Source organism: Primulina eburnea, chromosome 6 (genome assembly GCF_022965805.1).
Source record: "Primulina eburnea isolate SZY01 chromosome 6, ASM2296580v1, whole genome shotgun sequence".
In the NCBI taxonomy this organism is placed as follows: domain Eukaryota; kingdom Viridiplantae; phylum Streptophyta; class Magnoliopsida; order Lamiales; family Gesneriaceae; genus Primulina; species Primulina eburnea.
In genome coordinates, this window is record NC_133106.1 from 3,658,210 (window position 1) to 3,730,298 (window position 72,089).

General features: G+C 39.5%; 1 protein-coding gene across 2 annotated transcripts; it reads left to right on the forward strand.

Moving 5' to 3' along the window:
- The first annotated feature begins 25,091 nt into the window (after positions 1-25,091).
- On the forward strand, positions 25,092-30,594 carry LOC140833781 (rhamnogalacturonan I rhamnosyltransferase 1-like). 2 transcript variants are annotated; one of them, XR_012118568.1, is made up of 8 exons: positions 25,092-25,811; positions 26,035-26,102; positions 26,179-26,267; positions 26,347-26,509; positions 27,623-27,912; positions 29,317-29,521; positions 29,700-29,953; positions 30,069-30,197. XR_012118568.1 is itself a non-coding variant. In XM_073198186.1 (8 exons), exons 1-8 carry the CDS (start codon positions 25,556-25,558, stop codon positions 30,222-30,224), a joined length of 1,500 nt encoding a protein of 499 aa, XP_073054287.1. In that variant the 5' UTR covers positions 25,094-25,555; the 3' UTR covers positions 30,225-30,594. The 2 variants fall into 2 exon arrangements, 1 of the variants encoding a protein (XP_073054287.1); XM_073198186.1 differs by having other exon boundaries at positions 25,094-25,811; positions 29,700-29,857; positions 29,954-30,594.
- The last annotated feature ends 41,495 nt before the right edge of the window (positions 30,595-72,089 follow it).

Consider the following 72,089-nt stretch of genomic DNA (forward strand, 5'->3'; position numbering starts at 1 on the left):
TGTGTTTTTACTAACTTTTAACTCCTTGCGAATTTTGTTTAATTTTTTACTTTTTTAGAAAAGATATTATACATCAACTCAAATATTTTAAACGGTATAGTGTCTCAATTGTCATGATTCGATCGATGTATCCAATAAAGACAATTATTGCACTCCAACAATATCAATAATTACACTAATTGCAATATATGAGAATCGATCTCATGAATTTGCCAATTGTAAGATCATGTATTTGTCGTTTTACCATAAGTTATAACCGCGGTAACGATGCAACATTAACTAAAATCTTTTAAAATCGTAAAACAACTAAAACATCACATTTGGATTGTTATAGATTACATAAACAATTATTGCACCTAACAAATATGATATAATTGTTATTTTACATTCTAGAAATCATTTTTCTAAATCAAATAATGTCATCGAAAACAAAGTAGTTTTAATTATTAATGATAATTTAAACACAAATATTAATTGTTAAGGTAACCATTCTATGTCATCACCTATGCTTCATTAAGTTGCAATCTTATTAATAATGCACAATGAATTGGTAAACATAACTTAGTTAATTTAATAAGTGAGTAATATTAAATAAATTTTTTGCTATTTTGAAATGTGAAAAATAGTTTTATATATATATAAATTCATCATATATAATGATACATTAATTAATATGTAGAAAGAGAAAAAATTGTTTTTTATGTATGTAATTTCATCATATACAATTAGAATTTAATTAATAGGTTGAAAAAAACAAACAAGATAACGAATCAATGTATTATATATGATGATTTCGTAAAAAAATAATTCTAATATAATCATACTTTGTATTATATATGTTTATAGCGCAATTGAAAATTGATAACAAAATATATAATAATAGAAACTTTAATTTTAAAACATTATTATCTAAAATATTATCATAATACATAATGAATCATAAGTGAAATCACTAAATTATTGAGTAACTATTTATTTAATTATTACTTAAATCAATTTATAAAATAAAAGATAAGATAAGATATAATATTAAATATTCATTAACAATCATGAAGAAATACATTAATTTTAGTAACAAATTTTAGTTAGCAACAAAGAAAAATTATGGGTAAATTGATAAATTCAATATCCATTAATATCCAAAAGCATTTAAGATAAAAATAAATTATAAAAGAACCCATCAAAAAAATTATTGATTTAATTCGCTACATTAAATTAATAAGGGTATATTGGAAAATTCACAATTAGAAGTCATATATTTATATGTATGTTAGATATATAAATTTGAGCCTCTTATTGGGCCGAGCCCAAAGCAACCGCTTGATTGGTCTTATAAGAGGTCCGGCTCTGCTCACTGGGATTCACAACATGATACTTTTCAACAGTCATGGAATTGCTCTTGATATCATCAGCTATACATTTGGTATGACCTGACTCCAGTTCGAACCGTATCAATTCGACAGAAATGCAAAAACCCAGAATCAAAACTAGGAAAAGACTCCTTTTTTGGATTTGAATTTGAATATACACATTTCGGAATTATTAATATATCAAAATCACCAAGGTTTCAAAAAGATAATGCTCTTACATATCCTGGTATTTGTGAATCAAGGTGAAAGTGTGGATTGTACTTATATTTTTTCGGGCAAATGAATTGGATTGATTCTGGAAACTTGCAGGATGTGAAGACACTGGTAGAGTGGTTTAGGTTTCTTGAATCTAAGCTTTGTATTTTATTATTTAGATCTTAATTATCCTATCCTTTTAAGCAATAATCAAACTATAAAATCTGCAACTTCTTCATTTAAGAACCTTGTTTATTTAATTTAATTTAGACAAATATTCAATTTAGACCTTAAGTTGTCATTATTTGTTTTTCAGTTATCTATTTTGTTAAAATTGTGTTTTAATATTGTAAATTTGAGTTTTGTTGGTTTGTATTTCTACTTCACGAGCGTTAACGTGACATTAGAAAATAATGGTATGACGACGACGGATATACATGACATAGGAGAGAATTGATTATATGTTTATTATCACGTCAACACGTGACTAAAAACTTAAAAGAAAGTTTAAATGACTAAAATACAACTTTAATTAGTAAGATGACAAAAAAAAAAAGATAATTTATAGCACTGAATTGGCTCTTTTTCCTAAAATTTATATTGGTCTTTCATAATAGAGCATATTATTGCTTTATCATGTGACTTTTTAAACTTATGCATAATCAAGCTAAAAAAATATGATAAAAATGTTTTTTTTTTACATGTCTTGACTTGAGAATAAGGAATAAAGACCCATATTATTGATTATACACCGAAAAATGTTTAAAAATTTTGATTTACTATTTTTCGTTTTTTCTTTATTTTCTGGGATCGAGCTTTTAAAAATTTGCATGGTTTGCATGATTATACATGTATCGAGCTTGATTAAAAATTGATTTGAATCGAGTTAATCTCATGGTCATGGTTAAATTTTTATTTAAAATTAATGACAAGTAGGAATTTTTTTTAATTATTTATAAAATATGAAGTTTTCTATTAAATTTACACTTATAAAAATATTGTGTGAACCAACTTATTTTTGGTACTCCAATAAACTATTGGGTGTAAAATATTTTGTCGAGAATATTAATAGTAATATTAAATAAAAAGGGTTTTTAATATATATTTTAAATTTCTACATTAACTTTAGTTTATGCTAAATAATTGATGGCAAATATAGATACAGTTGATTGCCTAACAGATTTTCTGGATTTGCTAAAATAATAAATTGCTACTAATAATCGATAGTAAATAAGCAAAGAATTTGAAGATTAACTACCGTCACTCCATGCGATTTTGACATAAGGGACCAATCGAGTCGAGCAAACAAAATTTAAAATATTTCATTTCGAATCGACTTGAGTATTAGTTTTCAAACACGAACTCGACCCGATAAAATATCTAGTTATTCAGTTTAAGTTCGAGAAAGTTGATTTCGATTTTATTTTAATTTAAATATTGATACCTCCATTAGGATCCGGATTGAAATTCACCCGATACCCAAGGTCACGACCCGTGTACAGGGTCAATTTCCTAACTATCCGGGTAAGTCTTCTCTTCCCGGGCAGTGTACCAGTAGCCCGGGCCCTCATAGAGTCATCCGGGTATTTCTCACATTTCCGGGGGAAGTTCCCGGTTACACCACCACTTGGGCAACCTCGAGAATGACACCACCTCGAGAAGTGAACCGCACTCGAGTGTGATTAATACAGGCAATCTAATCTGTCAGAACAACTTGGGTTTGGAGTGTCCGAGAAGTCATCAGAAGCTAGTGTGGTAAACCGACTTAGTAGATGACGCAGAAACCGAGGTAACTACACATTCCTCTCCTATAAATAGCATGTATTAATGTCATTTAATGGTGGTGAAAAACCTTTGAATTTGGAGCATTATACATATTTTTCTCAAATATTGCTTGTGTTCATCATCTTCCAATCTGCTGACTTAAGCATCGAGTGGCCACGCCGGACACCCCTCCGGCGCCCATTCACGAGTTCTTTTCATTGTCTGCAGGCCACGATCGAAGACATCTACTTAGCTCAAATTCTCAACCATTATAAATTACTGATTTGATCCGTTGGAGCTCCTTACCAGGCTCACCCATTTCAGCGAGATCTCATCATTGGCGCCGTCTGTGGGAAATATATTGAGCTTGAGACGTTGATATGGCTCGTACTAGAAAAACAGACCAGGATAACTCCCGGGCCCAGGGGGACGGGGGACAATCCTCGAGACAAGTGGGTGTTAATAACATCAGACAGAATCTCGTAACCATGACCCAGGAATAGCTTAAGAAAGTAATGGCCGACGCAATAATTCAAGCTATGGCCAGAAAAGAAGTTTCTCGGCCTATTACACCGCCCGAGCAAGAGCAAGAGCAGGAGCAGGAGCAGGGACTGAGGGGGGAGGAGGAAATGAGTGGAGAGAACGTGGATTATAGTGTCGGGTCAAAAGTTCCGACTACAGCAGAGGAGTTGAGAGAGTTGAAGCAGAAGATGAGGGTCCTGGAGGGACAGTTGGAGAGTCGTAACACTACTCGGGCCGCTGCAAGAGGGTGTCCGTTTGCTGATGTTATTGTCCGGGAACCTCTTCCTGGGAATTTCAAGTCTGCCAAAATAAAGGATTATGATGGCAATGCGGACCCGGAGGAGCATCTAGCCAGATTCGAGAACATGGTCATGTTGCACTGCTACACTGATCGAATCAAGTGCAAAGTGTTCTTGACAACTCTGGTGAACTCCGCTCAGAGATGGTTTGAGGGTTTGTCCCCTCAAAGCGTGCATTCTTTCAAAGATTTCCAGAAGGTATTCCTACACCACTTCAGTAGCAGTAAGAAGTACAAAAAGACCGTCTTTAGTCTTTTTGAGGTGAAGCAGAGCCCGGAAGAGAGTTTGAGGGCTTATATCAGAAGGTTCAACAGGGTAGCTCTAGACGTCCTGTAGTATCCCGATGCCTAATTTGAGTTAATTATTTGATTAATTATATTTCGGTGGGATCGGAAGGACCGAACCGGGTTCGGATCGTCCGAATAGGGTTCGGATCGTCCGAAGAGGGTTCGGATCGTCCGAAGACAGGTGGCTGGACACGTGGAAGACATGCAGAGTTCGGATCGTCCGATCAGGGTTCGGATCGTCCGAAGACAGGTGTCTGGACACGTGGAAGACATGCAGGGTTCGGATCGTCCGATAAGGGTTCGGAAGGTCCGAAGGGTACAGGGTTCGGATCGTCCGAAGTGGATCGGATCGTCCGAAGAGGATCGGATCGTCCGATCGTTGTCTATAAATAGAGGCGCGAGGCTTCACTTTTTACTCGCCAATTCCGAGTGTTCCAGAGCGTTTTAGTCGTTTCTGATGGGTTTCTAGCCTTTTCCCGAGGTTTAGGCACTAGCGGGGAGCTACTGGTTTTGTAGCGGAGCTGTGCTCTAGTTGGGAGCTAGCGGCATCAGTGGGCTGACTACGGACGCAGGCTTGATTCTAGGGCTGATTTCTAGGATCTACTGGTTTGAGGTACGAAAGTACTATCCGAGATAGCAGGATTGAGTATGCTTTACTATGTGTTGCATGTTTATATGTTGCATTATTATCTGTCATATGATGCATGGTTTATTATGCGGCATTTGCATAATCATGTTGAGCCTGATTATCTTTGAGATAGCCTGTTGAGAGGGTGCTCAGCCCTCGTTTGTTGTGGATGGTTGGACCCCGTTGGCCGACGGTGGTCAGGTCACCGGTATATCCACAGGTTTATTTTGGTATGGGAGCCACCTCCTGGTGCGACGGCGCAGAGTGCTACATACCTTGACGTTATTTACCTGAGCAGTATTTCGATATACCCAGATCCTGGTATCCAGTACATTTTGCATACATGCATGTCATAGTCTTGTATACTCATGCTTTCGGTGCTGAGCGTTTTATGCTCACGTCCTCGGTTTATCTCTGTTTTGGACACCCTATTCGATGGGGCAGGTCTCAGGTTGGACGGTCCAGGAGGGAGTGGACAGGGAGCTGGCAGAGGTTGACTTGTAGTTATTGGTATTTGTTCTTGGAATTTAGTTCGATCTGGTTGTTTAAGTATTTTGTACTTACAGATTCGATTGGGTTGTATTACTGTTTTTCCGCTGTTTTACCTGATTCAGTTTTAATGTTAATTTTGCATGCTTAAGTTCTGATTAGTAGGTGATTCTGGAACGGGTCACTACATTTATGGTATCAGAGCATGCATTAAGATTTTGGGATTTAGAACTGTTCTTTTGGGTTTAATCTCTGGTAACTTTTGTAGCTAAAAGATGTCTGGTTTTGACGACGATGCTAGTAGTCATGGCAGCGTTGGACGCTGGGGAGACCACGACGATCGGGAGCGTCGTCGAGAGCATCGAGAACGTCGTCAACACCGTCGTGATGAGCCTCGGAGTTTTAGTATGCATCGGTTCTTGCAGATGGGGCCGAAACCTCTTTCGGGCGGTGAGACTCCGGATGTTGCGGAGAACTGGCTTGAGAGGATGGAGAGCTGCTTCAAGACTTTTCATTGCTCGGCGGAGCAGCAGATTGATACCCTTGATTTCTTGCTGGAGGGTGGTGCGCGCAAGTGGTGGAGGTCTACCTCTGCACCGATAGTTCAGCGACAGGGTCGAGTTCTTTGGACCGATTTCCGAGCCGCTTTCATGTTGCTTTACTTTCCGCCAGCTCTTCTGCAGACCAAGGCGATTGAGTTGATCAATCTGAAGCAGGGAAGTTTGTCTGTTGATGAGTATCAGCAGAAGTTCTTTGAGTTGCTTCCGTATGTTCCGCATGTCAGTGACAATGCTAGTGCCAAGTATAACCATTTTCTTCAAGGCCTCAATCAGGAGATTTATGATCGGGTTGTTGTCTGCGATGATCCGACATCGTATGAGGGCCTTGTGAATCGTTGTCGCCAGGCTGAGGGCAGTTTGCTGAGAGGTCGAGCCATGCAGTCTGCTCGTCCTACTAGTTCTTTGGGTCCCCGCGCCCAAGCATTCAAGAAAGCTGGATCTACTTTTTCTTCCTCTGGATCTGGAGGAGTTCACCATTTTGGGAAGAAGAAGGGCCCGTGTCAGCATTGCGGGAAGGATCATCCGACGGAACGTTGTCGCAAGGTTGCGGGTGCTTGTTACAAGTGCGGTGAGTTGGGCCACATGAAGAGAGATTGTCCACAGACGGGCGGAGGATCAGGATCTGGTTCTCAGGCTTCAGTTCATCAGAGGCCACAGCAGGGACAGTCTACTCAGGGTTCTAACCTCCGACCGCGTACTCAAGGGCAGGTCTTTGCTCTTAACCAGGATCAGGCGGCTGAGGAGAACGAGAGAGTTATCGCAGGTGTGTTTTTATTATGTGGATTACCTGCTTACGTTCTCATTGATATTGGTGCATCGCATTCATTCATATCTGCGAGATTTGCTAAGCGTCATAAGTTACCTTTCACTTCTTTGGACGTTGTGGTATCTGTTTCCACGCCGATGGGTCATTCGGTGCTAGCTAAACGTCTAGTTTTGGGTTGTCCTCTAGAGTTTGAGGGTAATGTTTTAACTGCTAATTTGATGATTCTTGCGATGGAGGATTTTGATTGCACTCTGGGAATAGATGTGCTGACTGTGTTTAGAGCTACTGTGGACTGTTATCAGAAGTTTGTGCAGTTTCGTCCAGTTGAGGGCGACAGTTGGTTTTTCTATGGAGAGGGAGCGCGACCCCCGATGCCCGTGGTTTCTGCTCTAAAAGCCTGTCGTGCTATAGAGTCGGGCGGGGAAGGCTACCTTATCTATGCTATTGATTCGTCCGCAGTTAGTGTCGGTATCAGTGACATTCCAGTGGTTTGCGATTTTCCGGATGTTTTTCCCGAGGAGATTCCTGGTTTTCCTCCCGTTCGGGAAGTGGATTTCGGCATTGATTTAGTGCCAGGCACGGCACCAATCTCTAGAGCTCCTTATCGTTTAGCTCCATCGGAGATGCAAGAATTGAAACAGCAGTTGCAGGATCTTCTTGACAAGGGGTATATTCGACCCAGTGTGTCCCCGTGGGGAGCACCAGTTCTTTTTGTCAAAAAGAAGGATGGTTCTATGCGGCTCTGCTTAGATTATCGGCAGTTGAATCGTGCTACGATAAAGAATAAGTATCCGTTGCCACGGATTGATGATTTATTTGATCAACTACAAGGTACCTCTGTGTATTCCAAGATTGATTTAAGGTCTGGTTATCATCAGCTTCGAGTTCATCAGGGAGATATATCGAAGACTGCATTCAGGACCCGGTATGGGCATTATGAGTTTATGGTTATGCCTTTTGGGGTGACGAATGCACCAGCAGTTTTTATGGACCTGATGAATCGGGTATTTCGGGATTTCTTGGATAAGTTTGTTGTGGTGTTTATAGATGATATCTTAATCTATTTGCATGATCAGCAAGAACACGTACAACACTTAAGGATTATTTTACAGACACTTCGCGAGAATCAGCTTTATGCGAAGTTGAGTAAATGTGAGTTTTGGATTGACAGGGTTGTATTCCTTGGTCATGTCATTTCTAGCAAGGGAGTTTCAGTTGACCCAAGCAAGGTGGAAGCGGTATTGAACTGGTCGCGTCCGACGACAGTAGCCGAGATCCGCAGTTTTCTGGGATTGGCTGGGTATTATCGCCGTTTCATTGTCAACTTCTCTCAGATTGCTAAGCCACTCACTCAGCTCACTCGGAAAGATGTTTCATTTGAGTGGACATCAGAGTGCGAAGAGAGTTTCTAGGAACTTCGCAGACGTTTGACATCTGCGCCTGTTTTGGCTTTACCGTCTGGATCTGGTGGTTTCAGTGTTTACACCGATGCCTCTTTACAGGGACTAGGGTGTGTTCTGATGCAGAATGAGCATGTGATTGCTTATGCGTCGAGACAGTTAAATCCTCATGAAGAAAACTATCCTGTTCATGATCTGGAATTAGCAGCGATCGTTTTTGCATTGAAAATCTGGCGCCATTATCTGTATGGTGAGCGATTTGAGATCTTCACTGATCATAAGAGTTTGAAGTATCTGTTCACTCAGGCTGAGTTGAACATGCGTCAGCGTCGTTGGATGGATCTACTCAAATATTACGATTGTGAGATCAAGTATCATCCAGGATCTGCGAATCTCACGGCCGATGCTCTTAGTCGCAAGGTGAGGTTATCTGCTCTTCAGACTTGTGCTGTATCTGGAATTATTCAGGATTTCTGTTCGATGGGATTCAATTGTAAGCATCGGAAGGGAACAGAGAGTATCCGTATAGCTACTATTTTGTCCGAGCCAGTTTTGTATTCTCGGATTAGAGATGCTCAGATGTCTGATTCTAAGGTTCAGAAATTAGCTCGGTTGGCTGATGGAGATAATACTTCTGGATTCCACTATCAGTCCGAGGGTCTTTTGTGCTTATCTGGTCGTGTTGTTGTACCGGAAGACGACACTTTGAGGGAGGAGATTTTGTCCCAGGCTCATCGTAGCAAGTTGAGTGTTCATCCAGGGAGCAACAAGATGTATAAGGATTTGAGGACTCGATTTTGGTGGAAAGGTATGAAACGTAATGTTTATCAGTATGTCTCCAAGTGCCTAGTCTGTCAGCAGGTGAAGGCTGAGTATCGACGACCTGGAGGTTTGTTGCAGAATCTTCCTATTCCGGAGTGGAAGTGGGAGCATATCACGATGGACTTCGTGACTCACTTGCCTATGTCTGTGGGGAATAGAGATGCTATCTGGGTGGTAGTGGATCGGCTTACTAAGTCTGCCCATTTTCTTCCATATAACAGAGATTTCACTTTCGATCGGATGGCACGGTTGTACATTCAGGGGATTGTACGGTTTCATGGTGTGCCCGTGAGTATCGTTAGTGACAGAGATCCTCGATTTACGTCTAGATTTTGGGGCAGCTTTCAGCAAGCTTTGGGCACTACCTTGAGTTTGAGTACTGCATATCACCCAGAGACTGACGGTCAGTCAGAGAGGACTATTCGTACTCTTGAGGATATGTTGAGATCTTGTGTGATGGATTTCGGGCCAGCTTGGCAGGATCATCTGCCACTGATAGAGTTTGCATACAACAACAGTTTTCATAGGAGTATTGGTATGTCTCCGTTTGAAGCATTGTATGGTCGACGTTGTCGTACTCCTCTGTTCTGGGAGGAAGTCGGAGAACGACAGGTCGAGGGTCCAGAATTGATTCAGCAGGCCATGGACAAAGTTCTTGTGATCAAACAGCGGATTAAGACTGCTCAGGATCGACAAGCGAGTTATGGGAACACCAAGCGCAGACCTCTTCATTTTGATGCAGGCGAGAAAGTGTTTCTCAAGGTATCACCTTTTCGGAGGATTCTTAGATTTGGACTCAAGGGTAAGCTATCTCCGAGATTCATTGGTCCTTTTGAGATCTTAGAATGTGTGGGAGACTTGGCCTACAGATTAGCTTTGCCACCGTATCTGTCTAGTGTTCACAATGTGTTTCATGTGTCCTTGTTGAGACGATACGTAGCGGATGAGTCTCATGTTTTGCATCCAACAGAAGTTCAGCTGAATCCGGATTTGTCTTTTGTAGAAAGACCGGTTTCGATCTTAGACCGGAAGGATAAGGTACTGCGGAATAAGACTATTCCTCTTGTCTTAGTGCAGTGGCAGCGCCGAGGTACTGAAGAAGCTACTTGGGAACTAGAGAGTCGCATGCGGTCAGTGCATCCAGAGATGTTCTAGTTGTAGTATTTTCAGTTATGATCGTAATTTCAGTTGTGCTTTCAGTTGTAATTCATTCTTAAGTTGAATGTATTGTTGTTCAGAATTGTCATTCTTCAGACTCGATTTCGCGGATGAAATCCTTTTTAGAGGGGGAGAATGTAGTATCCCGATGCCTAATTTGAGTTAATTATTGGATTAATTATATTTCGGTGGGATCGGAAGGACCGAACCGGGTTCGGATCGTCCGAAGAGGGTTCGGATCGTCCGAAGACAGGTGGCTGGACACGTGGAAGACATGCAGAGTTCGGATCGTCCGATCAGGGTTCGGATCGTCCGAAGACAGGTGTCTAGACACGTGGAAGACATGCAGGGTTCGGATCGTCTGATAAGGGTTCGGAAGGTCCGAAGGGTACAGGGTTCGGATCGTCCGAAGTGGATCGGATCGTCCGAAGAGGATCGGATCGTCCGATCGTTGTCTATAAATAGAGGCGCGAGGCTTCACTTTTTACTCGCCAATTCCGAGTGTTCCAGAGCGTTTTAGTCGTTTCTGATGGGTTTCTAGCCTTTTCCCGAGGTTTAGGCACTAGCGGGGAGCTACTGGTTTTGTAGCGGAGCTGTGCTCTAGTTGGGAGCTAGCGGCATCAGTGGGCTGACTACGGACGCAGGCTTGATTCTAGGGCTGATTTCTAGGATCTACTGGTTTGAGGTACGAAAGTACTATCCGAGATAGCAGGATTGAGTATGCTTTACTATGTGTTGCATGTTTATATGTTGCATTATTATCTGTCATATGATGCATGGTTTATTATGCGGCATTTGCATAATCATGTTGAGCCTGATTATCTTTGAGATAGCCTGTTGAGAGGGTGCTCAGCCCTCGTTTGTTGTGGATGGTTGGACCCCGTTGGCCGACGGTGGTCAGGTCACCGGTATATCCACAGGTTTATTTTGGTATGGGAGCCACCTCCTGGTGCGACGGCGCAGAGTGCTACATACCTTGACGTCATTTACCTGAGCAGTATTTCGATATACCCAGATCCTGGTATCCAGTACATTTTGCATACATGCATGTCATAGTCTTGTATACTCATGCTTTCGGTGCTGAGCGTTTTATGCTCACGTCCTCGGTTTATCTCTGTTTTGGACACCCTATTCGATGGGGGCAGGTCTCAGGTTGGACGGTCCAGGAGGGAGTGGACAGGGAGCTGGCAGAGGTTGACTTGTAGTTATTGGTATTTGTTCTTGGAATTTAGTTCGATCTGGTTGTTTAAGTATTTTATACTTACAGATTCGATTGGGTTGTATTACTGTTTTTCCGCTGTTTTACCTGATTCAGTTTTAATGTTAATTTTGCATGCTTAAGTTCTGATTAGTAGGTGATTCTGGAACGGGTCACTACACGTCCCGTCTTGTGCCACTGAGACCAAGACTACTGCCTTCACCCAGGGTTTGAGAGAGGGTGAATTCTTCAAGTCACTGACAAAAAAAGTGCCCGGGGATTTTGAGGACCTGTTATCCCGGGCAGAGAAGTACATAAATATGAAGGAAGCTCAGAAACAAAAGAAGGAAGACGTGAGGAAAGAAAGAGGAGACCGGGTATCTAAGCCCGAGGAGAGGGGACAAAAGAGGGGCAGTTCAGGGAATTTCTCTCATCATGTGCCTCTGAAAATTGCCCGAGAGAGGGAGGTACAGGAGTGTAGTAGAGACTTGGCCCCGGACCATCAATTGTCCCGGCCAGAGAAAACAGGATTTTGCTCTCTTCACAAGTTAGGCTACCATAACACTGAGGATTGCAAAGTTTTGAAGGGAAACTTTGTCGCACCTTCCCTCCTGAGACCCATTAGCAGTACCTAGATGCCAAGATTGCCACCGTGGACATCCCGGCAGCCAGGATCTAGCTTTCGGGGAGGAGGTATCAGAAACAATCCCAGGATCGAACCCGGAAGGAGAAGGGGGCCCGAGCCTGAGCAGAGAAAGAAGTCGCCCCCGGTTATAGGGACGATTAAAATGATATCCGGAGGCTCTACTGATGGAGACTCTAACCGGGCAAGGAAGTCAAGGAGTAGGAGAGAGTGTTTAGAGGTGGAAGGGGTCGGGAGGAGTGAGGCGGTCATCAGTTTCGGCCCGGAGGATTTGAGAGGGGTGAATCTACCCCATAACGACGCTCTGGTGATCCAGGCCCGAGTGGCGAATTACGATATTCTGCGAATCTTCGTGGACTCGGGCAGTTCTGTAAATGTAATTTTCAAAGATGCTTTTATGTAGATGGATTTGCAGGGCTATCACCTGGAAACAGTGGAAACTGCTCTTTTTGGCTTCGCCGGCCACGTGGTATATCCGGAGGGGGAGATTACCTTACCTCTGACCCTGGGCTCTCATGATCTCAAGAAAACAGTGATGACTTCTTTCACTGTGGTGGACTCCCCATCATCTTATAATATCATCCTTGGAAGGCCAGTCATGAACGAGTTGAGAGCTGTGGCATCTACATTCCACCAGAAAATAAAATTTCCTGTGGGAGCCAGGGTAGGAGAAGTCCGAGGAGACCAACCATCTTCTCGGAAGTGTTATGTAGAAGCGGTCCGGGTGGATCAGGGCAGATCTAAGAGGGAGGGGAAGAGGGCTAAGGTGGATGGGACAGGAGGAAGGATAGTGGAGGAAGGGGAGATACATTTTGTAGCAGAGGAAGAGCAGGAGGCAGTGGAAATTGGGCCAGTCCAACAAATCCGGGTGGCTCGGGATCTTGACATATCCACCTGGGTGAGTTTAATTAAATGTTTAAAAACTAATATCCATATGTTTGCCTGGTCCCAGCAGGAGCTTACAGGGATTTCTCCCTTTATATTGGAGCACCATTTGAACATCCTCCCGGGGTCTCACCCGGTAAAGCAAAAAAAGAGACACTTTGGTCCTGAAAAAGACAAAGTCATTAACGAGCAAGTAAAGGAGCTCCTGATGGCGGGGCATATCAGGGAAATTCAATTCCCTACGTGGCTCTCCAATGTGGTCTTAGTGCCCAAATCTACTGGGAAGTGGCGTATGTGCGTAGACTTCCGCGATCTAAAGAAAGGCATGCCCCAAAATCATTACCCACTGCCTAGGATTGATCAGCTGGTGGATTCCACCTCGGGCTATGAAGTGCTGAGTTTCATGGATGCGTACCAGGGGTATCATCAAATTCCCTTGACAAAAAATGATCAAGACAAAGCCAGCTTCGTCACCTCGGGAGGTACATTTTGTTATATTGTAATGCCTTTCGGGTTGAATAATGCAGGGGCTACTTATCAGCGTCTTATGGACAAAGTATTCGAAAAGCAGCTGGGGCGGAACGTGGAGGTCTATGTGGATAATATTCTGGGCAAGACCCGGGAGGTCACCAGTTTCATTAATGATCTGGAGGAAACTTTTGCCACTCTCATGCAATATGGGATCAAGCTTAACCCTGCCAAGTGTATTTTTGGAGTAAAGAGTGGCAAATTCTTAGGATTCATGGTGACAGAGCGGGGAATCGAGGTGAATCCGGAGAAGGTCAAATCTGTCTTATGCATGCCCTCTCCCCGATCTGTGAAAGAAGTACAAAAGCTGACTGGGAGGATTGCTTCCCTTTCTCGATTTATTTCCCGGTCAGCACACAGAAATTATCTTTTCTTTCAAGTCTTGAGAAAGGCCCAACAATTCGGGTGGAACGATAAGTGTGAGCAAGCCTTCTAGGACTTGAAAGCCCATCTTGCAGAGCTCCCTATATTAGTAAAGCTGGAGCCCGGGGAGAAATTATTCCTATATTTATCCACTACAGAGCACGCTGTCAGCTCGTTTGATCAAAGAAGAAGGCTCTGATCAGAAGCCTGTCTATTATGTCAGCCATGCTCTAAGAGGACCCGAACTCCGGTATACTGAAGTGGAAAAGATTGCTTTGGCCTTGATCATGACCGCCCGGAAGCTAAGGCCTTACTTCTTATCACAACAAATAGTGGTTCTTAACAATAGCCCTCTTGGCATAATCATGACTCATTCGGAAGTATCCGGACGAATGATCAAGTGGACAATAGAGTTGGGAGAGTATGATATCGAATACAAACCCCGGGTGGCTATTAAAGCGCAAGCTCTATCAGACTTCTTATCTGAAATGATCCAGCCCAGCAAAGAGAAGGTATGGAGAGTATTTGTAGATGGGGCATCTATCCTTGCAGGGTGCGGAGTGGGGGTTGTGATAATATCCCCCTGGGAGAGAAAATTAAACTAGCACTGAGGATTGATTCCCGGGTAACCAACAACGAGGCCGAGTACGATGCCGTGCTAGCCGGAATCCAAGCTGCCCGGGAAGTCGGTGCTTCCCGGATTATTCTGTATTCTGATTCACAACTCATCACTCAACAGATAAAGGGTGTATATGAAGCTAAGGATGATAGCTAAAATATCTACAGCTCATCAAAGCCCGAGCAGAGGTCTTTGCAGATTGGAGTATTGAACAAATACCTCGAGAAGAGAACAGCGAGGCAGACACTCTGGCAAAAATGGCCGCCTCATTAGCGGAAGTAGGCACCCGGGAAGTATTGCATGTCTCCCGTCTGATCCTCTCAACGGAGGAAGAAATGGCACCAGATCCAGAAAGCTCCTGGATGACACCATTGATGAGATTCATTAATAAAGGTGAACTACCCGGGGACAGAACTCAAGCTCAAAAAATTAAGAGACAGGCTCTCAGGTTTGTTCTCTTGAATACGATTTTGTATAGAAGATCGTTCCAGGGACCTCTTTTAAAATGCCTACCCGAAAGAGAGGTAGATTATGTACTCCGAGAGATTCATGAAGGATGTTGTGCGGAGCACCTCGGAGGAATGTCTTTGGCCCGAAAAACAATGCTTGCCGAATTTTGGTGTCCAACCCTTAGTCGAGATGCAGCTCGGGTGGTTCAAACATGTGAGGGCTGTCAACACCATGCAAACTTCAAACACAGCCCAGCTACTCTCATGAAGCCTATCTGGGCATCTTGTCCCTTTGATCAATGGGGCATGGATATCGTGGGACCTTTCCTAACTGCCCGAGCTCAGAAGAAATTCTTATTCGTAGCAGTCAATTACTTTTCCAAATGGGTAGAAGCTGAGCTTTTGGCAAAAGTTACCGAGCTGGAAGTATTAAAATTCCTATGGAAAAATATTGTGTGCCGGTTTGGAGTACCTCGAAGACTAATCTCAGATAATGGCAGACAATTTCAGGGCAAAGGAATTGTTTCATGGTGTCAGGAAATGAAGATCACTCAATCTTTCACCTCTGTTGCTTATCCTCAAGCAAATGGCCAAACAGAAGTTGTCAATAGAATTATTGTACAAGCATTGAAGACGAGACTTCAAGGCAAAGGAAAGGATTGGGTTGAAGAATTACCTAGTGTTCTTTGGGCTTACAGAACTACTCCCCGGGCACCTACTCAAGAAACACCTTTCAGCTTGGTATATGGCGCTGAAGCAGTCTTTCCAGTTGAGATTGGGAAGATTTCTTCTCAGATAGAATCTTATCCGGACGATAATGATCAAAGCCGGGCCGTAGAATTGGACTTAGTTGAGGAAAAGAGAGACCGAGCGCTCATCCGAATGGAAGCATACAGAGGTCGAGTTATGAAATCTTACAATAAGAAGGTCCGAGTCCGAGATTTCCAAATCGGGGATTTAGTCATGAAAAAAGCCAACCCTGCTGGAGAGGTTGGGAAGTTAGAAGCAAAATGGGAAGGGCCCTACAAAATCATCTGGAGGGTCAGCTCAGGATCTTTTTATCTCGAAGATGCTCAAGGACGTTCTCTCAAGAGACATTGGAATGTATTTAATTTAAAGCAGTATTATACATGACGGATGTAATCAATTCCCTAAGGATATAAATGAAAGATTTGCTTTTCTCAAAATTGTGGTATTATGGTATCCTACGTTCCGGAAGAAACAGTCAAAAGCCCAGGGCACTACACCCTAGCTCGGGGCTCCGTACCTCGACCATTCCCAAGTCCCGGGACATGCTCCCCGGCCCAAGGCTCCGCACCTTGGTTCTTAAAAGCCCAGGGCACTACACCCTGGCTCGGGGCTCCGTACCTCGACCATTCCCAAGTCCCGGGACATGCTCCCCGGCCCAAGGCTCCGCACCTTGGTTCTTAAAAGCCCAGGGCACTACACCCTGGCTCGGGGCTCCGTACCTCGACCATTCCCAAGTCCCGGGACATGCTCTCCGGCCCAAGGCTCCGCACCTTGGTTCTTAAAAGCCCAGGGCACTACACCTGGCTCGGGGCTCCGTACCTCGACCATTCCCAAGTCCAGGGACATACTCCCCGGTCCAAGGCTCCGCACCTTGGTTCTTAAAAGCCCAAGGCACTACACCCTGCCTCGGAGGGCCATCCCTCGATTAGGAAAAGTCTGGAGATTTCCTTTGTAAACCAAGCTTCCCACTCCTAGAATATGAACCCGTGCTTAGAATCCGGGTCTAGCAAGGTTTGCATCTTAACTTCTTATCGAATATAAAGTACCTGATTCGCCATAAGGATCGAGATCCCGGGCAAGAATTTAGTACACCCAAGCGGTTCCTAGCACTTAAGAGTGTTAGGCGTTTATCTGAGAGCAAATGTATCACTCGGTCTTTGAAGAAAAGAATAGATCGAGATATTGCGAAAAGTAAAATGATTTTTATAACAGAAGCCCGGGGGCGAAAATTACAAAAAAAATATGGAAATACAAAGAAACAAATCTTATGCTAGATCTTCTGCTGTAGATTTTTCCCTGGCATCTTCGGGAGCCTTCTCGGTCTCCTTATCAGCAGCATCGTCCGTGGGAAGGGAGTCGATGGCTCTGTCTATGTCCGGAAAGCCCTCTTTGTCTACCGGGATCAAGCCCTCCTCTTCAAATTGTTCTCGGCACTTCTCGAAGCCAACTTTGAAGTAGTTGTACGATATATCTTCAACAGCCGCTTGAAAATCCGAAGATTGGAGGAAAACAGTCTTCCATTCCCCTTGGGTAAGTTGAAAGAGCTTGAGCTTGTCTTCGGCAGCCACGACCCGGTGTTGCTGAAGAGTGGCTTCTTCCTCGAGATAGCGAGCTCGGGACTCCAGGAAAGCAATTTGCCTTTGAGAAGCCTCTTCTCGAGCCAAACTTTCATCCCGAGCACGCTGAGTCGAGACCAACTGTTGATTGGCCATTTCCAAGGAAGCGAGGAGACCGGTGACCTTCTCCTCGTGCAGCTTTTCAGCCCGGGCGATCTCCCCCCGAAGTTGGTCGTGGATCTCTTGAGTCGCCCGAGCCTGCCTGTTCATCCTGGTAGCCACTGCAGCCACCTCCTCGAAAGCCGAGACTATCATTTGAGCAGCCTGAACGAAAACAAAGTTCAAGAATAATAGGCTGGTAAAAATGCTAGACAAAAGGAAGGAGAACTTACAGAGAAAAGCCGATTTGATCCCTCAAGAAACCTGCCGCTAGCAGGGACACTCTTCAAAAATATCGCTTCAGCAGGACTGAGCATCTGCTTGAAGCGCTTCGCACCACTAACAGTGGCTCCCTCGAAAAAAATGTTATTCAAAGGGAGCTCAGGGGTTGGGACCTCAGTAGACTGTTGGGGAGGCAGGGGCCGGGCACATTGGGAAGCACCTTGATCACCCTCAGATGGGCTTTCAAGAATGAACAGCTCGGGCTCCACCGCAGCTTTTCTTTTCCTCTGACTTAGAGGGACAAGATCCTTAGTTTCTTCTGAAGTCTCAGCCATCGCCCGGAAAGTGTCATCCCGGGGAGAATCCTCCCTGGTAACTTCGACTCTCTGGGACGCCTCCTCTGCAGCCCGTTTTTTTTCTGCTTCAGCTGTTGCACGGCGAGCTGCAAGATCTTCCCCCCGGGCGTCTTTCTCAGCTGCCCTTCTTTTGGCAAAAGCTGCCTGCATCTCGGAATTATCTGCACAGAGAAGAAATAAGGCTAAGCAAATTGAGAAGGAAAAAAGGAAAGAAAACGGTAGGGCAGAAAAGCGAATTACCGGGTTGAGAGCCCGAGCCCGCCACCTTATCAATTACACGGTCTTTGGGATCCTCAGCTCGGGGACTCAACCCGTAATTAGTCAAATTCTAATCAGAGATGTGGGTGGAGGACGAATATTTGCGCCCCTCCACCAGATCTTGGCTGACAAGGAAGGGCTCTTCAAATTTGTAGGTGACGGGAAGGGAAGGTTGTGCGGGAAGAGAAGAGAGAAAGCCCGTCAGACAGGGAAGATCACCCGGAAGTTGAATAAAGAAGTATATTCCTTTCCACACTTTCTGCGAATAGGGTATGTCATCAAGGAAGCGGGTATTTTGTCGGGCGGTCAAGGAAAATGCATTATCCCCAAACCGACAAGAAAAATAGTAGTGAAGGATGAGAGTGTTGATGAGAAAATCGTTCATTCAGAAAAGAACATAGGTGGCAGCCATTATTCTAAAGGAGTTAGGGTGAAATTGATTAACTGGTACACCAAAAAATTTGGCAACCGCAATGTAAAAAGGGTGAACAGAAAATCAGAGACCATTCTTAATTTGGTCCCGAAAGAAGGTGGTGTACCCGGGAGGGGGCTTTTTGGCTCTATCAGAAGGCCCGGGTATCAGAATATAAAGAGTAGAAGGAATATGGGCTAAGGTCCGAAGTTCCTCACCAGCCTCCGAGTGCAGGGTGCTGCTCAAAGAGGAGATTCAAGGAACTCCTGGGGCCTCGGTAGGAGGAGGGCCCAAAGCCCGGGCTTTACTCTTACCTTTCTTTTGGGCAAGAGCTCTGGAGTGACTAGAACTGGAGGGTTTAGAAGAAGAAGGGAGTTTAGTTTGGTGGGCTACTGGTTTTTTAGCCGGTTGGGTAATAGAGCGGCGGGGGGGGGGGAGGGGTGGGGGGGGGACTGAGAGGCATCGGAGCGCAACACGACAGATTCATCGCTAGGTGAGCCGCGCGCGTTGGCTCCCGACGTAGAAGAAGTGGAATCAGACATTTTGGAGAAGGAAAACTTACGAGTAAGTAGGAAAGACGGTGGGGAGATCGCCGGAGGAAAACGACTTTGCACGATGAAGAACGATAGAAATATCGCAAGAGCTCCGCTGGAAAAACTCGAATTCGAAATAATTTCGACAAGAAAGATAAACCATTATTTATAAAGGGAGGGACTCAATCTCTACCGTCGATTTGCATCCGATCGGATGCACGAGATGATCCTCGGGAATCGGTAAGTATGTGAAGGGACACACGCAATCATTATAGTGTCAGGCTTATCGACTCCTCGGGATGCGAAACGTTAATGACCGTTGGAGTAAAGGAACACGTGTCATTATGGCGCTGCATTAATAGGCCGGGAGGTTTTTGAGACCCCGGTAAGGTTGTCTTATAGCCCGAAAAACTTATTGTCCCGGGGTTGTGATCTCTAAGTCCGGGTAATACGAGGCCCCGACATCTTATTTATATTGGATAACCCGGGATTATGTTCTGAGTCCGGGAGGTACCAGACCCTGGAATCATATCTTAACCAGGTACATTACAAGGACGCTCAATTTTAAGCACTGGGTTATTACGATTTATTAAATATTTGGTGTTTGAGCGCGCGTAAATTCACCCAGATTTACTTACAGAAGAATAATAAGGCAATGTGCATCAAGTAAAAAGTTTTATTACAGAAAATAGCGGCGAACTGTTAGAACATCCATTATGTGAGACACAGAATCCTGCCACTCTGTTATCCAATTGGTCAACTCGTGAATTCGGAGGTTGACTAAGGATTCATCAGTCATTATCTTATTCAACGCATGCCATTATTTCCACAACATCATGTGTCGCAAAACTTCATCATCAGCCAGATCTGTAACTCGATCTACTACAAATTCTCGGGTGTACTTCCTCGCCCTCGCTCTTTGTGCTCGGGTAGGGGCGAGATGGTTGCGGTAGGTGTTATCCAAGTCTTGAACCTTGAACCACACGTTCATGACCTTTACCCAGATAAGCTCTTCAATGGTCTTCTTTAATTCCTCCAGATGAGGATGCATGGCATTAGTCACTAGGACATGAGTACTGCTGCAAGCACTGGAACCACTTGAACTCGACATTTTGGATTGAGGATCACCTTGCATCTCTAACATTTTATTTATAGGCAAGCGTCCTGTAGTATGGAAGGAATCGAAGGGTCTCAAACCAGTTGAAACGTTTCCTCGATTACTCAAAAGCGAAAGTTAATCGAAACCATCAAATCTAGACACGTGGACGACAAGGACGGCCCTCGTGAATTGTGCTGAGCAAACGAAAGGGCATGAACGGTTATCAAAGCGTCAATCTGATGCGTCTCGGGATATGGAACGTCTTGTTTCAGCGAGAGTTTAATGACGATTCGCGTACCATTACAACACCACGTCGGTAGACCGGTAGATTCGAGGCCCCGGCTTATTCTTTTATAGACCGGGAGATTCCAGGCCCCGGCTTATTCTTTTGTGGACTGGGAAATTCGGGACCTCGGCATATCAGTTGGCAGGCCGAAATATCAAAAACCCAAGCATCTTATCTTAAGTCTGGGGAGTATTAGTCACTTTAATATTCGTTATTTACCTTCATTTAATTTGGTTTTGTTATTTATCGGGCGTATGCAAGAACAAAACGAAAAGGGTGTTGTATTTATTAAAAGAAGTGAGCAGAAAGTACACGAAGATATTCATCTTCAACAACAACCCTTCGTTGGTACAACCAGCCGGTTAGATTTCCGGTGGTGGTCTTGCTGAAGCTATCCGAACCGGCTATATCTTCCAGGATCTTCAGCTCCTTTTGTAGCATCAATGCATAGACACCATGGTGAGTAAAGATGTCCACATGATCCGCAACAAGGAGGCGCCGACGATATTTCCGCATGAGAGCCACATGCTTAGGAGTGGGAACCCCCTCTACATACTGAGAAGATTCCAGCTCGTATAGTTTTTCCCAGAAATGAAGTACTTTGTGGAAGACCTCGTCCTCCAGAGCCGCTTTTCGTTTCTCTATGGCAGATGTAATAAACTCCTCCACCATGTCGGGAACCTTCGAATTGCTTGAGCCTGCCATCACACTTCGCCGATAAAAGTTTATTGGATATGACGGAAGAATAAGTAAGGTCACTATTTATAGGGGAAGGCGCTGATCCCCACCCTCGATCTGGATCTAATCGGACGATCACAAAGAGCCTATGAAATCGTGCATACAGGTGAAAAGACGTGTACGGATATTGAGGGAACATGCTCATTATTACCTTGAGAAAGAGCGATTTTCGGCGAAGTTAATGCTGGTGCATACACCGTGATGAAATCTTTTGAAATTCCCAAGAATACTAATAACAGATACTAAAGATTGGGGAGATATTAAATCCTGGCGTGGACACTTAAGAGATCCAGTACCCCCTAGTCCACTTTACGATATGCTTTGGGATTATGATGTGTGACTGAATCGGGACAGCGAGCCAAGCTCTAGCCCGACTATTTTAGGGATGGGTGGTGATACCCCCATTAGGATCCGGGTTGAAATTCACCCGATACCCAAGGTCACGACCCGTGTACAGGGTCAATTTCCTAACTATCCGGGTAAGTCTTCTCTTCCCAGGTAGTGTACCAGTAGCCCGAGCCCTCATAGAGTCATCCGGGTATTTCTCACATTTCTGGGGGAAGTTCCCGGTTACACCACCACTTGGGCAACCTCGAAAATGGCACCGCCTCGAGAAGTGAACCGCACTCGAGTGTGATTAATACAGGCAATCTAATCTGTCAGAACAACTTGGGTTTGGAGTGTCCGAGAAGTCATCAGAAGCTAGTGTGGTAAACCGACTTAGTAGATGACGCGGAAACCGAGGTAACTACCCATTCCTCTCCTATAAATAGCAGGTATTAATGTCATTTAATGGTGGTGAAAAACCTTTGAATTTGGAGCATTATACATATTTTCCTCAAATATTGCTTGTGTTCATCATCTTCCAATCTGCTGACTTAAGCATCGGAGTGGCCACGCCGGACACCCTTCCGGCGCCCATTCACGAGTTTTTTTCATTGTTTGCAGGCCACGATCGAAGCCATCTACTTAGCTCAAATTCCCAACCATTATAAATTACTGATTTGATCCGTTGGAGCTCCTTACTCGGCTCACCCATTTCAGCGAGATCTCATCAAATATACATATATAAATCGAGTAACTTAAGAGCTACTCAAACAGACTCATCATATACTCGAACTCGACTCAATTACAAGATCAAGCTACTGATACTCATTCGAACTCGATTAAACCAAGCTTGAGTTCGAGTTTGACAAACTTATTTTTACCCCTAAATCTGATCTCTTAAGTATAAATGTAAGAGCATCTCCACCATTTTGGTGCAGCCCATTATCTTCGAATGAAATAGCCCAGCCTCCTTCCTCCGCACCAAGTTGGCGCGGATAGGGATGTAAACAAACCAAACCGTTCGCGAGCTATTCGGAGCTCGGCTCGATAAAAAGCTTGTTTGAGTTCGTTTGTTAATCATATCAAACCAAACTCAAGCTCGATTTTGAGCTCGACAACTTAATCAAACCAAGCTCAAGCCTAAGCGTATTCGGCTCGGGAGCTCGCAAACATGTTCGTTAATAGGCTCGCGAGCTCGAACTCGGCTCGTTTAGGTGACTCGTAAGCTCGATCTTTGACTCATTTGTTGAGTTGACAAATAAAAATATTAGTACTAATAAAAGTTAAAATTTTATGTCTAATATAAAATTAGTTCATATATATATTTAATTTTAACAAGCTCGAATCAAGCTCAAATTCGAGCTCAATTGTATGTTTTACGAGCTCGAAAACGAGCCGAGCTCAAGTCAGGCTTGTTAAATATGATAAACGAGCTATTAATAAACAAAGCTCGAGCCCGGCTTGATTAACATGATAAACGAGCTTTTAACGAGTCGAACTCGAGCTTTTCACAAGCTTAGTAATTTCAAGAAAAGTCGAATTCTAGCCTGATGATAAAAGCTCGAATAAAGCTCGAGCTTCTATCAATCTTAAACGAGCCAAACTCAAGCCAGATTATAAAAGCTCGAATCAAGCTCGAGCTCGAGCTGGAGCTTGAATTAATCTTAAACGAGCCAAGCTCAAGCCTGATACTGTTCGGCTTGGTTTGGATCGTTTACATCCCAAAGTGCGGAGGTTTTCATTTTTTTTCTATAAATTTGCTTTTTTATTTTAATTTTTTTATTACAAATAGTTATATTAAAAACTATAAATATTATTTTAATTTAGTAATAATATAATATTTGATTATATAATATAAACATTATTCATAATTAAAAATATATTAAATAAAATATAATAATTAATATACGTAAAATAAAAAGAATATTTCAAGAATATTTTTTTGGTGTAAGATTTGAATTAAATGAGTTGGGGAGGGTTTTTTTTAAAAATAATTTAAATTTAAAAATCAATTTCAAAACTAATTTTAAAAAAAAAACTAATGCAATCCGCGCTTACAAAGCGCGGACGCTGCACACGTGGAGCAGGGTCCGTGCTTCGTAAGCGCGGATGCTGCCCAGGTGGAGTAAAGTGTGCGCGACGGAAGTTTTAACGACGGAATATATCCCCTAAACCGTCGCTAAAATCAAATTTGCGACGGTTTTTTTTAACCGTCGCCGATTCAATTAGCGACGGTTTATAACCGTCGCAATTTCAACATTTTGGAATTTTTTTATTGGTAGTACATTGTTGTTTGTTTAACTAATTTAGACATTATATTTAAATATTTCTCTAAAAAAACACGTAAAAAGTTAACATATTATATTTTATAATATATTTATATTATTAATTTATGTGAAACAGTCTCACGAGTCTTATTTTCTGAGATATGACAAAAATTAATGTGAAACAGTCTCACGAGTCTTATTTTCTGAGACATCTATCTTATTTGGTTCATCCATTAAAAATAAAAAATATTATTTTTTATGCTAATAGTATTATTTTTTATTGTAAATATCGATAAGGTTGAGGCGTCTTACAGATAAAGATTCGTGAGACCGTTTCAAAAGACCCTACTCTAGAGATATTATGCATGAACTTTATTATGTTTCTTATTATTATTACTTAAAAAAAATTTAATTTTAAAATATGATTATTCTATAGATATTAGATATAATTTCATATTTTAAAATTAAATTTTTAATGGATGAACCAAATAAGATAGATGTCACAGAAAATAAGACTCGTGAGACTGTTTCACATTAATTTTTGTCATATCTCAGAAAATAAGACTCGTGAGACTGTTTCACATAAATTAATAATATAATATATTGTAAAATATAATATGTTAACTTTTTACGTGTTTTTTTAGTGAAATATTTAAATATAATGTTTAAATTAGTTAAACAAACGACAATGTACTACCATTAAAAAAATTCCAAAATTTGAAATCGCGACAGTTATAAACAGTCGCGAATATTAGCGACGGTTATAAACGGTCGCCGATTCAATTTAGCGACGGTTTGTAAAAACTATCGCGAAGTTGATTTTAGCGACGAGTTAAGAGATATATTCCGTCGTAAAAATTCCGTCGCGCACACGTGGCTCCACCTGGGCAGCGTCCGCGCTTACGAAGCACGGACACTGCTCCACGTGTGCAGCGTGCATTAGTTTTGAAAGACCTTTTTTTTTTAAATTAGTTTTGAAATTGATTTTAAAATTTAAATTATTTTTAAAAAAAACCTGAGTTGGGATGAATGTTGTATTTGGTGCAGAAATCATACTATTTTAATGTAAAATCTACACCAAAATTGATTTTGTGGTTGGAGATTACCTAAATTTTTTTTTTTTAGAATTCAGTGTAAGAGAGTGGAAAGGGGAGAGTGTGTGTGTTTTTGTCCTTATTTTGCACACCCCAACTATAAATCATTTTTGGAAAATCAGAGAAAAAAGAGTTTGATTGGTTTTTTTTTTTTGGCTTTTTTTTTTTCCTTTCTTGAGAATCACTCCTCATTAATTCCACTTCTTTCTTCCTCGTGAAATTCACCGTTACCTGTTTAGATTTATCGATTCATCCCTTTTTCATAGGAATCCCACCTCCTCAATCTTGTTGCGAATATCCCCTACGTACATATATTTTTCATTTAAAAAATAGAAGTATTTTTGTCTCCAGATTTTTGTGAATTGGGTTTTGTGCGAACTCCCTGATGTGCGACAAAGTTTGAATCTTCGGCCAGCCCACATTTCAAATTTCATGATACAGGGAGGTGCACATGTTGTTGTGGTTAAAGACCACTGTTTGTGAACAAGATTCGTGTTATACTAGCTGCTTGAATCATCCGTGATGAATTCTTGGCGTCGGAAATGAGGGTTAAATGGAGGGGGTTAGATCGGAGAGATTTGTAGAAAAAGTGCTGCCATTACAGGGGAATGCTACGCCGAGGACGAGATTGCAAGTTTGGTTTATTAGGGTGTGTTCTAGCATTTTAATATGGACGTGTTTGGTTCAACTTGTTACAGTTGGAGAGCTGTGGCACCCCCATTTGTTAGGCGGAATCCCGGGTTTCACGAAAATGTTGATTCGTGTTGAGGGATCTTTGCCTTCTTCCCTTCCGCCTCTAGTTCCTGCCAGTGAGTAGCGTTTTTTAGGTCTAAGCGGGTTGATTGTGGTTTTTGAGTTGATGCATTGTTTGCTTATTACTTGATTCTTTTGATTTAATCTGATTTGTTGCTGCTTTGCTATGTATGCAAGAACTGCAATGTAGAAGGATTTCAAAATTTTAAATGTGGTTTGGACTTCTATGTGGCATAGTTAGCATGTGCAAGTTGTTTAACTTAACATAATATCTTGAAGGGAATTACACAAGCAATGGCTTTCTAAAAGTCTCTTGCAATGGCGGCTTGAATCAAATGCGATCTGCAGTAAGTTTTATACATTTCTTTCTCCATATTTTACTTATTATGTTTCCTTTGGCTAATTAGCTGCCTGAAACATCAGATTTGTGATATGGTAACAGTTGCCCGGCTTTTAAATCTTACATTGGTTGTTCCCGAGCTTGATAAGACGTCATTCTGGGCTGATCCCAGGTTGTTATTGTGAAATGGAGTATTTGCTTTCATATATATTTCATTCATGCATTTAGAAACTAAGTGGTTTATTGTGTAGCAATTTTGAGGACATTTTTGATGTGAAACATTTCATCGATTCATTAAGAGATGAAGTTCAAATTATCAAGAGGTTACCAAAGAGATTTGGCCTGAGATATGGATATCAACCACTCGTGATGTCTCCAGTTAGCTGGTCAAGTGAGCGATACTACCTGCAACAGGTCAGTATAATTTGTATCATCACAAATATGTTTTAATTTCAGTCCGATTTTTTAATAAACCATGTGAAACTGGAATGTATTTGTTGTTTTCTTTGTTTATGTATAAAAGATCAGAGAGCTATGCCATCTTTGCACGAGTTATTTTTACATTCATTTTGGTTTGTATCTCATCTATGCATGCAGCAGCAAAGGGAAACAAAGTGATTTTTTTTATTTTTGAAGTTGTTTCTTGTTAAATATGATCAGTTTGAAGCAAAATATCAAATGCACTTCAGATGCAAGTGATAACCTCAAAATTATTTTGATTTGAATATTCGAAAGTGCAGAATAGGGAACAATGATTTCATTTTGTTTATTATTAGCTTCAATATGGAAGCTCTTTGCAAGATCAATTAATGACACACAAGCTTCTCTAACAACATATCAACGTTGTTTCCAATCTCAAAATTTTTGTTTATGCAAACATAGAAGGTGTTTTTTTTTTTGGATTTTGTTCAATTTCAGTGTTAAATATTCAATTAAATTAATGAGATCGATGTATGAGAAATTAAACATATTTGAAGGTAAGAGAGAAGGGCTACGTTTGAATTGTTAAATATCATAATTTAGTAGAGAGAGAAATGTTGTGTTAGGAACAACAAACTAAAAATCGAAAAGAAAAGCAAATAAATGAAGACACACGATGAGTAAATGAAAAAAGAAAATCCACTCCTGTCGCAATAAAATTCATTTTACTTCTTCTGGAAGCTTTAATACAATTACAAAGTTTGACACGACACACATGTATATAGTAGCATCTTAGAGCTACATAAATTACAACAGTATTCCCAAATTACGTTTCTTATAAATTTGTCTTGGTTGCAGCCTGCCTTACAGTTCTTACTCCATAATTTGTTTGTTTTTACAAACTCCATCACATGTTGCCCTCTAAGGCTTATGATATGGGGCACAAATTGCTTAGAAAATTTGAACTCTGTCTAAAACTTGAGCAGCATATTTTATATCAACGTTACTTTAAGATGTAACTTCTGTCTCTTCATGTTTTTCTTAGTAATCTTTTCACAAATTGGTAATCTATTGGACATTATTATTTTTTATGTATACACCATACAGCTTCTGCCTCTCTTTGAAAAGCACAAGGTGATTCAATTTAACCGAACAGACTCACGGCTGGCAAATAATGGGATCCCTCTGGAGCTCCAGAGACTTAGATGTCGTGTCAATTTTCATGCGTTAAAGTTCACGCATGAAATTGAGGCCTTGGGAAATAAGTTGATTCATATTATTCAACAGAATGGACCTTATTTAGCGCTGCATTTGAGATATGAGATGGATATGCTGGCATTCTCAGGTTGCACTCATGGCTGCACCGACGAGGAAGCAGATAATCTCAAACGACTGAGGTAACTGCTTCTAGGAATTCAACCATTATCCAGTAATTATATATGGATATACTTGTGAGAACAAAAGTCAAAAATTCGTTTCTATAACATTTCTTTCACGGTGACAGAAAAATTCACTTTTTAAAATGTGTTAATGTACCTGAGTTTCTTGTTTTGATCAAGGAAACTAATACATATATCTTTTGGAAATTTGTTCTAAAACTCAAATATCATAAATACTATCCTAATAACGGTCACAGACTCACAATACTTGAAAATGATGTTTCTCCACTTCTGCAACATTGCGCTATACTGTCTTATGTAGATACTGTATTTTGAATTATTCTAATTTCTACCATGTGTTTTACTGTTTCTACTTAAATCCCACGTGGCCCCTGTAATCAAGGCCTCATGTAGATGAGCTTTATATAATAGACAAACCTTTATATTTTGCAGAACTTGTTTATACGCCTGGTTAGACACTTTTCACAAATTGAGTGAGGGCGGGGGTGTTTTCTACTTCCTGATAGAGAAAGATTAATAAATGGGTAAGTTTGGCAGGATTTTAAAAAGAGAGAGAGAAGTCACGCGAGCTTAAGATTTACAGTAATCGAGTTTGTGAATACTATCGAAATACTTTCATAATTTAATACTTCAAGATTGCTATTTTATCATCCAACAGTGAGCTTTCTACCATATTAAAATGTTTGAATCCATTCATGTGCTTTTGTTTCCAGACACCCTGCTTAAAGTTCTCCAGAAATAAGTACAGGATTCATGTCCATCATCTTGTCAATTTATCTCTTTCGTGGCCAATAGATGGTGATTTTACCATTCGAGGGAACTAAACAACCCCTCTTAGCATTTGCTGTTGTTGCAGTGGTTAGGTATGCTTATTAACTAAGTTTAATTTAGTCCTAGACCAGCCCTATCTAGTTGTGGAAGCTGCATCATCATTGCCTTTTGTCTCTCTTTGTCAAAGTTTGGGTGGTTGGTATTATCCAGTTGGTTTTGCTTCGGATGTCAGGACCAACTCTCTCTCTATACCTATTTCTATTATTTATACAAGTCTGGGACTTCCTCGACTCCAGTCTTTGCAAGGTTTTAAATTTTAAGAGAACTTAAGAAAAATTGCTATTTAGTGTTCAATTAGGCCACTCACTTGGGAATAAAGAATCCAGATACATTTGATGCTCATTTTGGTATGGCAATGATGATGATACAAATCTTGATGTCTAAACTATGATAATGGAATTTCTTGACGTACTTATCTTATTTCTGGGGGCTTTTAGCAATGTAATTTTGCAACTCGTTCTATTCCTTTATCTCCTGGTAATGTTGGCAATCCGGGTTCTCCAACCCTCACCCCTACCTTTCCTTTCTTTTAGCTGCTTCATTTGATTTCTTGATGTCATTCTTGATTAGGTATGCATTTCCTTGGTGGAGAGAGAAAGAAATAGTATCAGAAGAGAAAAGATCTCATGGCTTATGTCCTCTTACCCCCGAAGAGACAGCTTTGGTTTTGCAAGCATTGGATTTCGATAAAAAGATTCAGATCTATATTGCATCCGGTGAAATCTATGGTAATGAAAGGAGACTTGCAACACTAAGAGCTGCCTTTCCGAGGATTGTGAGTCATGCCATTTTCCACATCTTTTTTTCTCCTGGTGCCTATCGAAATTAGTGCTCACGTGAGTGTGAGAGGCGGAGTCATTTAGCAAAAAGTAGACCATGATTTACCTTTCGTGCTCTTTTTCTATCGGTGAGTTTGTCATTTATCGAAAATTTTGCCATAATTGTTAATACAGTTGAAAAAAGAGATGCTGCTAGATCCTGAAGATTTGCGGCAGTTCCAGAATCATTCGTCTCAAATGGCAGCTCTTGACTTCATGGTTTCTGTTGCCAGCGATATTTTTGTTCCCACATATGATGGAAATATGGCAAGAATCGTGGAAGGTCATCGTAGGTAACCAGTTTGAAGTTTGAAATAATGGATATAATACTCTTAACGAGATTAATTCGAAACCATCTCCAAGGATATTTCTCATCCCATCTTTTGCAGGTATCATGGGTTCAAAAAGACCTTCCAACTGAATCGTACCAAACTTGTTGAATTGTTGGATTTACATCAAAATGGAACTTTATCATGGGATGAATTTTCCTTTGCTGTTCGGCAGGCACATGAAAAAAGAACGGGTCAGCCAATTCATAGAAGGATTATCGCAGACAAGCCTAAAGAAGAAGAGTATTTCTATGCGAATCCGCAAGAATGTCTATGTAAAGGTACGGGGTGTGGGTACTCATCCAGCCCTGGCGATACAACCACAGTATAGTCCGGTGAAACATGTCTGAAATTTCAAAGATATTCAGAAACTCGACCTGCATATGTGCATTTAGTGGCGAAATGAAAGAAATTAATTCCTTTTTTATAAGCCAAGCTAGAATGACAAGGACATCAAAGGCGCCCAAATTCATTTTAGGAAATAGCAAGATGTTTGATTGAATGTTCTTGCTGGGCATGGAAGAAGGTCAAAATGGGAGAAGAAGACGTGCTACTCCCTCAAGGATTTAGTGCCGGTAGTCATTTTGTTGGTGTGTTTTTGCCTTACTTTTCCCTTATTTGTTGAAGCAGTGTACCACCTTGATACCACAGCTATATTATACACTAGTTTCCTTGTAATCTGTATCACGAGAAAGTCACGGGCAGAACTAACTCATTCATCGAAAGGATGTGTTGTGGAATAAACATAAATTTTGCTTTATACTCAATTTCGGGTCTGGTATATTGAAACGTGGATTCCCTTTTAACATTCACGATGTAGATTTGGCACCTGTTAACAATAGGCAGTAGATAACCACACAACGCAAAAACAATCTTAAAATTCCTTAATCTGTGTAACTATTTAACAAGAAGTAGAACTCAATACAACCCAAACAAACTTCCTGTTATCTGTGTTTTCAATCCCCGTTTCTTCAATAAATTACCAAAATGTGCTGTGAAATGCTTCTGCAGTTCCTCAGAAATCTTGTCACAAATTTGCGCATGCAAACATAAGTTCGCTTTCTTGGAGAAATCATTAGATTCCATAAGAAAATCGGTGTTATCCCCTTTACTTTGGTTCCAGGAGATTATATCACCTTGCTCCCCGACCAGACCGAGATCTTCAAGTCTCCTTTTCTGGTGATATTCCAGTACATCTAATTCCAACTCCGTTTCCTTGAAGACATCATAAATTTGTTGTAATACCCTTTTCTCTCCTAATCTTAAACCAACTGCTATCTGAAGCCTTGGACCAAGATTTCCTCCCTCCTTCAGCTTTTCATCCTGTAATTTGCTTGAATGTTTATTTTTGTTTGGGAAGTAGGGATGTAAATGATCCAAACCAAGCCGAACAGTACCAGGCTTGAGTTTGGCTCGTTTAAGATTAATTCAAGCTCGAGCTCGAGCTTGATTCGAGCTTTTATCATCTGGCTTGAGTTTGGCTCGTTTAAGATTGATAGAGCTCGAGCTCGAGCTCAAGCTCGAGCTTATTCTAGTTTTATCATCAGGCTAGAATTCGACTTGTCTTGAAACTACTAAGTTTGTGAAAAGCTCGAGTTCGACTCGTTAAAAGCTCGTTTATCATGTTAATCAAGCCGGACTCGAGCTTGGTTTATTAATAGCTCGTTTATCATATTTAACAAGTCTGACTTGAGTTCGGCTCGTTTTCGAGCTCGTAAAACATACAATTGAGCTCGAATTTGAGCTTGATTCGAGCTTGTTAAAATTAAATATATCTATGAACTAATTTTATATTAGACATAAAAGTTTAACTTTTATTAGTACTAATATTTTTATTTGTCAACTCAACAAATGAGTAAAGCTCGAGCTTACGAGTCACCTAAACGAGCCGAGTTCGAGCCTATTAACGAACATGTTTGCGAGCTCACGAGCCGAATACGCTTAGGCTTGAGCTTGGTTTGATTAAGTTGTCGAGCTCAAAATCGAGCTTGAGTTTGGTTTGATATGATTAACAAACGAACTCAAACAAGCTTTTTATTGAGCCGAGCTCCGAATAGCTCGCGAACAGTTTGGTTTATTTACATCCCTATCGGGAAGTCATGTTGATGAAACAAGAAGGATAAACGGATTACCTCTTCGATGGTCGTATGATAACCAGATATCGCAGATTCACATGTTCGGCAAACCGTTTGACATATTAGCTCTTCATTTGCACGGCTAACTGGCAATTCAAGAAACCCCCAAGTGGAGTTTCTGAAAATCGTCTCCAGAAGAAAAGTATCGGTTTCACCCATTGCTACCAGCCGAAGATATGGAAGCAGAGCCATTGGAAGAGATTGGCCGTACTTAATGTCAAAATAAGCTGTTTCCCCTAAATCATTCATCTCAGCTATATCCAACTTGTCAGCATAAAAATTACCAGTACTCTCCAATATTTCCGATGTCAACGTGAAAGCATTACGGCTTGATGTTGAGGCAAAAACCCATAGTCCAGATCCATATCAGCATTACTCTTATTCAGATCATATTCGATAAAAACCTTTCATGTCAAAATGGGTTACAAGCCTAATGCAAACAGGTCAATTATTGAACTCTAACATAGAAGGGACTCAAGACTTTACTAATGAAGTTCACCTGCTCACCAACCTTGAGTGCTAAAGGACTCCTCAACGCAAACAGGTAATCCCAGGAGAAAAGGCCTGCAGGTCCTCTAACCTCATAGGCATGATCTTCTTGGCATTGTGGTTGATCTGAAACAAATAAATAACAAAAAAGTAAAATTTAAAAGTGAATTCATGAGTTGTAGAGTAGAAAATCACATTAGCTCGAGGATACTAAAAATACATAGTGCAGGACAGCATCAAGATCATAGAGTGTTCCCAGGTCTGCAAAGGGGATTACTACAAGATTTTGATTACGAAGACGTGAAGATGCTATCGATCTGAGCCTATCACAAATACATTGGAGCAAGTGATCTCCGGCCGGACATGTGAAAAGTAATGTCGATGCGGCTATCTTTTCTAACCCTTTCCATGCGGGTTATGAATGAGTTCTTAGGGACTCACAAGGTTTCCTGATCACCGCCGCGCATGGAAGCATCCCAGCAAAATGCACCCCAGAAGTTGCACAAGCGTTGGGAATTCGGGAAGCTCTTAGTCGGCTTAAAGATCTGCAAGTTGGTTGTCTGGGCTCTGTTGTTTGGGATGTGTATGTGACGTCCCGAAATTTGAGATCCACATTTAAATTCCTTATGTATTTTATTAAATGGTTTTAATGCATGCTTAATTCATTGATTTGAGTTTTAATTAACGATTTAAGAATTTGCGTTATTTTAATATTTATGTTTAATTGATGCACGTTAAAATACTTTTCGAGTTTCATGTTTCAGGCGATTATTCGAGGCGGGATCGAGGAAAAGACCGGTGACGGTGTTTAGCAATTTAAAGTGTGGTATTTTATTTTAAGTTAGGAGTGGGGCATTTTAAATAATTTATTAATTTTTTAGTATTTTAAAAGCCTTATTTATGTATTTAGTAATTTAAGAATTTAGAACTTTTAAAATTAGTATGTAATTATTTTAATAGAGGAGTTTGATTAAATTAGTGTGTGTCAACCTTTAATTATTATTTAATTAGTTAATTTAGCACTAAATTCTCCTAATTAAAAACCCACACACACGTTACACACACTCACACACACTTACATATTTTTACACACACTAAAACACACAACACACCCTACACATCTTATTTTCAGATTTTTAAAAGGAGAGAAACCTAGGGTTCCATAGCATTCAGCAGCCGCCCCACCCCCTTCACCATTCCATCAATTTTCGAGAGTTTTCATCGCAAGATTTTAACGCTACGTTCGTCCCGGATCAAGCCTCGCACCGTCTACGCTTCAGTATCGTCGTATCGGTATTTTTATACATCAAAAGGCACGTATATTCTGTTCTTTCTGCATCGATCTTGTCATAGTATGCGTTGGGTTATTTTTATGCGTGAAAACTCATGTGTGACGTTCGTCGTTTGAGCGGAAAATGGTTTGAATGCGTTTGAAATATTTTTTAGATCTGAAATCTCGTAACTTACTGTTCTGATGAAAACTGCGATTTTTCTGTCGGGATTTTGAGAAACTTTCAACTATAAAATTGTAGAACTTTTCGATACCTTCGATTTGATATAAAATTCGAGATTTTTGTATCAACTATAAAATTGTAGAACTTTTCGTGGGACTGCTCAAACTGCGACTTTTACTGAAAATTGTGTTCTTGAAGTTTTTGTTGCAGGCTTCGTTGGGGATCGACGGGTGATCGTTGCTGCGTCTAGGTATGATTAGTATGATGTTGGGATGTTATTTGATACGTCGTATAGTGTCGATAGGCACTCGAATGCGTTAGGAGTCGTGGGAAACGAATTGGTGTCAATTGCTATGCTTTGAATTGTATGTGTTGTAAGGTGAACTCATTGCTTTGGATGTTTGTACGAATTTGGTTGATGTTATGGCATGCTAAGGTGGGTCTCGGGGTGTCGTTTCATAGTCCGTGTAATCGAGTCTAGGATGTTAAGCAAAGCATGTACATAAATTTCGTAAATTCGCGACCACAGTAGGTACACGGACCTCGGACACGGACCCTGGCACGAGGTCCGTGCCCCTCCCCTTTCCGAGTACTCCCTTCACAGTAGGTACACGGACCCTGACCCGGACCTATAGACGGGGTCCGTGCCCTTATTTTTCGACACACACACCAGGCAGTACCCACACGGACCCTGACACGGGATCCGTGTCCACCCTTCTTTCCGAACCTTTCACCCGAGTCTACACGGACCCCTACACGGAGGTAGGCACGGGGTCCGTGTCCTTCATATTTTGGGAAAAATATTATAACACGTTTGAGGTTTGATGTCATGGTTTAGTACAACGATTTACAAGGTCAAGCCATGGGAAATTGTAGAATGTCCTAAGTAGTGATTGAACTCGAGAGTACGTATGATTTCTACGTCTAAGTTATCCAAGTTAAGTATGCAATTACATGCTAGTATGTGCAGCAACAGCCCCAGTTGAAGTCCAACGAATCCCTCAACGTCAGGTAAGTATGTATGACGTGCAAAGGAAATATTTTAAGTTTTTGAGGTATGCTGAATGTCTTGTGACCAAATTATGAATGGGTTTGGAAGTCGGTGAACGTGGCCGAGGACCTCTCCGCCCCGTTAAATTATGAACGGGTTAGATCGTGGTTGGAAAGCGTTAAATTATGAACGGGGACCAACCAGCCCGTTAAATTATGAACGGGGATCTCATGTATGCGGCAGTGGATACGTCCCTGTCAGCCCAGTACTGTGGTGTGTCTGATCAGGCGTTTATTATGTATGGGTCACTTGCTTTGAAACATCCTCTACGCAAAATTATGAAGTTCATGTATGTTCAAGTATGTACAAGTATGCAAGCATGTTTATGAAAAGTTTTCACGTTATGGCACGTCTACGTTATGTATGTATGTTCAGTTTATGGCAAGTTCAAGGTTTCAAGTATGTATGTCCTATTTTAAAGTTGCATGTGGTTTTATTATGTAGTACTTGATATTTCCAGTTTATACGTGTTGAGTCTTTAGACTCACTAGACTTGATCGATGCAGGTGAGTATGTTGATGAGGAGACAGGAGGTGGCGACCAAGGGGCAGGCTTGGACTGAGCGAGAGGCTAGACCCGAGGACCGCAATATTTATGTTTTTATGCAAATGTTAATTTACTCTGACTTCATATTTTGAAGGGAAATACTTTGAGCAAAACTTTTGTGAGCAAATTTTATTGTAGTACTTTGAACCGCCATGTCTTATGGGGGACTTGGTTGGGATATTTTTGTGGCAAACTTTGAATGTTATTTTATGTTTAAGAAATTTTTAATTTTTCCGCAAATTTTGAATATGAAAAGTATGGTACGTTACAGTGTACTTCTCGAAATTCTGGAACAGAGCAACAAAAACAATTCTTTAAGCCGAGGCAAGGATAAATCATTTATCCGCAAGACGATATTGCCTGTATACAAGTGCTTTACGTTGACGGCAATCGTCTCTAAGATACAACGACTTATCTCCAGAGTAGTAGCACAACAAACTCTTGATTTCAACGACCAAAATTATGCATCAACTTTCAAGTATAAAAGAGAGAAAAATGCAACTATATGAGATGACAATTTTTCGAACCACAACAATGATGTAGGAGAGGAATATTTATAAATGACCACCAGATGCGTAGAAGAGACGCGTCTTTCCGGACCGGATGCGTAGAAGAGTCACAACTTTAGTCAAGGAACACCTTGTTTGGTGCAAAATCAGCCAAGAATAGAAGCTTTGAATTCCAAGGGACGCACATGATTTCAGAAACAGCGCAGCGCGCGCAGCCGGGCGACAACACGCGCAGGCCGCGCGCAACGTTTTGTTTGCGCTCAGCAAGGCGCCAGAACAACGCGCGCACCCGTGCGCCGCTTTCTGTCCTCCAGGCACATCAATGCGCGTGCACCCACACGGGAAGCTGCGCGGCCGCGCGCGTTGCTTTGTTTGTTGGCCACCGAACCAGAAGCAAGCGCGGAATCGGCACATACGCGGTCCTACTCATGTCCGTATGCATCATCTTGGCGCGAGTACTACCAATAAAATTTAATTTCCAAATAAATTTGGTCCAAAAAGATTAATATTGGTCAAAGACCGCACCTCACCTCACCGCGCCGAGCCGGGTGGGCAGGCGCGTGTGTGTTTAATTCATCGAGACCTAGCCTACTAGCGTTTTCTCCCGTCTAAAAACTTCTGGTATCCCTTGGGGCCCAAACCCATGGCTCAAACTAAGAGCTTATGAGGGAGACTCACCTAGGCTAATTTCCCAATGTGGGACAACTCTCACTTCCTTTACCACTCTTCTCTTTTATTATTTCATTTATCCAACAGGCTCTAAACGATTTAAGATTTCAGTTCCATTGTATTCATTTGGATCAAAATTTGAATTAATGATTCAAAATCCATTGTGTTTGTCAATACATAATTTTTTTTTCTCTAATTTGAAATCTATTTCACAACCTAATCATCTAAAATCCATTGATTTCAAAGACTATGATTTTAAATATTCTCCCCATGACTCAAATACATCCATCCAAATGCACTCTCAAGTTGAGTTTAGAAAAATTGATTTGTTTAAGCGTGAAGAAAAAAAATTCAATATATTTTATTGCACTGAAAAATATAGCATATATTGATTGATATTAACGGTAAATAGAAAATTTCGGTATGATATACAAATTTCGAAATTGGTAACAACATGAGATTTGTAAAATCTCAGTATTTTGGTATATATCGAAATACCGAACAACATTTTTATAATAAATATATTTTTAGCTATATTTCTAATTATGCATTTAGATTTTGGACACTTTAGTTGATGAGGTGATTTTTTTTTTTTAAAATAAAATGTGCTGCATGTGATTCTTGTTTTGTTATGAAAAAAGTGTTTAAAACTTATATTAATATTTTTGTTCTAGGAATTGTTGGCATATTGCAGATGAATAGGTAATTTTTTTAGCATATTGCAGGCAGATTGTTACATGTAGTTTTGTTGGCATATGATTAGAGATGTAATCGAGTCGAGTCGAGCCGAGCTCTTGAATGTTTGAGCTTGGTTCGTTTATAATCGAGCCGAGCTCGAGCTTTATTTAACGAATATATGCATGTCTCACGAACTTATTCAAGCCTTTATCGAGCCTAAACAAGCTTAATAAATATGAATTATACATTTAAATTTTCATTAAATTAATTTAAAAGTAAATTATATAGTTAAAAAAAATATTATTCTTATTAAATTTGTAAATTTATTATAATTAATAAATTTAATAGATTTTTCTATATATTTCATAAATAATATGCAAAATCAATAAATCAAATATCAAAACTATTATTTTTTCATCTAAAAGATTACTCATGAACTTACCAACGAATATGTTCACGAGCTAACGAGCCGAATACTGTAAAGCTTGAGTTTGGTTTGTTTATTTTAACGAGCCTCATTAAACGAGCTCAAATGAGCTTTTATCGAATCGAGCTTCGAATAGCTCACAAACGGTTTGGTTCGTTTACATCCATATATTCGATTTACTAAATAAATAGGCTGAGTAACGTAAATTATTATTATTATTTTTTTTGTATTGCAAAAGTTTTTTTTATGTTATTTTATAGTTTTGGTATATGCGGTATTTATTTGATATCGTACCACATATCAAAATTTCGATGCAATAATAATATCATTTTTCCAATACCAAAATTCGGTATGGCATACAGTTATTTTAAAAAATCGGTATACCTACCGAACCAAACTATATTTGATTTGATTTGTGAATGAGTTTAAGATGAATTTTGAAAGAAATCAAAGATGAATATATCTGAAATCCATCACAGTTTTTATTGATTTTTTTTAACTTTATATAAAGTAATTTGATATTCACCTGAATTTAGTCTATTCAAAAAAAAAAAATGGAAAAATCGATATTAAATATTCAAACATGAATTTTTCTTCTTCTTTTTTTTTTTAAAAAAAATTATCCGGAGTGGACTCTAAAATGATGTACTTTTTGAAACTTGCGTTGACTATATTTCTAAGCGTAATTTTTTTTCCCAAAAAGTCTCTTTAGTTTTGCTACCAACCGTGCCAATCTCTTTATCCACCGATGACATGACACTCATCCATTAGATATGATGAAATATATCAAAATTGTATATAGAATAAATGAGTGTCATCTCATTGATAAACACATAAGTTGGCACGGTTGGTTGACAACAAGAAACCAACTCGACCACCCTTCGAACTGCAAGTTGGTCACCATGTTATTTATTTTATGGCACGTCTAATATGAATTGAGGACCATGTGTATGGTGAGAAAAAATACTGAATTTTCGATATAACAAAGATTTCGGTACGATACGGTAATGATACCAAATTTTTCAGTACGGTAACGGTATGAAATTTGAAAACTTTGGTATATACAAGAATACCGAAATAACGAAGCAATATATAAAAATTTTAAATATTTTTAAACAATAAATTTCTAAATTTTAAAAAGATAAGGTTTTTTTGGGGGTGTAAAATGACATATACTGACCAATATCTCGGTATACCATACAATTTTGGTATAATTAATATGCTAGTTATATATACCAAAATTTTCGGTATACTGATTTCATTGCAGTATCGATATAAAATTTTTTTATACCGTAATTTTTGTTACGGTACAGTATACCACCCTTAACTATGTATCCTTTATATAAGCAAGTGGCCAAATTGAGACATTTTTTTTATGGAAAACTTAGTTAAATCATTGGATCCGTTATGGATGCGTGGATTCTTTGTTGGAGTACCGTTTTACAATACCTAAGACACAACGAAATTTAAAAAAAAAATTAGTTTTGACGGTCAATATGTTCCTTGGATGTCATATGATTTAAACAATTCATAAGGTGTTTAAATCATGAATTGTTTAAATATGATTTACAATTGTGTATCTAACATCGACTCCAACTATTCCGGGTTTTAAGTAGACATAACTCTTCTCGTAAATATCTACGAACCGATCTTCTTCCTTCAATCGTCAAATCAAGTCTACAATCAGAAACTTTGTTTCTCGTATAGATCGCACTAGAGATCTAAACGAATCTTGCATCTAGATTGGATAGCTGGAATTTCAGAAATCCGATGGCATTGCGGCGGTGCAGTGAAATAGTGGTGGTTAATATTTTGTTTTCTAATTTATGGTGTGGCCGAAATGGAGTCGGTAAAAAGATCAAAGTGCATGTTAGTATGTAGAGCATCTACGTATTTCGGGTCAAATGAAAAATAGTGTACATCCATTACCGTGGATTATTCCACTCGATAACTGATAACTACTTGGACAGTCCGATGAAGAGTTGTTCAGTGCAACATGAAATGATCGTTTATGTATTCAAATGAACATCTCTAAGCCCTTACCAATGAAACATAATGTTTACAACACATGCTAGAATCAAGTTCAAGCGACATTTATTCTTATTTTTAGATGGCTAATTCAACTAGGAAACTTTTTAGAATATACAATATATTTCCTAATGTGTTTCATGAGAGACAGACCTTGTGAGAACCTGAATTTAGTTAACCAATATTTGTCAATAATTAGAAATAATTATTTTAAATTACGAAATTAAACTAATTAAGTCAAATAATTTTATTGCGATTTAAAAAAATATGTATTAGAAAATATCAAAATTATATACGATATTAAAATATATATTGGAGTTTAATAACACACGAGAATTGAAATAATTGAAGCGGGTCATTTAAGTATAAATTAATATAAATAAATAAATATATACACACACAATTCATTTCTTTCTTCGCAAGACAACAGCCTTCCCATCCCAACTGCTCTCGTCTGTCTCCTTCGTCCAACTTCTTCCATCGCTGCCTCTTGCTTCTTGAAAGCAGGTCATCGGAGCTTGTCCAAGCTAAACCAAGTAGTCTTGCCTTATATTTCAGTCTGTAAGGAAGAATTCAAGCTCTTCCCCTGCTGTTGCTACTGATATGCATGAGCTACAACTTCTTCTTTGACCTTTCTTCTTGTTATTTTCTTGTTTCTCGAAGTGTGTGGAGCTTGATTCTAGCTTCATTTCAGTATATAGGAAACTGATGCGATCCCGGTCACGAGATCTTTGATTCGTCCCGATCTTTGAACAAGTAATGGATAGGTGTGATAATCGCCTCTAGATCACGCGGTCTAGCAACAACTAATCAACGATAGGAACAATCGCGTTCAAGAGAACCTCCAAAGAACCCGTCCTTGGCAACCCTCGTGATATTCGATTGACAAACGCCACAAAAGATAAATCTTTTGATAAGTTTGATTTGATACAACGCAAAAGTTAAAACGAAACTTAAACTTTCTTTGAAACACGAGATCTTTGATTTGTCCCGATCTTTGAAACAAGTAATGGATAGGTGTGATAATCGCCTCTAGATCACGCGGTCTAGCAAAACCTAATCAACGATAGGAACAATCGTGTTCAAGAGAACCTCCAAAGAACCCGTCCTTGGCAACCCTCGTGATATTCGATTGACAAACGCCACAAAAGATAAATCTTTTGATAAGTTTGATTTGATACAACGCAAAAGTTAAAACGAAACTTAAGCTTGTTTTTGAGAGAATTCTCAAAGAAAGTTTATATAAAACTCAATCAATAATGAACAAAAGTTGTTTACAATCAATAAAATTCGTCTATATATTGATACCAAATCACAAGATATGAAATCTACTTGCCAAGATAATATAAACTCTAAAATAGAAAAAATCTTCTCGCCAAAACGAAGGGACACGGACCCCGTGTACAGGTCCGGAAGGGGGTCCGTGTAGGTACTGTAATTTTCATGTCTCGAAAGTAGTGGACACGGACCCCGTGTTAGGATCGGTTATTGGCTAATTAGTGTTTAGAAGGGGGGGTTGAATAAACACTAATAGGAATTTAAATGTTTTTCGAAAAAGATAGTTCAGTCTTGTTACAAACTGAACTAAGTATCCCGTCAGTCAATATCAACCAGTTAAACTGAATAAGCAGTTGCGGAAAATAAACTGTTTGATAGATAGAATATCTAACTGAAAATGAAAAGCTGAAGTAAAGGTAACATGGTATGTTTATGGATGTTCGGAGAATTGAATAACTCCTACGTCACCCCTTCTATCTCAAAGATAGGATATTTACTAAAAGACTTTGATCGAGTACAACGCTTGTACAGACCCACTTCAGTTAGGACTTATCTATTGCCTGAACTGAAACTCTTAGTATAATACAATGATCTCTGTAAGTAACTGAACTTAGCACTTAATTGAATTTTCAATATTTCACAGTGCTAATTTGCTCAATGTGTAGCCTTGATTGCTACGAATAGATCTGATACGAGTGAGCAGAGATTTTGACAGAGTAATGGCAAGTTTAAGATTGGTCAATGATCGTCATTGTCAACTGCTCTTTAGTCATATTTATAGACTTCTCTTCCAACGGTAATTTTGAATTCTCGTATCCGTTGATTGCCACTTTATTATTTCTTGGACAATGTTCTTGATTGCCTGCTTCATCATTTATTGCAAGACGGCGTATAAATCTTGATAGCCGAAACACATTGTTCTATGCAGTGCGGCTTTCCACATTCAGTTGCTGTCTGATATGTCTTTTTGTCTGTTTGAATGATCTTTCCCAAGGTATCTTCAGTCGAGAAGCTTTAATATATTCGGCTGAATGTTTTACTGATCAGTTCTCAACTGATCAGTTTGTGTCAACTGATTTTAGTTGAATGTTCAGCTGCCGAATATGCTTTCATGTAATAGTTGATTTAGTTGATTGGTTTATGTTTTGTCAAACTCCAGAATTCAGTTTCCAACAATTTCCCCCTTTATGGTGTTTGACAAAACCAATAGATTTGACTCAGCTCTTTGTTAATAATGGATTGTGCGACTGAATCATAAGATAACAGAATTCCTTGTAGATAATATAAATTCTGAGAGAATAACATCAGTTGAAGAAAATAACATCAGTTGATAATAATCTGATAAATTCTGATAATTCTTTAGCTGTTTTCCCCTTTTTGTCAAATACCTCCATTTTGTCTGTTAGCTTTTGAACGTGAAGGGAGAGAATTTTGACGTCTGATGTGATGCTTGAAGTAACAGTGTTGAAGGAGATCTGTAGTAACTCCATTTGCTTTGAAACAAAGGTTTCCAGTCGCTGAAATCGTTGACTGTTTACATTTTGATCTGTAGATAAGGAATCGAGTAACCCCTTCTTTGTTTGATCCATAGTTGTGACAAGAGAGTCCATTTTGACTCTAAGAGCATTCATTTTCTCTAAGTTGGACTCATTTAGATGATCCAATTTTAGAGTATGAGATAATTGGGTGTTCTGAATTTTAGAGATAGCAGAGATCATTTGCTCCATATTATTGTATAAATGCTGGACTTCTTCAAGAATAAGATCAATATCTGAAGCATTTTGAGGAGGAGATTGATAGGATGATCCTGTTTCTTTGGTGATTTGTTCAGAAACGACTAGTGTGTGATCAGTTGAGACTGGATCATCAACATTTTTAATTGAAACATCAGTTTCAATTATTTCTCCTTGAACTGTAAGTGGAGGAGATGAATTCTGTTCAGTAGAAAGACTGGTTTGAAGAATAGCAGATGGAGAATTAAGCACTGGTTCTTGTATCGGAGGATCTTGACAAGCATGAGGGTTTTCCGTTGGAGTATTCATGTCAGCAGATGAAGCTTGCTGAATTGGTTCTTTTGCAGAGATAGGGATCTCTTCATCAGTTTGATCAACTGGATGATCAATTTTATCATGTGTAGATTTATTCAAGTGAGAATCCTGAACGATTACTGAAATGATCTCGTCAATGGGAGCAAAAGAAAGCTCAGCTTCGGTGTATAGTTGTTGTTCAGTCGGAGGTGATGGAAGTTTTTCTATAATTGGTACGTCAGTTGTAACAAGGGCCAGTTCAGACGATGGTTGCTGCTGTTCAGTAAGTGATTCGTCATCTTCGTTTTCATCATCAGTGTCTGAGTTTCCTTGATGAATAACTAATTCCTGATTCATTTCCCAAAATTTTATCTGAGATAGCAACCCAACCAGATCAGAATCTAGTTGAGTGATCACTGCTTGATCAGCATAGGCAGTTGGATTTGTGGGAATATAGTTGTTCTTCAATTTGCTGATAATTTGAGCCAACTTCTTTGCTCGCACTTGATCAAATAAGTAGTTTTTCCTTTGCATAGCCAAAGTAATGGAGGCTGCTTTCACTGTCTTCAGAACATAATCTTCCAGTTTAATAAATTTATTCAGTTGAGATTTGTTCTTCAGTTTCTTGGCAAAAATTTCAGTTCGGTAGGCCTTCCAATCATCATAGACTTGGATTTTTGAAGCTGCAAAATCATTAACCTTTGCCCAAATAAGGTCAATGTGGGTCTGAATCGGATTTGTTGGTCGGGATTTTTCAATCATCTTCCCTTTTCCTTTGTCAGAACTCATGAGGTGTGGAATTTCTAATCCAGTTCGAGTTGAATCCACCACTTCTACAAACTTGATGCCTTTCGGGCGTGCAGGTGCGACACCAATTGGTCGAGATATCTGAGTTAAGGGAGCTTTGGTCCTAACTGATTCCCTCTTTGTGCTAGCTGAATCATCAGGTGGAATGATGTTCAAGGGAACAGCTTCTATCGGTTGCTGACTCTCTGTGGTCATTGACTGATCAGCAACAATGGTGACTTCAGCAAATGACCTCACTCTTTGAGTTCTTGTTCTCTTGACAATCTGAGGTGATGGGGTTCTCTCTGAATCAGTTGTACTCAGAATCAATTTTCTTTTAGTGATCTTCCGTGGAGGTAGATTTTTGACTTTCTTTTCTGATTTTGTAGTCGCCTGATCAATTCCAATCTCCTTCTTAATCTTGACGAATTTGGCAGGAGAAATATCCATGGTGATTTTTGGTGGCATGATATTCTTTGCATTGAACACCTTGAATTTCGATAATCTTTCAGAATCAGCATCCACTAAACCTCTTATTTTTAAAAGATAACTGATTTGTACGGCAAAACCCTTGGATTGTTTTGACGATAAAAACATATTCTTCAGTATGTTGAAGATGATCCGTTTCCAGTTGAATTTTTGATCAGTCATAATAGCGGTAATAGCTTGAAACTTTTCCAATGTAAGAGCAGCAAATGATCCTGCTTTTGCTAAGAGCCCTTTAGCAATTATATCAGCAAGCAACTGAATTTCATGTTTCAGTTCCTTCTTAGGATCGGAAACTTTAATTTTCCGTCCATCAGCAGATAAAAGTATTTGCATTTCATCAATATCAGATGCTTTGACATCCGTCAGTTGTGCTAATCCCTCACAAGGTAAAGAAAATAATTCCCCAAAAGAATCTTCAGATATAGTCAGCGACTGATTATTGACAGTAGAATTTATGATACCTTCTGAGTCAACTTTGCCAGAGGAATAGAAATCTTGAAGTTCTTTTGGATATATATCCTGCGATGATTGTCCCAGAAATTTTCTCAGACCAGCATTTTCGAGTTTTTGAAACACCTTTTTGACCTCTTCATCTCCGAAAGATAAAATGGATCCAAAATTGATTGTCATAGCATTAAGCATGTAAGCGGGAATCTGAGTTGTCATTTCGTACTGAGTAATTTGCTGAAAGAGAAATTTAGAGAGGATATATGTTCTTTCTTTCGGCAGTTCGTGAATAATCAAAAAGTAAAACTGAAATGAGGTGGGCAATTGTACATATGTTTGTGACTATTCAAATTTTTGGACACGTGTCAGTCCGAAGTAATTTGTGTTTTTCAAAATAGTGTACGCGTGCCATGTGTGTGCAATTTTGAGCGGTTAAAAACGTGTACACGTTGTAAACTTAAAATTCATCATGATTTAGCAGATAGTCACGTCATATGATTTGGAATATAATAGGTTTAATTTATTAACTTTGATGAGAAGATTAGTAGAATTTTCAACTGAACGATCAGTTAGGAAAAACTGACTCTTTTCAGTTAGGAATTCACTAACAACTGTCTTCTCAGTTAATTTCTTAAACCATCATTCCCCCTAAATAAATGCATAAAAAAAATGACGGACAATAGACAGTAATGATTAAAGACGAGTATAGTGCTTGGCATATCAAACGTCACAGAGAGAAGTGTCCTTTCGTTTTCCTTGTCCTGGCCTATAAATAAGACTGAAAAGTTAGTCACAAGTATCAGCAGAAAACTTTTAAGAAGAAATGGCAGGAGCAAGTAGTTCAAGCGTCGTTCCAGTTACACTTGAGGCACAAAAAGCTGCGATAGAAGACGAGATCTTCTATGCTAATCTTCCCTACTGGGAAGAGTTACTGGAGCTAGAGCTCCTGTACAACTCAGGAAGGGTCACCACCTTTAGGCGGATGGCCCAGTTAAGAGAAGTGCGAAAGCACTTAAAAATTTCTGCTGAGGTGGATGCCTTCAAGGAGGGCCACCTTTATGAGTTGATGCTGCGTAAGGAGTTGGAGACTCTTAACAGCATCGCATCTTCTCATAATTTCTGCAAAACTTCATCCTCAGCACTAGCTGTTTGGATGAGAATGTGGATAAATAGTGTGCAAGAAACTTATGATCATGTAATCTTGTCCAATATTTATGGATAAATGAAATATTTATTTTGATTAATGTATCTTTTTATTTTGTTTTTGAGCACAATGATCTGGTATGAGATATAAACGCTTAAACGCTAACTGATATCAGTTGTGATAAATAGATAAACTGATAAAGGATTAATTTTAATAATTTGGTTACAAGTTATTAATTATTAACTAATAACTTAAAGTCATTGGTAAATAGGAAAGACATATTTAATGACTTAAAACGCTTCGGCTTCTTCATTTTTCCTATAAGTAGTGATCACAATGTAATATATTATCAGTTAAACTTTCAATATGTCTGATTCTGATACGGACAGTAGCACTCATGTTCATGTGACTGAACAGTCAGCCCATCGTTTAGCTGAGATTAAAATAAAAATGGAGAAATATGTCTTTCACAAGGTGTTGACAACCTGGGAGAAGATTCAAGATTTGAAGAATGTGAGTGACAGTGGTGTCATTCCTACTCGTGCTCAGGAAAGAAGAGCACAAAAATTTCTTGCTCGTTTTGAGATTAGCCATGTTAGAGATTTGGTAGAAGATAAATGTCTTTTAGAGGCACTGCTGTGGAAGGAGTGGCATGTTGTTGACAAGATTTCGAAGTCTAGGGCATTTGCCAGAGTTCGAATCTATGAGTTGAATGATTGGGTTAGAGAATGGCTAGATACAGTTGGATCTATGATTTCTGCTGTAAATTGGGAACGATGGTATTCTTAATAAAATATTGTGCTTAATTTGTTGTGTTCTTATTTTCTGTATTTAATTCTGTTATAGAAGATATATCAATTAAACCAAGAATGTTTCGAAAATAAGAAAACTTAGCCTCTGGTAGCGATTTTGTGAAGATATCTGCTGCTTGCTGTTCTGTTGAAACATGCTCCAATCTGATGTTCTTCTTCAGTGCATGATCCCTGATGAAGTGATGTCTGACATCTATGTGCTTGGTTCTGGAATGAAGAACTGGGTTATATGTTATAGCGATTGTACTTGTGTTGTCACAAAATATCGGTGACTCCTTTGCATCGACATCATAATCTTTCAGTTGTTGCTGAATCCAAAGCAATTGTGCGCAGCAGCTTCCAGCAGCAAGATATTCTGCTTCAGTTGTGGAAGTTGCTATAGATGTTTGCTTCTTACTGAACCAAGAGATCAGTCTGTCTCCTAGAAACTGACATGATCCACTTGTGCTTTTCCGATCAGGCTTGCATCCTGCATAATCTGCATCTGAATAGCCAACTAAGTTGAAAGATGATTCTTTTGAATACCATAAACCAACATTTTCTGTGCCTTTAAGATATCTTAAAATACGTTTGGCCGCAGAAAAATGTGATTGCTTGGGGTTAGCTTGAAATCTTGCACATATACATACAGCAAACATAATATCAGGGCGACTAGCAGTTAGGTACAATAAAGAACCTATTAATCCTCTGTATAGTGTCGTCTCAACTGATATTCCCCCTTGATCAGTGTCTAATTTAATTGATGAACTCATTGGAGTGCTTGCTGCTGAACAAGATTCCATGCCAAATTTTCTTAGCAATTCCTTGGTGTATTTGGTTTGACTAATAAATGTTCCTGAATCCAGTTGTTTCACTTGCAAACCAAGAAAAAATGTCAGCTCACCCATCATGCTCATCTCGAACTTTTCCTGCATCAACTTAGCAAATTTCTTGCATAATTTGGGGTTAGTTGACCCAAATATAATATCATCAACGTAAATTTGAACAAGTAAGATATGATCATTTTTCGAGAATTTAAACAAAGTCTTATCAACTGATCCAACAGTAAAATCATGATCAGTTAGGAATTTTGAGAGGGTGTCATACCAAGCCCGTGGGGCTTGTTTGAGACCATATAGTGCTTTGTTCAAATGATAAACGTGATTAGGAAAATTATGATTGATAAAACCTGGGGGTTGCTCTACGTAAACTTCTTCTTGCAATTGGCCATTTAGAAATGCACTTTTCACATCCATTTGATAGACTTTAAAGTTCTGGAAAGATGCATAAGCAAGAAATATTCTTATTGCCTCCAGTCTTGCAACTGGTGCAAAAGTCTCATCATAATCGATCCCTTCTTCTTGTCTATAGCCTTGTGCTACGAGCCTGGCTTTGTTGCGCACAACTGAACCGTCTTCGTTCAGTTTGTTCCTGTATACCCACTTTGTACCTATAACAGTTTTAGAAATTGGTCTTGGAACTAAGTTCCAGACATTGTTATGAACAAACTGATTTAGCTCTTCTTGCATTGCATTAATCCAATTTGGATCAGCAAGAGCTTCGTCAGTTTTCTTTGGTTCTAATTGAGATACAAAAGCTGAATGAATAAATAGATTGAGCATCTGATTTCTGGTTCTTACTGGATCAGATGGGTTACCTATTACTAGTTCTGGAGGGTGTGATTTCTTCCATCTATATTCAGCATTTGTTTCTTCACAGCCAGCAAATTCTTCGTTGGGTAACTGAATGTTCTCAGTTTCATTTGGAACTGATTCAGCTGATAATTGATTTCCATTAGTTTGTTCCATGAGCTGATTGTCAAGATTTGCTTCTAATTCAGCTGGTTGATCCAATATCGCAGGTTCAGGTGTATGAAAGATATTCTGATTATTACGATTTTCGTCTGAGTCATCATCTTCCAGGCTGATATCTGTAAAATGATCAGCTAGCTCAACTTGATCAGTTGGCTTATCAATTAGTGCAGTTTCATCAAACTCAACATGTGCGGATTCTTCAACATTCAAAGTTTTCTTATTAAATACTCTGTAAGCTATGCTAACTGATGAATATCCAAGGAATATTCCTTCTGCTGATTTGACATCGAATGCTTTTAGATAATTTTTACCATTGTTGTGAATGAAACATCTACAGCCAAATATTTTAAAATAAGTGATTACGCTTTTTCTTCCATGCCAGATCTCATATGGTGTTTTCATGTGATTTTTGTTAATCATCGATCTGTTCTGAGTGTAGCATGCAGTGTTTACTGCTTCTGCCCAAAATCTTTGAGAAATACCTGAATCAGCAAACATTGTTCTAGCAGCTTCCTTAAGAGTTCGATTTCTTCTCTCAGCTACACCGTTTTGCTGAGGTGTTCTTGCTGCTGAGAGCTCATGCTTGATTCCGGCATTTTCTAAAAAGTTTGAAAGTGTTTGATTGATGAATTAAGTTCCTCGATCAGTTCTGATTCGATCAATCCCAACTGATTTTTCATTTAAAAGTCTTTTGAAAAGTTTAATCAGTTGTGCAGCAGTATGGTCTTTGGATTTGAGAAATATAACCCAAGTAAATCTTGAAAAGTCATCTACGACCACTAAGGTGTATTTCATTCCCCCTAAGCTCATGACTGGTATTGGACCAAAGAGATCCATGTGCAATAGTTCTAAGCATCGGGATGAAGATTTACAGCCTTTGTTTTTAAAAGAGGATCTAACTTGTTTTCCATACTAACATGCTGAACAAAGTTTTTCTTTTGAAAAATTTATTTTGGGCAAACCAGTTACAAGTTCATGCCTACTCAGATAGGCAAGAGATTTAAAATTTAAATGATTTAATCGTTTATGCCATAACCAGTTTTGAGATTATTTAGACGCAATAAAGCATACTGGTGTATAAGGTTGATCATTCCAACTGACTTTGTAAGTGTTTCCACACCTTTTGCCAGTTAGAATAATCTCTTTAGTTGAGTTTTTGACTGAACAAGAATGTTTGTCAAACTGAACTGAGAATCCATTATCGCATAACTGACTAATGCTTATCAGATTATACTTAAGATTCTCGACTAATAAAATGTCATTAATGGTGAAATTACCATGGATAAGCTTACCTTTACCCACGGTTTTACCTTTGGAGTTATCCCCAAAACTGATGTTTGGACCATTGTATTTGACCAGTTGGGACAATAAGTTTGAATCTCCTGTCATGTGTCGAGAGCATCCACTGTCCAGGTACCATATTGATCCAGTGCTTGTTCCTATTGTCTGCAATTAAACACAAAATAAGATTCTGGTACCCTTTTCTATTTGGGTCCATAGTTGATTAGTCCTTTTGGAATCCAGACTTGAATCAGTTTAACTGACTGTCCTGTTGCTGTATTCCATATGGTCCTTCCCTGTCTGTGTGTGCTTGGTGTATATTGTGTGGATGATTTTAAATGTGTTTTGTTCTTCTTCAACTGATTGTTCAGTCGATATCTTTTCTGAACCGGCTTACAGTTGTGATAGTTTGAATAGCCATATGAATATTTTCTGCTGAGAATTTTTGGTTGCTGATTCCATGAATCAGTCTTACCCTTTGGAGTATATCCAATGCCACATCTCATGCCTTTATTTATATTCTGAGATGGCTGTTCAATCGGTTTGCTCGACTCTTCTTGATTTTGTACCATAACTGATTTTACAAAGCGAATATATTTCCCTTTGTTCGTATCCAGTTTTGGTTGAGTATCTTGGGAAGACAAATCATCGTTACTACAGAATCCTAAACCAGTTTTATCATCAACTGATTTCTGAGAATTCTGTATATTAGTTAGAGCTTTTGATGATTTGTTCCAGACTTGAATGAGCTCATTGAGCTTTGTATTTTCAAGCAACAATTTTTGAATCATTGATTGATTCCTGCTTCTTTCATCAGTTAGTTCAGCAATCTCCCTTCTTAGACTCAACATTTCAACTGATTCATCAGTTTTTGTTTTATCGTCTTTGGGATCATCTTGCTTTGCTCTGAGTTTTTCAAATGATGAAGCAAGCTTTTGATACTCATTGACCATGTCATGAAGAGTGGAAATGAGTTCTTCTCGTGTAAAATCAATAGAGCTAAAATCAAATACCTGCTCACAGCTTGATTGATCTTCTATGTTATCTGCCATTAAGCATGTTACTTCTTCCTCATCACTTGAACTGCAAGAGCTTTCTGGATCTGACTCTTCACTGTCAGTTTCTGCCCATTTGGCTTTGCTGTCTTCAGCTAGCAGTACTTCATGTTTCTTCTTGTAAGGCTTCTTTTCGTCTTTAGATCTTCTTTTGTGCTCATATATCTTCTTCTTTCTTTCAGTTGAGATTTGATTGTCCTTTTTAGGCTTTGTGCAGTTGGCAATAAAGTGACCGGATTTGCCACAGTTGAAACATACATTAGATTCTTCTCTGGAGTTGTTTCTTTGATAATTCTTCTGAAAATTTCCTTGATTTTTCCTCATGAATCTTCCAAATTTCTTAATGAATAGAGACATGGCATCATTACTCATCTGATCAGCAGTTTTCTCAACTGAACCAGTTGATTCATTTCTAACAGCAGTCAAGGCAGTAGTTGCTGCTGGAGTGGATGGTTCACCTTCTCGAGTTTGAAGTTCAAACTCATATGCTTTTAGATCTGCAAATAAATCATGAAGTTCAACTTTTTTAAGATCTTTGGATTCCCTCATTGCCATAGTTTTGACATCCCATTCTTTGGGAAGTCCTCTGATTACTTTCAACGCTACTTCTTTATTTGTATACACCTTTCCAAGTGCATTTAGTTCGTTGATAATACAGCTTGTTCTTTCATCATACTCATCCATTGTTTCACCCATCTTCATTCTGATGTTGTCGAACTTCTGCATAGCGACTGAAAGTTTGTTTTCTTTAGTTTGATCATTTCCTTCGCAAAGTTGAATTAACTTTTCCCAAATTTCTTTGGCGGTTTTGCACATTTTGATCTTGCTGAACGTTACTTTGTCCAGTGTCTTATACAGTATGTCTTTTGCAACGTTGTCTAGATTTGCCTTTCTCTTGTCCTCTGTAGTCCACTCATCTCGAGGCTTTTCAATTCGGTGAGGTGCCCCTTCAGTAATAGCAACAGCTGTGTTTGCTTTCAAAATTTTCATGGGTCCATCAGTTATGACGTACCACATGTCGTCGTCTTGTGCAGCTAGATGAGCCTGCATTCTGATTTTCCAATCATCAAAATCTTCCCTGGAGAACATTGGAATCTTATTGAATGAAGACATAATGATTAGATTGAGAATAGATAATCTTTGACAGGATATGCCTTGCTCTGATACCACTTGTTAGGATCGGTTATTGGCTAATTAGTGTTTAGAAGTGGGGGTTGAATAAACACTAATAGGAATTTAAATGTTTTTCGAAAAAGATAGTTCAGTCTTGTTACAAACTGAACTAAGTATCCCGTCAGTCAATATCAACCAGTTAAACTGAATAAGCAGTTGCGGAAAATAAACTGTTTGATAGATAGAATATCTAACTGAAAATGAAAAGCTGAAGTAAAGGTAACACGGTATGTTTATGGATGTTCGGAGAATTGAATAACTCCTACGTCACGCCTTCTATCTCAAAGATAGGATATTTTCTAAAAGACTTTGATCGAGTACAACGCTTGTACAGACCCACTTCAGTTAGGACTTATCTATTGCCTGAACTGAAACTCTTAGTATAATACAATGATCTCTGTAAGTAACTGAACTTAGCACTTAATTGAATTTTCAATATTTCACAGTGCTAATTTGCTCAATGTGTAGCCTTGATTGCTACGAATAGATCTGATACGAGTGAGCAGAGATTTTGACAGAGTAATGGCAAGTTTAAGATTGGTCAATGATCGTCATTGTCAACTGCTCTTTAGTCATATTTATAGACTTCTCTTCCAACGGTAATTTTGAATTCTCGTATCCGTTGATTGCCACTTTATTATTTCTTGGACAATGTTCTTGATTGCCTGCTTCATCATTTATTGCAAGACGGCGTATAAATCTTGATAGCCGAAACACATTGTTCTATGCAGTGCGGCTTTCCACATTCAGTTGCTGTCTGATATGTCTTTTTGTCTGTTTGAATGATCTCTCCCAAGGTATCTTCAGTCGAGAAGCTTTAATATATTCGGCTGAATGTTTTACTGATCAGTTCTCAACTGATCAGTTTGTGTCAACTGATTTTAGTTGAATGTTCAGCTGCCGAATATGCTTTCATGTATTAGTTGATTTAGTTGATTGGTTTATGTTTTGTCAAACTCCAGAATTCAGTTTCCAACACCCCGTGTACGGGTCCGTGTAGGCTCGGGATTTCTCTTCCTCAAGTGTAATGGACACAGACCCCGTGTACAGGTCCGTGTACACGTCCGTGTAGCCTCGGTCGACCAGAATGATTCTTGAATAATGTTCTTTGATCTCCAAACATACTCCCATGCATCACGAGCCCTTCTTCCTTGATCATCATTCCTTGTAGTGCCTATTTGAACTTCCTTAGCCGTCCTTTGAACACAATGCCCGGCCAGATTCGCATCAGAAACTATTGAAGGTGTACCCTAAGACGATTTATTGTATAGTGTGTCTGATTTTCGTGTTTCTGCGATTTTTTACATTGGGAATTTGTAGTTTTGGTTCAAATAGAACTTGTAGCTTTGTGTTTGCTTTCATTAGTCACTGAAATAATCGAATTTTATTAAGTCATGAATTCGGTATGCTTTTCTACTAAAATGTGTCAAAATAGTACGATTGATGGATATTGATTTGAGTTAATAATGAGTGAGATATGAATTTTATGCTATCAAGTGACGAATCTGAATTCTGTTTCGAGATTTGCTGCATAGAGTTGTTGTTTTTTGAGTACTATCCTATCGAAATTATTGAATCTCATTTTGATGTTTTCAGATGACGTGGAAAAATTGAGTTAGGATTCCATCTACATATTTTAAGTACATTTTGAATAAGAATTTGATGAGCTATGACATTAAAACGAGCCCATGTGCAAGCTGAAATATAAAATTTTGACAAAAAATTGAATACAGAAATTCGTAGACTTAAATGCTAGCTGGAGGCTTTCGAGTCGAGTTATTCATGATACCAAAATTATCATTGTCTATTTCTTCATGTATATTATGTGTGATAAGCCTTTGAAATATTGACATCATAAGACGTTTGTTATTGTGGCTTCCTATTGTATCGTTATCAATTGTATGAAAGCCGAGTTGCGGGTGCTTACTGGACACAAAATGGCATACCTCACATATTTGGCAAGACGGATTAGCTGCATGACGATGTTGCAACCATGCAGGGGCGGATCCAGGAATAAGAGATGGGTGGGGGGTGGGGGGCCTTGAACTTAATATGATAAGGTATATATTATTAAAAAAAATACATTATATAGTTCAACGAAGTTGTGCCCTACGAGATTTTAAAACATAAAATTCATCAACAATAGAATTTACATCAACATGTTTAGCTAAATCTCATATAATATAGAGTGTCAAACAATCAGCAAGTGTCATCCTCTATTTTATTGAGAAGTGCCGTCTTCACATGCTTCATTGCTGAAAAATCCCGCTCCGTAGTGGTGATGGACACATGTAATGTCAAAACAATATTAATCAATCTAGTCAACATAACGTAAAAATTTGACCGTCCACTCTCAGTCAATTGCTGACACAACTCAACAAGCGTAGAAACCTTTAAATTCTGCATCACATCAAGTTTATAATGTATCAATTCATACTCGAAAGCAACAATTTCTTGATCTGTGAAATCTCCAGGATAAAACTTTGTTGCAAGCTTGCAAATATCATCACCATTAAATGAGTCAAATGAATTTTTAGGATCTAAAGCTGTACTAAGAGAAAGATGTTCCACCGATGACTCATTGAACCAAGTATTTAACTCAATCAAAATGAAATCTATTGCTGCATTGAAAACATCAAAGTGGTAATGATGTTCTATTGTAGTTTGTCGACAGGAACGTCCAATCTTATATAGACAATCAAGGTCAGGCACATCAATTTCATTTCTTGAGAAAAAAACTTTAACTTCCTGAAGAAATTCGTTCCACCCACATTTTCTAAATTCTTGAAGGCTAGTTTTGGTAGTAGTGACAAATGTAATAGCAGACAAAATATCTTGAGATTTTCTTTGAAGAATTTGACAAAGAGTATCTATTGTTCTCATAATTTTATGCATTAAGTGCAAAATAAACACAAATTCAAAGCTTGACATGTTTCTGTAAATCCACCGAACTTCAGCCTTAGCTCTTCCATTTGGAGAATGATCATTGAGAACTTAAAACACTTTACAAGTTGCAGTGTACATACCTATCAAGCTTTTTCCCGAATCATAGTGAGAACTCCAACGAGCTCCTGCTCGTTGCAAATTACCAATCTGGTTTTCACCACTTCCAAAATCATGTTCTCCAATTGACAACATATACTCAATTTCATTTATTTGTGCAGTATGTAATTCAGCAATGCGCTTAGTAGAAGAAGTGACAATATTAAAAATATTGTCCAAATGAGAAAAGAATTCTGAAATAACACTAACATCCTTAAATGCAGAAACTAATATCAGTTGTAAACGATGTGGAAAACAGTGGACATAGTATGCATAGGGACAATCTTTGAGAAATAATGCTTGAAGTCCATCCACGCTCCACGCATATTGCTAGCACCATCTGTTAGAGTAGGTGCACCTCGAGCCAAGTGTTGGCCGAGTGTTCACAATGAAACTCTATGTATAAACAGTCTTTATTTTAATAATATTTGAAATTATTTTTTTGGCACTTCTTTATCTGTATACTCATGCTAGTTGCATAGATAAAGTCCTTGAATATACAAATAGTAGAAAGAATATGAGATGCTCATATGATGAGTATCATGCATATTTCCAATAATGTATATTCTAAACAGTTCCTAGCCGATTCAGCCGCCGCTAAGGTGGATATAAGCCGCTCGAGTTTGAAACTATTATCTGCGATGTGAGTACCATGTTTCATTGGTAGGGGACATTGTGATGTCCGAGCATGCAGATAGGTGCTCCTGGTAGAGTGCACTGAACAACCCTCCATAAAGGACTTTCCAAGTTGTTCTCACTTATCGAGTGGAAATGTCCTAGTTTATGGTTGTACACCATTAGTCCTTATGACCCGGGACAACATTGAGACTCTTTGTACTAGCATTACACTTTGACTTTTTTACTGACTCTCATGGGGTCATCAGGTGGCAAGGTTGGGTGTTTTGTCGAAACATATAGGAGTCGATGAATTGTAGTCGGGAATTTACCGCTTGCCTTCGGGTATGGATATCCTATGTGATCTCATGTGTGTGTAGTTTGAAATCTCTGATCAGAGTATGGTGGTAATTAAGAAAGGAGTTTCTTAGATTACACCATCGATGCAACTACGACATGACACATAGTATCGATTCATTGACAACTCTCGATATACCAATGGTTGTCGAATTGGTCAGGATATATGAGTTGAAGGGACCATACTATACGCTAACCATAATTGAATGGTTCTTGCAGGCACTATCATTTGATACCTAGGGAATCATGTAAGCGATGCTGCTAGGCGTTTAACATGATGGTTGGGTACTATCAGACTTGAGTTCTGACGTTCTTATTATCAAGGAGTTGATAATTAAGAACAGAGCAATTGGGGTATGTTCGTATAAGGACATGTTTAGTCCGAATTACATGGAGATGTGAACCCACAGCTAGTTGTATCAATGAACCATTGAGGGCCATACAAGTACTAGCTTTCTAGATCCTGTTGAGAAGTAAAATAGTTCAATGTGTTGAACAGCTTATAAATGAGTTTATAAGTGTAAGCAAAAATAGAAGTATGACTACAATGAGATAAATGTAACTTTTAATTTGTGGAAGTGTTCCTAAATTAAAAGTTGGCCAAATAAATAATGTATTTGAAAATTGTGATTTTCATAAACATTATCATGGACTAAATAAAATTAATTCAAGTGTTGAATTAATTAAACGCTAGTGGACCTGGTAGAGTCCAAATAATTAAATTAATTCAAGTGTTGAATTAATTAAATCATATTGGGTCTTGTAGAGCCCAATAGTAAAACAATTATTCAACTAGTGGCTTGAGTAAATTCAAGTAATGTTTAATTAGTCTCAAATTTGTTTGAGATAATTAAATTAAGTCCATGGGTTTTTAATTGTTAAAAACCAAATAAAATTGCATGCATGAGAGGTGAAGGGTTGAAGATTTCCTTTTTCAATCTCCAAGGCTTGGCATGCTAAAAGTGGTTTTAGCTTTTCCCACAACCAAGACAACTCATCCTCCTCCCATTTCACATGTGCCATGGCCGAAATTTGCATCATTCTTCTCCCTCAATTTTCTCTCAATTTTGGCTTCTTCAATTGTTGAGGAAAACACTCTCTTCTCAAAAAAAAAAATCCTTTTATTTTTCTAGTGCAAAATAAGAGGTGATCTACCTAGTTGGTGGTGGGCTTAATTTTTTAACAAGGAATGTTCAAAGGGAGGCTTGTAGATTGTCATCCTTGAAGAGCTTAGTTTTTTATCAACTAAGTTGGAGCCAAACATCAATCTCAAGAGATTGATTGGTATATTTTTCTTAACACCCTATGAATGTCATATTTTGTGTTTTTGTATTTGCTACACACTAGTATATGAGGTGCTAGATTTTTTCCTTGAAAAACATTTTTAAAAACTTCCGTTGCGCATTCGGGCACCTTAATCGATCCTCTTACAAGTGGTATCAGAGCTATGGATACTATTTTGTGTAGCATATGAAAGAGGATCGGTTATGGTGCCCGAAATGCAACGGAAGCAACAAAATTTTTGATTTTTGAAAGAAAAATTCGAGCACTTCTACTAATGTGTAGCAAATACAATATAACACAATAATGACATTCATAGTGTGTTAATAAAGTACCTATCAATCTCAAAGATTGATGTAATGGCTCCAACCAAGTTGTAAACAACTAGGCTTTTCAAGGCAAGACAAATCTACAAGCTCTCCGTGTCCTTCCTTCAAATCAAGCCCACCACTTGCTAGTTAGAACCCTTCTTACTTTGCACTAGAAAAATAAGAATATTTTTCTTTTGAGAAGTGATTTCTTTCTTCAACAATTGAAGAACAAAATTGAGAGAAAAATGAGGGAGAGATGCCCTCAATATTTCGGCCAAAGAGAGTGTAATGGGAGAGTGGAAGACTTTTCTCGGTCCTTGAAAAAGTTGAGTTAAGCATGTGCATTCCATGCCTTGGTTATAGAAAAAGTTGTCTCCCAACTCTTCACCTCCCATGCATGCATTTTTATTTGATTTTTAATAATTAAAAATCTATGGACTTAATTTAATTATCTCAAACAAATTTGAGACTAATTAAACATTACTTGAATTTACTCAAGTCACTAGTTGAATAATTATTTTACTATTGATCTCTACAAGACCCAATATGATTTAATTAATTCAACACTTGAATTAATTTAATTATTTGGATTTTACTAGGCCCACTAGTGTTTAATTAATTCAACACTTGAATTAATTTGATTTAGGCCATAATAATGTTTATGAAAAACACAATTTTCATATACATTATTTATTTGGCCAACTTTTAATTTAGGAACACTCCCACAAATTAAAAGTTACATTTCTCTCATAGAAGTCATACTTCTATTTTTCCTTACGCTTATAAACTCCTTTATAAGCCGTTCAAAACATTGAACTATTTTACTTCTCAAAGGGATCTAGAAAGCTAGTACTTGTGTGGCTCTCAATGGTTCATTGATACAACTAGCCGTGGGTTCACATCTCCATGTGATTCAGACTAAACATATCCTTATATGAGCATACCCCAATTGCCCCATTCTTACTTATCAACTCCTTGATAACAAGAACGTCAGAACTCAAGTCTGATAGTACCCAACCAATCATGTTAAACGCCTAGCAGCATCGCTTACATGATTCCCTAGGTATCAAATGATAGTGCCTGCAAGAACCATTCAATTATGGTTAGCGTATAGTATGGTCCCTTCAACTCATATATCCTGACCAATTCGACAACCATTGGTATATCGAGAGTTGTCAATGAAGCGATACTATGTGTCATGTCGTAGTTGCATCGATGGTGTAATCTAAGAAACTCCTTTCTTAATTACCACCATACTCTGATCAGAGATTTCAAACTACACACACATGAGATCACATAGGATATCCATACCCGAAGGCAAGCGGTAAATTCCCGACTACAATTCATCGACTACTATATGTTTCGACAAAACACCCAACCTTGCCACCTGATGACCCCATGAGAGTCAGTAAACAAGTCAAAGTGTAATGCTAGTACAAAGAGTCTCAATGTTGTCCCGGGTCATAAGGACTAATGGTGTACAACCATAAACCAGGACGTTTCCACTCGATAAGTGAGAACCACTTGGAAAGTCCTTTATGGAGGGTTATTCTGTAACGTACCGGACTTTTGCTACTTAAAATTTGTGGAAAAATTAAAAATTTTCTTGAATGTAAAAATTCTTTCAATGTCTGCCATAAAATAACTCAACCAAGTCCCCCATAAGACATGGTTGCTCAAAATAGCTTAAATAAAGTTTTCTCACGAAATGTGTGCTCAAAGTATTTCCCTCGAAACAAGAAATCAGAGTAAATTAACATTTGCGTAAAAACATAAACTTTACGGTCCTCGGGTTAGCCTCCCGCTCAGTCCAAGCCTGCCCCTTGGTCGCCACCTCCTGTCTCCTCATCAACATACTCACCTGCATCGATCAAGTCTAGTGAGTCTAAAGACTCAACACGTATAAACTGGGAAATAGCGAGTATTACATAATAAAACCGCATGCAACTTTAAAATAGAGCGTACATACTTGAAACTTGAACTTGCATAACGTAACTTGAACATACGTACATACAGAGACGTGCCATAACTTGAAAGCTTTCATAAGCATACTTGCATAACTGAACGTACATAAACATACATGACTTTATTTTGCGTAAGTCATGTTTGAAAGCAAGTGACCCATAACATAATAAATGCCTGATAAGAAAAACCACAGTACTTGGCTGACAGGGACATATCCACTGCCACATACATGAGATCCCCGTTCATAATTTAACGGGCTGGTTGGTCCCCGTTCATAATTTAACGCTTTCCAACCTCGATCTAACCCGTTCATAATTTAACGGGTGGATTGGTCCCCGTTCATAATTTAACGCTTTCCAATCCTAAACATAATTTGGTCACAAGACATTTAGCATACCTCCAAAAACTGAAAATATTTTATTTCACGTCAAAATTACTTACTTGGCGTTGAGGGATTCGTTGGACGTCGATCGGGTCATTGCTGCAACATACTAACATGGATTCAAAGGCTTAACTTGAAAAGCTTACACGTAAATATCATGCTTACTCTCAAGCTCAATCATTTCTTTGGACATTCCATAATCTCCCATGACACGACCTTGATAACCCTTGCACTAAACCATGACATCGAACCTCAAAGCATGCTAAAATATTTTCCCCAAAATATGCAAGACACGGACCCTGTGCCAGGTCCGGCTCCGGGTCCGTGTAGGTACTGTAAAATGTGTGTGCAGAAAAAGGGAGACACGGACCCCGTGCTTAGGTCCATGTAGGGGTACGTGTAGACTCTGGAAAAAGGCACTCCGGAAGAACAAAGGCACGGAACCCGTGTAGATGTCCGGGTAAGGGTCCGTGCACCCGCGCAAATCTGAAATTCACGAAAATTCTGAACATGCAACGCTTATCATCCTAGACTCAATTGCACGTACCATGAATCGACACCCCGAGACCCATCCTAGCATGCCATAACATCAAACCAAAATCATACAACCACCCAAAGCAACGATGTTCACCCTACGACACATCCAATTCAAAACGTAGCAATTGACACCAATTCGTTTCCTACGACTTCTAATGCATTCGATGCCTATCGACACTAAACGACGTATCAATTAACATCCCAACATCATACTAATCATACCTAGACGCAGCAACGATCACCCGTCGATCCTCAACGAAGCCTGCAACATAGAAACTTCAAGAACACAATTTTCGCAAAAGTTGCAGTTTGAGCAGTCCCACGAAAAGCGCCATAACTCACTCAATATTCATCCAAAAATCTCTAATTTATATCAAATCGAAGGCATAAAAAATTTCTACAATTTTCTAGTTGAAAGATTTCTCAAAATTCTGACCGAAAAATCGCAGTTTTCAGCAGAACAGTAAGTTACGAGATTTCAGATCTAAAAAATATTTCAAAACGCATTCAAACCATTTTCCGCTCAAACGACGAATGTCACACATGAATTTTTAAGCATAAAAATAACATAACACATAATATGACAAGATCGATGCAGAAAGAACAGAATATACGTGCCTTATGATATCAAACGTTACCGACACGACGTCACCGAAGCGGAGATGGAAGCGAGGTTGATCCGGGACGATCGTGCAACGATTTTCTTGTCACAAAATACACGAAACCTGCTGGAAATCTCGTGGAGGAGGGGCGGCTGTTCTAGGAACAAGAACCCTAGGTCTTTCCTTGTTTTAAAATAATAAAAATGTGAATTGAGATAGTGTGTGTGTTTAGCCGATAAGTAGTGTGTGAAATAATGTGTGTGTGCGTGTGTTTTAATAGGAATTTAGGTAATTAAATTGTTTAATTACACTATTAAAATGCCAAATAAAAGGCTAATCAAGTTTCTCTTTAAAATGCTAGTTAAAATATTATAACATGCTAATCCACTATTAACTCTAAATAATTTCTCTTACTTAAAAAAATAAAATTACACACGCACTAAATCTTTAAAGGTTTTTAAAAGTTTGAAACTAAATAAGTTATTTAAAATGACCCATCCTTGCTTTTAAAAATAAAATAACGCATATTTAAATTGCCAAAAATCGTCCCGGTGGTCTTTTCCTCAATCCTTCTTCGAATGAACGCCTGAAACATGAAACTCGAATAACATTTTAACGTGCATCACATAAACATAAATAATTTAAAATAATGCATTTAAATAAATCATGCACCGCTAAAATCAATATAAAATTAATTAAATTATTTAATAATTAAATGAATGCATGGGTTATACGTGTACTGAATTTGGACACTACAGTTCCTCCCGCACTTATAAAGAATTTCGTCCTCGAAATTAAATCTTACCGAACAACTCCTGGTAGCGAAGTCTCATATCTGCTTCGGACTCCCATGTGGCCTCTTCCACTGATTGGTTTAGCCACCGGACTTTGACTAGCTTAGTCACTTTGTTCCGGAGCCTACGCTCTTGCCTGTCTAGGATTTGGACTGGTTTCTCCTCAGAAGACAGGTCCGGAGCCAGCTGCAACGGCTCATAACTCAGAATGTGGAAGGATTAGCCAAATATTTCCTCAGCATCGAGACATGGAACACATTGTGCACCTCGGCCAGATTCGGCGGAAGGGCAACACGATAAGGCTAGTGTCCCAACTCTGTCCAAAATCTCAAACGGCCCAATGAACCTCGGACTCAGTTTGCCTCTTTTTCCAAATCTCATAACATCAACGGCAAACTCGAGATCTCTCCTCCTCTTATCAGCATAGCTCTTCTGACGACTTTGGGCAGTCTTCATTCTGTCACGAATCTTGACCACCACTTCTGCAGTCTGCTGAACTATCTCTGGACCAAGTTCCGCTCTTTCACCAACTTCATCCCAATGAACTGGTGATCTACACTTCCTCTCATACAACGCCTCATAGGGAGCCATACCAATAGATGCTTGGAAGCTGTTGTTGTATGTGAACTCTACTAGAGGTAGTCTAGACTCCCAAGTTCCTTGAAAATCAATCATGCAGGCTCTCAGCAAATCCTCTAAAATCTGAATCACTCTCTCAGACTGATCTGTCTGCGGGTGAAAAGCTGTACTGAAAAGAAACTTCGTTCCCATGGCTGCGTGAAAGCTCTTCAGAAGGACGAGGTGAACCTCGGGTCCCTGTCGGACACAATCGAGACTGGGAACCCATGCAAACGGACTATCTCCCGGGTATAAAGCTCCGCATACTGCGTCATGGAGAAAGTCGTCTTCACTGGCAGAAAGTGCACTGATTTAGTGAGTCGGTCCACTATAACCCAAATAGAATTCGATCCTCTGACTGACCTCGGCAACCCAACCACAAAATCCATAGTAATGTTCTCCCATTTCCACTCGGGAATGGGGAGTGGTTTAACCAATCCTGCTGGGCCTCTGATGTTCAGCTTTTACTTGCTGGTAAGTGAGGCATTCTGACACAAATTGGCGGATGTCTCTCTTCATCCCTGGCCACCAATACAAAATCTAGGGAATCCTTATACATCTCGGTACCTCCTGGATGGATAGAATACGGAGATGCGTGTGCCTCTGTCAAAATATCATGTCTGATCGATTCACCACTAGGCACCCACATTCTACCTCTGTACCTCACAATCCCATCTGACACTGTATAAAGAACGCTGCCCTTGGCCTCATCTTTCAGTCTCGATTTCTGTAGCTGCTCGTCTGAAGACTGTCCTGCCCGGATACGGTCTAGCAAATCAGATTTGACTGTAAAATTAGACAGTCTAGGAGCTCTGCCCTCACGATAAATCTCTAGACCAAATCTCTGAATCTCCGACTGAAGCGGTCTCTGAGCTGACAACTGCCACTTTTCTGCTCAGAGCGTCCGCGACAACATTAGCCTTCTCCGGATGGTAGCTAATTTCGCAGTCGTAATCTTTCACAAGTTCCAACCACCGTCTCTGTCTCTTATTCAGCTCTTTCTGCGTGAAGAAATATTTGAGACTCTTGTGGTCGGTGAAAATCTGACATTTCTCGCCGTATAGATAGTGTCTCCAAATTTTCAGTGCGAAGACAACGGCGGCTAACTCAAGATCGTGCGTCGGGTAATTCTTCTCGCGCACTTTCAACTGCCTGGAAGCATAAGCTATGACCCGACCCTGCTGCATCAATACTGTGCCTAACCCGAGCTTAGATGCATCGGTATATAATACGAAATCTCCTTGCCCTGATGGCATGGCCAGCACCGGCGCAGAAATAAGAGCTTGCTTCAACGTGTCGAAGCTCTTCTGGCATTCCTCACTCCACACAAACTTAGCATTTTTCTTTGTCAGGGAAGTGAGCGGCACTGCTATGGATGAAAATCCTCGGATGAACTTACGGTAGTAACCGGCTAAACCCAGAAAACTGCGGATCTCTGATGCATTCTTCGGTTCAACCCATTCCTTAACGGCTGGTACCTTTTCTGGATCCACTTCGATGCCACTGCTAGATACTATATGCCCCAAAAATGCTACCTTCTGCAACCAAAACTCGCACTTACTGAACTTCGCAAACAACTTGCGACTCTGCAAAACCTGCAACACTGCCCTCAAGTGCTGGCTATGCTCCTCATGGCTCTTCGAGTAAATGAGAATGTCGTCAATAAACACTATGACGAACTGATCAAGGTAGGGCTGAAATACCCGATTCATGAGGTCCATGAAAATAGCTGGAGCATTCGTCAATCCAAATGGCATCACTAAGAACTCGTAATGCCCATACCTGGTCCTGAAGGCTGTCTTGTGCACATCTGCATCCTTCACTTTCAGCTGGTGGTACCCTGATCGAAGATCTATCTTAGAGAACACTTTAGCTCCCTGTAACTGATCAAACAAGTCTTCGATTCTAGGAAGTGGGTACTTATTCTTGATCGTTACCTTGTTCAGCTCTCGGTAATCGATGCACAGCCTCATACTCCCATCCTTCTTCTTTACAAAGAGCACTGGTGCGCCCCATGGTGAGAAACTAGGGCGGATAAATTCCTTGTCGAGGAGCTCCTGAATCTGCTGTTTGAGCTATAACATCTCCGCTGGAGCTAATCGGTACGGCGCCTTAGAGATTGGCACTGTGCCTGGCATGAGATCAATAGCAAAATCCACCTCTTCTCTGGTGGAAGACCTGAAACATTGTCTGGGAAGATGTCTGGGAATTCACTGACTACTGGAACTTCAGATAAAGATGGAGTGGGCACATCAGGCGCTGAAATAATACTAGCCAAGAAGGCCTGACACCCCTTGGAAATCAGCCTCCTCGCCTTCATGCAGAAATCATGCGATGGAAGCTTCTCCATCTGGTTGGCTCAAATATGAACTGTTCCATACCCAGCGGCCTAACCAATACTGATCTTTTCTGGAAGTCAATCAAAACCCTGTTCTTTGACATCCAGTCCATTCCCAAAATAATTTCGAACTCTGGCATCGGCAGTAGAATCAAATCTGCATATACTATATGGCCCTGCAATTCCAGATCAATATCTCTAATCAAGCTGGTTGCTAACAGCTCCTCCCCGGATGGGACTGTCACCGAAAAATTCATGTCTAGGCCAATGGACTTAATGTCCAGATGATTAGCAAAAGTCTCTGAGATAAAGGAGTGAGTGGCTCCTGAATCTAACAGTGCCGTTGTGGCTAATCTCTTTATGAAAATATTTCTTGAGAGACGTTAGCACAACAAACTAACTTATATCCCAAAATTACTAACATAAACCTTAAGCATAGAAGAACCCAATATCCCAAGTTACTCAAAAATAATACTAGCACACTAATATTCCCAAACAAAATCCACATGCAAGGCAAAATAATACTGAACTTTGGTAGGAAAGTTTACCTGTCAGTAGTGTAGTGTCTGGGTTCGCCTCCTGTGCATGCATGGCGAATACTCTGCCCTGAGTCGGCTGCTTCCACTGTGGGCACTCCTTTAACATGTGGTCAGTGGCTCCACATTTAAAGCATTTGCCTGACCCATATAAGCACTGCCCTGGATGCTGGCGGTTGCACTTAGGACATACTGGGAAGTTAACGGGTTCTGGGGTGCCCCTTGCTGCCGAACTGGACCTTTGCCCTTCGGTGGTCCCTGATAAGGTTTCTTCCCTGGTGGCCCCTGGTAAGGCCTCTTGTGCTGGGGTCGCTGATGCTGATGCTGCGGCTGCGGTGGTGCCTGGTAGGGACTCTTGCCCAACCTGTCAGCCTCGATATCCCGCTGGTCTTGCTCTGCCGCCCAAAGCCCTAGAAACAACAACCGAGTATGTAGTAGGGCCATCTACCCTCACATCACGGCGCAAGATCGACCGCAAACCATCCATAAAATGCCTCAGCTTAGCCTGTGCATCGTTCGAAATGAGGGGTACGAAGTAACACCCCCTCTCAAACTTTCTGACAAAATCTGCCACGCTGCTATCCCCCTGCCTTATTGTCATAAACTCCCTGGTCAGGCGGGAGCGTACTTTCTCAGTGAAGTACTTGGCGAAAAACACTTCCCTGAATTCAGCCCATGACAAAGTCTGCAAATTCACCGCCACTGATGCACTCTCCCACCATAGTCTAGCGTCCCCTGACAGAAGGAACGTGGCGCACCTGACTCTATCTGCATCAGTCAATTCCATAAAGTCAAATATTACCTCAATAGACTTGATCCATCCTTCAGCTATCATCGGGTCAGTGGTACCCGAGAACTCCTTTGGACTCATCCTCCCAAACCTCTCGTACACTGCTTGCGGTTGGGGCCTCGCCCTTACACCTGTTGTTGCAGCCTGGTTCCCCGCAAATTGTGCGAAGAACTGCGTCATGCTTGCAAGCATCTGTGCCTGCATGTCTGGTGGTGGAGGTGGAGGATTGGCCCTCTCCTCATTTCGGGCCTCTCTGTCCTCTACCCTGGCTTCTACGGTCAACTACATGTCTAGGAGGCATTATGTTCCAACAATTACCCAACACGCATGAATATAATACCAATATCATAAGATGCATGTAAATTGAACTTAAAACATAGACATGCTGAAATCATGACTTAATGCATAGTACATAGCATAACTCAAAACTTTAAAACTTACAGACTTGAGGTGTGACTTCGTGAGCTTCTTGCGGCTGGCGGTAGGCGTAACCCTTTACAAGAACACCGCTCTGATACCAACTGTAACGTACCGTACTTTTGCTACTTAAAATTTGCGAAAAAATTAAAAATTTTCTTGAATGTAAAAATTCTTTCAATGTCTGCCATAAAATAACTCAACCAAGTCCCCCATAAGACATGGTTGCTCAAAATAGCTTAAATAAAGTTTTCTCACGAAAGGTGTGCTCAAAGTATTTCCCTCGAAACAAGAAATCAGAGTAAATTAACATTTGCGTAAAAACGTAAACTTTGCGGTCCTCGGGTTAGCCTCCCGCTCAGTCAAGCCTGCCCCTTGGTCGCCACCTCCTGTCTCCTCATCAACATACTCACCTAGCATCGATCAAGTCTAGTGAGTCTAAAGACTCAACACGTATAAACTGAGAAATAGCGAGTACTACATAATAAAACCGCATGCAACTTTAAAATAGAGCGTACATACTTGAAACTTGAACTTGCATAACGTAACTTGAACATACGTACATACAGAGACGTGCCATAACTTGAAAGCTTTCATAAGCATACTTGCATAACTGAACGTACATAAACATACATGACTTATTTTGCGTAGAGTCATGTTTGAAAGCAAGTGACCCATAACATAATAAATTCCTGATAAGAAAAACCACAGTACTTGGCTGACAGGGACATATCCACTGCCACATACATGAGATCCCCGTTCATAATTTAACGGGCTGGTTGGTCCCCGTTCATAATTTAACGCTTTCCAACCTCGATCTAACCCGTTCATAATCTAACGGGCGGATTGGTCCCCGTTCATAATTTAACGCTTTCCAATCCTAAACATAATTTGGTCAAAAGACATTTAGCATACCTCCAAAAACTGAAAATATTTTATTGCACGTCAAAATTACTTACTTGGCGTTGAGGGATTCGTTGGACGTCGATCGGGTCATTGCTGCAACATACTAACATGGATTCAAAGGCTTAACTTGAAAAGCTTACACGTAAATATCATGCTTACTCTCAAGCTCAATCATTTCTTTGGACATTCCATAATCTCCCATGACACGACCTTGATAACCCTTGCACTAAACCATGACATCGAACCTCAAAGCATGCTAAAATATTTTCCCCAAAATATGCAAGACACGGACCCTGTGCCAGGTCCGGCTCCGGGTCCGTGTAGGTACTGTAAAATGTGTGTGCAGAAAAAGGGAGACACGGACCCCGTGCTTAGGTCCGTGTAGGGGTCCGTGTAGACTCTGTAAAAAGGCACTCCGGAAGAACAAAGGCACGGACCCCGTGTAGAGGTCCGGGTAAGGGTCCGTGCACCCGCGCAAATCTGAAATTCACGAAAATTCTGAACACGCAACGCTTATCATCCAAGACTCGATTGCACTGTACCATGAATCGACACCCCGAGACCCATCCTAGCATGCCATAACATCAAACCAAAATCATACAACCACCCAAAGCAACGATGTTCACCCTACGACACATCCAATTCAAAACGTAGCAATTGACACCAATTCGTTTCCTACGACTTCTAATGCATTCGAGTGCCTATCGACACTAAATGACTTATCAATTAACATCCCAACATCATACTAATCATACCTAGATGCAGCAACGATCATCCGTCGATCCCCAACGAAGCCTGCAACATAAAAATTTCAAGAACACAATTTTCGTAAAAGTCGCAGTTTGAGCAGTCACACGAAAAGCGCCATAACTCACTCAATTTTCATCCTAAAATCTCTAATTTTATATCAAATCGAAGGCATAAAAAGTTCTACAATTTTCTAGTTGAAAGATTTCTCAAAATACTGACCGAAAAATCGCAGTTTTCAACAGAACAGTAAGTTACGAGATTTCAGATCTAAAAAATATTTCAAAACGCATTCAAACCATTTTCCGCTCAAACGACGAATGTCACACATGAATTTTTACGCATAAAAATAACATAACACATAATATGACAAGATCGATGCAGAAAGAACAGAATATATGTGCCTTATGATATCAAACGTTACCGACACGACGTCACTGAAGCGGAGATGGAAGCGAGGTTGATCCGAGACGATCGTGCAACGATTTTCTTGCTACAAAATACACAAAACCTGCTGGAAATCTCGTGGAGGAGGGGCGGCTGTTCTAGGAACAAGAACCCTAGGTCTTTCCTTGTTTTAAAATAATAAAAATGTGAATGGAGATAGTGTGTGTGTTTAGCCGATAAGTAGTGTGTGAAATAATGTGTGTGCGTGTGTTTTAATAGGAATTTAGGTAACTTAATTCTTTAATTACTCTATTAAAATGCCAAATAAAAGGCTAATCAAGTTCTCCTTAAAATGCTAGTTAAAATATTATAACATGCTAATCCACTATTAACTCTAAATAATTTCTCTTGCTTAAAAAAATAAAATTACACACGCACTAAATCTTTAAAGGGTTTTAAAAGTTTAAAACTAAATAAATAATTTAAAATGTCCCATCCTTGCTTTTAAAAATAAAATAACGCATATTTAAATTGCCAAAAATCGTCACCGGGTCTTTTCCTCAATCCCGCTTCGAATGAACGCTTGAAACATGAAACTCGAATAACATTTTAACGTGCATCACATAAACATAAATAATTTAAAATAATGCATTTAAATAAATCATGCACCGCTAAAATCAATATAAAATTAATTAAATTATTTAATAATTAAATGAATGCATGGGTTATACGTGTACTGAATTTGGGCACTACATGTTCAGTGCACTCTACCAGGAGCACCTATCTGCATGATAGGATATCACAATGTCCTCTACCAATGAAACCTGGTACTCTCATCGCAGATACTAGTCTCGAACTCGAGTGGCCTATATCCTTCTTAGCGGCGGCTGAATCAACTAGGAACTGTTTAGAATATACAGTATTATAAATATGAGTTACATGATACTCATCATATGAGCATCTCATATTCTTTCTACTATTTGTATATTCAAGGGCTTTATCTATGCAACTAGCATGGATATACTGATAAAGAAGTGCCAAAATAATAATTTCAAATATTATTAAAATAAAGATTGTTTATACATAGAGTTTAAACATGATCCCTCGGCCAACACTTGGCTCGACGGGCACCTACTCTAACAGCATATACATAATATTATATTGAGGTCGATTTCTAACTGCATGAGATTATTTTTTGCAACAAAAAACAATACCGTCGTGGGGCGATTTTGGGCAGCAAGTTGCTGCCCATTTCGGGCAACTCGGGCTGCCCATTTCGGGCAGCAAGGGCAGCCCCTCGAACAACCCTTGTTTTCAATAATTTTTTTTAAGTTGGCCGGATTCCGACGACGGAGCTCCGACGACGGCGAAGGCGACTAGGGTTTCCAAAAGTTTTTTGGATTATCAAAGTATCATGGGCCTTGATGTTGTTGAGCCATTAGATGACTAACATATTTGTGAAATTTAAATGGACCAAAATGTTTTTGGTGAAAATGATTTTTTGGGTCCTTAAGTTTAAATTTACAAAAGTTTCAAATATTTTCTCATGAAATAAATAATTGAAGTTGGACTTTAATTATTTATATTAAATGATGATTTACAAGAAATTCAGTTATAAATAAATTAATTAGAAAGTAGACAAAGGTGTTTGTATACTTTGTTAATTTAGTTTATAATCGGGTCGGTTAGTGATTGGTTCAAGATATATAATATTGGATCATTAATTATTGTGATAATTAATTGATGGTGTATGATATGTGATATTATGGATGAAAGATGATCAAAAGCCCATGCCCAATTTTCTAGGTGTATGCTAGGATATTTTGTGTTGATGATTGTAATAATTATCAAATTTCAAGTGGGCTTGGTTTATGGCCCGTTCCCACCCCATGAGATGTATCCCTATTTGCCATGGATATTTATTTGTAAATATTATAGTGGAAGATCAAGATTGGAAGATGGTGACTTTGATTATGAAGATCGAAGACATGTAAATATTGGAAGCATATGTAGTAGTTGCATTTGCATTTCCCTAGGATTGGACCTAGGCCCGTATTTAGCTCACACGGGCCATTAGTATTGGGGCGATTGATCATCCTTGTTTTGTTTGCTGTTTATATAGTATATGCATGATATGTTATAAATAATGAATATGCGCGTTATTATTATGATAATAACAAAGTTGCATGAATCCGGCAAACATACGATCAAACATGGCGAGCATTTAAATAAAATTAATTATGAGACCTTTCAAAATTAAAAAACCCCCATTTTGAATAAGATTCAAAATTAATATCAAGCCCCAAAAGGGGAATTATAAAGTTGTTTATAAATTTCATGTTTTCCATCGACAATAGGTGCATGATGAATACTACCCGTGTTCGGGGCTCGGCTCATATTATTGGGGGGCCCTGGGTGCCGGAAAGCTGTGACATCCATTGACATGGTGATGTGAATTATGTGGAACTCCAATGATTTCGGCTCATATTATTGAGGGAACTCATGGTGACCGTTAATTAAGGTTCAACATTGATGGTAAGGCTTGACATGTAAAGATGAACGGCGTCATATTATTGGGTCCTAATCGAACGTGAGACAAAATTTTACGTAGAGGGTTGCGTGGAGATGCAATTGGAAACTACCTTTTAGGAATTTTGATTGGCTGATATTATTCAGGATCATAATTCACTAATTAGACCTTGCGTACCTACTGAGGAAATGAGTTTCCCGTTTTCACTAGAGTGACGTGAATCCTCGTACGAATAAATAGCAAACACGATTAAAATCGAATCGCGCCCTCTATTCAATAACGACAAGGATCGATGCGTGTCCCGATCTTTTGAATCAAGTTTGAATTTGTGATATTCACCTCTAAATTATAAAAACTTAGCAATACATAATCACGATTAAACAATTGAGAAACAGAACCTTCAAAGAACTTATCCTTGACAATCCGTATGAAATCAATCGACAAACGCCACAAAGTTAAAACTTTGATAAGTTTGATTTTGGGTTGACAAAGCAAGAGCCTTGAAAAAGTTGAGAGAAAATTCTCAAAAGTTGATAAACTCAATAATAAAATCTGAATTGTGTGTACAATTTCGTGCAAATATCCTTACATATAAAAAAGATATCAAAATATAGTTACCAAAAAAATTAAAACACTAATAAAGGGAAATAATAATTTCTCGGAATAGTGTCCGCTCGGGCGGATATTTAAGTCCGCCCGGGCGTAAGGTCTTCGGGGCTCCGTTTCCTCGGTTCGCGCTCGGGCGGTAACTTTTATCCGCCCGGGCGCGA

Bases quoted from the DNA above. Each gene is read 5' to 3' on its own strand.
- LOC140833781 (XM_073198186.1), top strand. From the start codon at position 25,556: ATGGAGGGGGTTAGATCGGAGAGATTTGTAGAAAAAGTGCTGCCATTA. The intron at 25,812-26,034 runs GTGAGTAGCGTT...AATATCTTGAAG, and splicing joins TCCGCCTCTAGTTCCTGCCA to GGAATTACACAAGCAATGGC. The intron at 29,522-29,699 runs GTGAGTCATGCC...TTGTTAATACAG, and splicing joins GAGCTGCCTTTCCGAGGATT to TTGAAAAAAGAGATGCTGCT.